Source organism: Hermetia illucens, chromosome 1 (assembly GCF_905115235.1).
Source record: "Hermetia illucens chromosome 1, iHerIll2.2.curated.20191125, whole genome shotgun sequence".
In the NCBI taxonomy this organism is placed as follows: domain Eukaryota; kingdom Metazoa; phylum Arthropoda; class Insecta; order Diptera; family Stratiomyidae; genus Hermetia; species Hermetia illucens.
The window spans coordinates 164,080,340-164,150,795 of NC_051849.1; the positions used below are offsets into that span (position 1 = coordinate 164,080,340).

Genomic DNA, 70,456 nt, shown 5'->3' on the forward strand with positions numbered 1-70,456 from the left:
CGTCTTGGAAAGTCGTGGAGGGGAATAGCACATTGCTAGGAACTGACCATGATGGCGCAAAAGTGTGATTGGCGTACTATGCTCCACACAGTGGTTTATGATAATGTGACGAAAATCAGTTTGTGAAAATTGACAGTAGTTCGAATATTTAGTTAGAATAAGTAAGTAAGCAAGGAGATTTTGTCACAGGCGCAAAGTAGTTTTTTGGAATGTTCCGCGGGCACAAGGTTCTAGAGTTAGAACAGGTCGCCTCGGTTATAAATACGCCGAGAATTGTGCCAGTTGAGGGAGTTGTTCTATAATTTATTATGCAGTATGGTTGTATAATTTAGTGTAAATAAACGCTTAGATGAAAGTTATAGAACGGCTTTTTGTCTAGTGCTACGCAATCTAGTGATACAAGTCTACGTAGAGCAAGTACGTAACAATAACAATGTACGAGGTACGATTCAAAAGTTCTAAAACTTTTGAATAGTACGCCATTGAAGCATCAACATGTTCAGAGTGGTTCTTCCCGGGCGCAACTACTCGTTTGACTAGTCGCTAAGACATTTTGAAGTTAAAGGCCTGTTTTCCTAGCGACAGGTTTTTTTGCGCTGTTGTGGTACGCAGGGCGTTCAACGTCGACCATCCTTGAAGTTAGTTAGGGTGTTTTCCTAGAGAGCGTATCACGTCAGCGCAGAACGTGTTGCCTTGACGCGACTGGCCCGACTGGTCGAGGAGGAGTCAGTACAGCGCCGTACGCCACCGCAATTGCCTTGGATTCTGCTTGTGTTGCTCCAATTTTTGATTTCATAGGTTTTTAAGATATCCCAAAGCGGGAAAGTGCCATCAGTGAGGTTTTCGGCCGACGAGAACAAATTGTTAGTTGAGTTCGTCCAAAAGGAAGGTATATTATACGACAGTAAACGTCCTGAATTCAAAAACACGGCAAAGAAAGACCTGCTGTGGAATGAAATAGGAAGAGCATTGAAGAAAGAAGGTATGTTTTCATTCACAATTATTTCATTAATTTTATTAAACGTAATTATAATTAATAATATTTTTTGCGACTCTTTTTAATTTTAATTAATATAATAATACCAATAGAGTCATTTGAATTTTGAATTTAATTTAGTATTAATAAGTACGAACGTTTTCGACTTTAAAATAATCTTCATCAGGTTGTCCAAAAATATAACTTGAAATAATAATTAAAATTACAAAGCTTTTCTTCTAATGTATCGGAATGAAAAAAATTCTGAAAATTTGGCTCATGATGCCAAACGCATTTTCGGATGTCCTCCGGGCTTTGCTGTGACAGTAATTGCACGTTCTTTTGTTTGCATCCTGGAGCATTTGTTCTCTCGAATATGGCTTCATCATATGTTTACTTAAAGTGAAGGCATCGCCGTCAACTACATGAGGCAGCAAGATATCAGAATGCGAAAGGTTCTTCGGTGGCGGGAATATTGTTCCATTTGTAACCAACGTCCCCATTTTTGACTTCTTAAAAATTCCCTCATTTCCATAGGAACCCACATCAACAAGAACAAACTTATAGTTTGCATCGACCATAGCAAGAAGCACTACAAAAAAATATCCCTTATAGTTGAAGTATAGACTTCCTGAGTGACCAGGTGTTACAATTCTCACGTGCTTGCCATCTATGGCAGCTACACAGTTGGGGAAACCTCAGTGTTTCCAAAATTCGTTGGCACCAGCTTCTTCTGTAATGCTGCCAATACTGCCAAATGCTAGTAATCTGTAGGATTCTCCTGCAGCCAGAAACCTGAAACAGATTTATTATACTTTGTAGTATTGTTGTAAAGCATTTTATCGGAGTTGCAATAATTGTATTTTATCTTTTGTAGGGAGTGAATGCAAGAAACGGTGGAGAAGTATGAGGAATCACTACAAAAGGGAGAAAAAAGAAGAAAAAGGTACAACCGGGAAAGCGGCTAAAAAGAAAAGAGGTACTGGCAGCGGTTGCAGTTTTTAGATACTGTGGAGGATGAAAGAACCAGTTTTACGAACGTTTTGGCTCCATCCAACGCTGGAGCATCATCTGAAACTCCACAACAAGGCATTGGAAATTAATATGAGGAGGGTGCTCCAATCGAGTAGACGTCTCACCTTACTCAACCTGCAAATTCCACCCCATCTCCACATGAAGAAAGGTCCGAACTTGAATTTCAGCGTCCAAATCTCAAATAAAGGAAAGAGAGGTCTCCAAAAATATTTGCTGGAAAGAAAGGAAGACAGGAAGCATTTAAAGATATGTCTTGAAGATCTTGTGGCATACTCAGGACCTCCGCAAAATGAAAATGAAATTGATATGTTCTTCAAAGCAATGGCCTCAACTGTTAAACAATTCCGACCAGATCTTGCCACGTGGACTAAAGCGAGCGTTTTTAAAGTAGTCACTGATATGGAACTACTGAATCAGCAATCGTTGATCTCGAGTGACATTGGATTCACAAATATTCAGTATGATGAAAACCAATCAATGCCATCATTCTCCTCAACATCATCACCCTCGTCCACTCCACATTCATCTCACACATACGTTTCGTACGCCTACTCCGATATTGCTTCTGAAGCCTTACAACAAGTCATAGGCACAGAGAATGATGAATAAATAATTAATAATTTTGATGATAATTTTTAGATGATTTTTGATTAAACTGCTGAACATTCCTTCATTTCTGCGATTTAAGAATACATCACTCGCACGTTTCCTTTCTTTGGCATATTTTGTTAATGTGAACTCTTCTTCCTTGTCACCATCTATCATTTCTTTAATTATCAATGCAGCCATTACATTTCTCTTTCTCATCAAGTTCTTCATTTTAGTAGGTGAACGTTTTCACACACGCAAACACGTGCTACCTTTAATACAATTCGACGGCAATTGAACAGATAAAAACGCTCCTGCCGACGTTTTTCAGGCAAATTCGGTTCCTACTGGGCAAAAAACCTGTCGCTAGGAAAACAGGCCTTAAGTATCAGCTGTTTTTCGTATTTGGCAACTTCGTTGGGTTTTCTTTTCTGATGGAAGGAGAAGAAGAACAACGTGTTTGCATTAAATTTTGTGTTGAAAAGAACGCTTACCGAAAGTTCATAGATTTGACTTGTCAAAAGTATCACGAAGGGTTCAAACTAGACCGGAGAGGATGATCCTAATTCGGGACGCAAAACAGTTTGGACTGATGGAGATTACTTTAAATAATTGAATGACATTATGCGTGTGAATCGTCGTCTAACTATTCGGGAAATGGAAGTTAAATGCAAAATTTCACTTTCAAGAAATATTAACAAAAAAAAAGTTAACATCGTTTTTTGTTTTTTGCGTTTTGGGTAAGGAGAGGCTAGTGATGTGGTCAAGTCGGGAGTGTGCATTCTTCGCTCCTCACCCACGAATGTTGCACCAAAATATAATCAGAGTCGATTCATCATTCTTTCTGCTCCCAAAAATGAAAAATTTCATGAAACGAGATAGGTATGACAATGTGGAAGTCATTGAATGGCATTCGGGAAGAACGTATCCAGAGGACCTTTATGCAGTCAAAGCTGTGTTAGGAAAAATGTATTGTCACCTAAGAAAAATATTTCGAAGGGGATACAGTTTGGTAATTTCGAATTATTAAAAAGTCCCGGAAACTTTTGATGAATCTTTGCTAATAAATTTCAAACAAACTATATTTTAGTGTCTACTTGAAAGTTGCCTTTGGTCAAGTTGACATGCGAACAGAGCGTAGTTTCGACGATGTCGAACTTGTTTTCTTCTGGTTCAGAGTGCTCATCTTATCGCGAAATTTCAAACGGAAGTGATTATTTTTTTTCAAGTCAAAATTGGGAGATAATACCGCCAATTAGATTAATTCTGTCACTAATAATAGACAAATACGAAATTGCAACTTCTATTGCCTTAATGACAAGAATTGTATTTTGTTTACCGATCAAAGGACTGCTGGGCATAGATTGCGGGAATTTTTCGAGCAGATTTCAATGGAAGAACTTGTTCATTCTCCACTTCCACACGTATTGCCGACATTTGGCGCAATTTCACCTCTCAGCGCCATTAAAGTTGAGAAAGCACCTGCGATCTTGGAAGTGAAGAGGTGGGACCCAATACTGCGGCTCAGAGAGTTCTTGGATATTGAGGAAGGTAGAACACCATCTGACTGGTAAGAAAGCACTATAGTTCCAATATATTAGAAAGGTAGCCCAGCAGTGTGTTCAAATTATCGTCCGATTCGGTTGCTGTCCCACACGATGAAGAGTTTTGAATGCATTCTTGACAAACGTATTCGCGACTTCATTCCAGTCAATTTCTAAAAGTTGTCAATATACTCTTGTAAGTTTATTTGAGCCGATATCGGCATGGGACATATATTGAGGCCTAGATTTCATAAAGTCACACTATCCTTTTCAGGTTTTTGGGTTGAGTAGTTTCCATAAATGAGCCCTGTTTCATTTTGCGTGTGCACATTTTGACCCCTTACTCATACACTTGACACTCCATGTTAATGCTAACATCATTTTCGGAAAATACTAATTGAGACCTGCTATCTGATACCCCACATCACTATATTCAATGAAAAATATTTGATATCCCTCTTTGCATAAATGGGGAACCCCCCCTTTAAACTCCATCTAAATGTATGTCAGTTTCGGTTAGTTTCCATATGTCCACCAAATTTGTTCAACTTGTTCAAAAATGGAATGATCGCCTCATGCAACACGATCTCACATTGAATCTGAATAAAATAGAATTTTTCACGACTGATCCTAATGAAACAGGGATTATCACTGTCAGTGGCACTGACTGGCCCAGAACTGAGCAATGCTATCAGCTAACGGTGAACTGCGTAATGCAATTGCTTCGCGCATTAGTGCAACTTGGATGAATTGACTTTCCACAACTAGCGTTCTGTGTAATCGATTTATCAGCCAAGATCCAAAATTTACCTCAATATCGTTCACCCAGTTGCCCACTATTTTTCTGAGTGTTAGCCACCAATAGAAGATAATGAACGGCGCCTCACGGTAATGGAGACAAAGATGTTTCAACAGGCCATGATCGCGCTTCTATGAGCGATACCATGACCGTCCGGTTGTGGATAAAATCCGGCTCAATAGGTTACGGTGGGCGGGTCACTTAATCTGTATGGATGAGGATGATCCCACCCGGAAAGTCTATAAGGTCAATATCTATGGTAGAAAAAGAAGACAAGGCAGACCCTGCCTAAGATGGAGCGATGGCGTAGGTCAGGACGCCAGACAGCTTTTAGGGATATCGAATTGGTGGACCTCGGCGCGAAACTGGGATGTCTGGAGTTCCTTATTAAGGCAGACCTAGACCGGATACCGGTTGTTGCGCCGTTGATGATGATGATGATGATCGCGCTTGAATTGAAAATATCCGCCGTCGATATGGGGGAGCATCGATTATGGAAAAAATGCGCCAGGGATGGTATGGCCACGTAATTCGCGCTAGCAAGTTTCGGCCAAACATGAACATTTTACATGAAAAAGAGGGGTCTAAACTTCGTTTTCACCAAATATAGTTATGTGGGATAGAGTTGGAAATCTTAAAAGGATGCTGTTGGGCCCGGTGGACTCTGCCCCCTAAAATTATCGCTTATATCCCCGTGCGACCATGGTAGAGTATTACTTTGAAGGGAGGACCCTGGTCTACATCAGCAGGATTATGAGTCCGTCGCGCTTTCAATGTTCGATCCTGGGGCTTATCGGGCTGAGTGTACCGCACTTTGCAATTTGTTTCTGAGTTCTGTATGTCCTGTATGAGATTATGGGCTCCGATAAATACGTTCGGGCCGTCTTCCGATGAAAGAATTTTGAGCATCCAACGTGCTCCGTAAGGAACTGTGTTAGGTGGTAATTCAATTCTCTTGGCATCGATCATTAATTCCAGGTATTCAGTGACCATTTTTAAAAAACAGCGTGGTTACCAACCCGGATTTTGACATTATTGCTTCTCCTTGGTAATAAGGAGCGCCTACGTCTTCTCGTCCGCCCGGTCTAGTTTAACCATTCATAACCATGATTTGATGTCTTGAATGGTTTTACTTCCATTAAGTTCCACGTCTTCGGGTGTTTTGCAGCTACGGCTATCGCCAAATTGTCACGGAAACTAATCAACTTTGTTTTTTTTGGCACGTGAAGGCCAAGTACTTCGTCATATACTATGTGCTATAGTAGGGACCTTGCCACAGCATATTCTTTTGAGGGTAAACCTGGATTACCTAAGCAACCAGGGACACTCACTTTAGCTAGGATGCCCAATCAATATAATCTCAGTTGACCGAATTAATATTCTTAACATGAGCGTCAAGGTCGCACAGTACTTACCAACGAACGATGCTTCCCAAGTCAGATCCACAGCCGAAGCTATTATATCGATCGTAGAACGGGCTCCCCGAAAACCATACTGCAGCTCCGAAAGGCTAACTTGACGAACGGAAGCAGTCTGCTATATATTGCCTTCTTTAACATCTTCGCTGTCGCGGTATTATAGAGCCGCATGCTTCTTTTACGTACTTTTCCAGCACCGTTCGATTTGTGTGGTGATCTGCTTTTAAAGCTGCAACGGATGCCTCCTCCTCCTTTTCCCCACTTTTGTGCGTCGACGACTGTTTCTAATGTCGAGAAATGTGATAATGATGGTCACTGTGGGTATAGTATTCATTCACCTGTCATACCATCCCTTTCGCAAATGAGATGCTGAGGTAGTTACGTATGCAACGGTGGTTAGTACAGTGTCCGGCCCCCCGAAAATTTGAAGTGGGATTCGGCCTTTAACGTCCGTCGCTCGTCTTAACCCAGTCCAAGGTTTTCACGCTGAAATCACCGACAAATAATTTCAAGGTTGTGATCTCCTATATCCAACACCAAGCTCTCTAACTTCCCTCCATACTGCGCTCTTTCTCCTCTAGCTTACATTAACCGTCAAATCAGCCGTTCCGACTTTTTTTGGGACTGGGGTCAAGTATGTTTATGATCGCAATAATAATGATCTTCAGGTGATTGTGTAGTTCATTTGTTAATGGTTCATATTCCGGACATCTTTTAGCTGTGATTATTGCGGCATCCATTTTCCCTTACAGGTGTTACGGAGGACTCTCTTATGGATGGCTTCAGTATTCATTCTCGCATGATTGTCAGATGGGATTCGAGGTAGTATTGTTTCTCGAAATCGAGTCTATATTGACCATCGTATATGTTTTTACATTCATTAATTTGATTGAAAGCAGTCCTGTCTGGAGAGGCCCATATACATTTTGTGTGTTTTCCGTGTAAACCAGGTACTTCCCAGTTGGGTAATCCGCAGTCCTTTGTCATTTACAGTTTCGTGTAAACTATGGGGTCGAATATGGGTTCCTTTCTACTTAGCTATCAAATTCTCCATGTGTGATTTTGATATCATACCTGGGGCAGGCATCATGGTTTCGTTCTACTGCCTCCTAGAAGTTATCCTTCTCCAATTCCCGATTCTTCTCTAGGGGCGTGAACGCAAATGAAGCTGATATTTCAAACGGTGCCTCGCAAACGCAGAGTGCATGGCCTTTCCCTTATATTCTCAAATCCGATAAGAATAATAATAATAATCGTTGGCGCAACAATCCATATTGGATCAGGGCCTTGAAGTGTGTTAGAGCACTTCATTCAAGACCGAAACGGTACACTACAGTATTCTGTAGGAGGCAATGTGGTCAGCATTGCGCTCGCACGAGATTATTACCCTGATTTGACTCAGATACTCATTCACAGCTGAGTCGACTGGTATCCGACGTCAAATCACGATACAAATCCACCAGTGCCACCAATGAGATTTGAACCGCGACCTTCCGTACGACAGCCTTGTGCTCTAACCACTCAGCTATCCGGATAACAGCAGCTGCAATTAATGGTTGACTAGGAAACCCACTCCGAGCATATGGTTTACCGGATGGCCTTATAATACATGCTGTAGTGGCTCTTCTCTAGGAAACCGTTCCCTGTCCATTCCATCCCTTCTGCATATAGAGGGCATGTTCCATTGGAAAATGTACAAATCGTTGGTCCGTATTCGTTACCGAGTTCGTTGTTATGTGATCAATCTAGTTCGAAGTTCTTTTCGTGGATTGGTAAATTTGGTTTTCTGTGTAGATTCGATAGCTCCACTTAATTCGCAATTTGGGGGACCAGTTGGTACAATTTGTCCCGTTTTTAGTCACGCTTGACTCGGCTTCATTTTTCTTCGTCTGCTGTTTTTCATTAAGAAAGAAATCCCACCGGTCATCACGTGGAGGTGGAAACGGGTTTGGTCGTAGAACCGTTGGTGTTGGCGCAACAAACTTTTCCCAGGTTTTATGCTTCATCATGTATACTAATCGATATTTCGGCCCGAAACCTATACTGCCCTTTTACAACCAGTGAGACTATCGATCAGGTTTAACAGGAAGATAGTTTAATAGGAGGATAGCTTAATGGCAGAAACATTATACTACCAATGCAAGGGAAATACTGAAATACTGAATTGATACTGTTTTGATACAGGAACATAAATGGTATGAGTGTGATTTCGAGGTCACTATAGGTTTTGGAAAAGCCGGATTGCGAGTTTGTAAGTAATTTCTTTGTTGGGGAGAGTTCAAAACCTTCGTAATTAAACATTTTGATCTAGGAAATTTAGTGTGTATATATTTTTAATTACGAGTATTTAGTTGCAATGTAGGCATTGGTTGAAAGCGTTTGTTTTAATAGCATTAGCCACATTCTTAAGCAGTTGCAGTTTCAGGATTTTGAACCGAGTGCGCCGGAAATATATATTGACTATTGGAAGTGAGAATAGCAATGGGGCCTAGGAATGCGTGCTTCGGAAGAAAAGGTGCATAATCCCAAAACTATTGAAATGAATTTAACTGCATGTGCCACTCAGCTGGGAATAAGTTTGGGATTCTTATGTGTCTCTATCCGATACACCAAAAGGAAGTTGGGAGCCGGAAAAGTCTCCCTTCCAAAGGTTGATTTAGTTCAAACCTTCTTTTGGCCCCTTTTCTGATGACTATGGGAAGTGGAGATGTGTAGATAAATTCCAAACATCCAAAAGAACGAGGCGAATTTGTCTGTGCAGGCTCTACGGGGGTCCCTAAATGCCTCTGTGCAGCTAACGCTCGGGGATATGTTGGGGGAATCCTTTGAGACATAGTATCTCAGCAATCATTTTAAAGACACGTCAGACGTTGATAATGACGTGAGAGGGACCCTAGTGCGTGAGATAGCTCTGTCTCCTTGGTTGACCATAGTAAATCCCCCATCTCATAGTTATTAGAAATGTAATTCCATAAGCGGCTGTTCAATTTGTTAATTGACGAAAGATTAACAATTTACTGTGGGACTTGCGTCTGTGTCTGGCTATGTCCTAAAAACGACTAAGAAAATTCGACCCAAATTCATCCTAGAGGTAGGGAGAAAGGATTCAACCTATAACGATATGTATGCACATGTTATGTAGAAAGCAGTTTATATGGCACTTTAAAACTTTGGTATCCTTTTCAACAACTGCACGAAAATCAATTCATCTATCATCTAGTCTCAATCTTTTGATTATGCCAATTTATATGAAAAATATGTTGTTGAAATGAACTTATCTTCAAAATTCAATATCACACCTAAGCATCAATTCCCCTGCTTTTCTCAACGAAATATCCGACAGTTTTCTCACGGGATTCTTTTATAACCCTACGTAATAACTATTTGGACAAACAGTTAACTTTCAGTCCGCCATTATTATACGGCAAACTATCGACATCTCTGAATGATGACATAAACTTGAAGAGCCTCTTTTGACACAGTTATGACTTATTGTGAAAGTTTGATGACAATGAAATGGCGCAGGCCGTGTGTGTGAAAGTAGGACATGAACTTACCCATAACTTTGGGCAATTTATAAAAAGAAGCCTTCCAGTCCTTGGAACTTAAAGATTCGGACAAGAAGGGCAAATTGGTCGGAATAAAACGTAGATTTACTTGAGTAATAAAACTCAAATGCTCGTCGATCCTTGACGCTTAAAGTCAACGATGAGGGTATACATGCTTACCGGAGTTTTACATCGGAAAATTTGTAACAATGTAGATATGGAATCGTTCCTTTTTTGGGATAGGAACCTGAGGAAACGGTGACAGTTTCGATTTTATGGAGGACGATAAACTGCGTCAAGTTCTGCAGATTACAGATAATTTCATGATAAATTCAGAGGTCTTTTTCCAACGCCCGGGTGAAAAGTATTTTTTTCTCCCTTTCCGATTACTGTAGAGGCTATGGATAGTTTAATACAGAAATTTACATGGTGTAAACAACTATGCACTAAACAATGATCCTTGCGTATTTAATATAGCATTAAACGTAAATATGAAATAACGTGATTACCGATTTCATACCATCGACACACTCAGATGGTATTATATACAATCCTCTCGAGGACACAATGGACAGACAATTCAAGTAATTTATTCGGACAAAAGCCAGGCTTCCTTCCTTCAGGGTTACACATTGCAGGGACTCGAGGGGATAGAAAACTTTAGTGTCATAGCAGCACACTACATTATATGTGTCATCAACCTTGGGAATGAAAAGAAAAAGTTCAGAGCGGTCGTGATTTATGAGTAAACGATTTTTTTCTTGGGGTGCTTTTCTTTGGCGAAGGCATGACACTACGAACGATAGCTGATGGCATCTTAGGGCAACTTGACCAAGTGAGAGTCATGGCTGAAAACGACAGACGGAATATAAACGTGTCCTTGAAGAAGACGAAGACGCCTCTCGCACGACTCGTTGCAAGCATCCAGTCACGTATCAATTCTGGGCTACCATCATTATCTCCATTTTCACAATGCAGCAGATGTTCTAAAGATTTTCTTCAAGAGATTTCAAGGACTTGCTCATAAGTTTAGAATATATCAACAGGAATTCATTTCGTCCTGGAACGATGAGGGTGGATTTATTTCGGCGAGGAGCAAGAAAGTATGTTGTATGTTGAGGTTGGTTGTATGTCGATGCGCCATGTGGCTGCAAGGCAAAGGAGCCAGGGATATTAAATTAAAATTAGGATCCTGATGAGCAGCAAACTTTGAATGACTGGCACGCGTTGCGCTGATTTTAATTGCATGTATATTTTCTTTGTTGAATTATCAGCAGTTAAGAATGAATTAATTCATATAAAGGAAGAAGCTTACAACTTCTTCATTTTATTCACATGAACGCTTCAGTACTAAGCACTCTTACTTCATTTAATTTTTCTGTTGAGTCGCACAACACAGAGTACACTTACCCATTAACTTAATTTTTGCTCATCATTTTTTGCATGAATGCCTTTGGTGTATCTTACCTCAGATACTGGGCCAGAATGTAATAAAGAAGAACTATCCTGAGCATATGTATTGGTTAGTTAGAGTGTACATGTTGAATATCTTCCATATCCATTTTTGACAAGACTAACTTTACAGTATGTTCGTTTGTAATTCGGATAGAGTGCATCTAGCGGTTCTCACTCTGAAAAACAGGATGGCGCCAGGGCCTGATGGCATCCCGGCGGAAGTTTACAAACTGGTGTTCCGCCAACGGCCAGAATTGCTGCTCGAAGCGTTCAACGCGTGCTTGAAGGAGGGCATTTTTCCTTGTCGCTGGAAAGTGGCCAGACTCGCGTTGATCAGTAAGGGTAAAGGAGACCCGGAGCTCCCGCCTGCATACCGACCGCTGTGTATGCTTGACACGGCCGGAAAAGTGCTCGAGAAGCTCATCAGCGGTAGACTCGCTGAAGCGATCCGTGCTGCCGGGGACTTATCCGCAAGGCAGTTCGGGTTTAGAACAGGGAAATCTACAGTGGATGCTGTTATGGAGGTCGTAGATGCATTTAATCGAGCCGGGGCACACAGCCGCCGATCTCGACGGATAGTGCTCCTCATAACGCTTGATGTCAGAAATGCCTTCAATTCCGTAAGATGGACAGATATGCTAGGCACACTAGAGAACTCCTTTCACGTGCCAAGCTATTGTGATGTGTCACCTTATCTGGTTGTTGCCAGTCCACTTGGCAATCCCTGTGATGTGCCACCTTATGTGATTGTTGCCAGTCCACTTGGCAATACCTTATTCTTCTTTCTTTCTAGATTAGATTATGGTTAGTCGGAGCAGCTAAATGCCAAAACTCCAGACTAACCAGCTATGGGAGCAGCAATTGCCTGAACTCCACAATGACCTAATCAAGCAGTGTAAATTATGGGAGCAGCGAATTGCTTGGACTCCACAGAATGAAACACGTTAAGCTTGAGTTTGATAGTTCCAACGAACTACGTATTTTTAATTTATATTTCCTTTTTTATACAATTTTTACCTATACTTAGTAGGCCGGTACATATCAATTTACAGTATTTTAGGAAAAATATTACATAGTAGGCAATGATAAGTTTACAGTATTTTTAGAGAAAATAATACATAGTAGGCGATGATAAAGTGAATAAGTTTACAGTATTTTACACCTTACCCCTTTTGAAAAAAATGAATTGTCTTTAGGAACGGTAGACAATTCGTTTTTTCTTTATTGTTTATATTATGTATAGTCAGAAGTTTTTTTTTTTTTCTTTTTTTTTTAACAATAATGAGTAATATTTTTAAAGTCTACTTATTGTAATATATTGTATTGGTATTGATTAATTAGGTGGTATATTTATATTTATAACAGTATAGGCAATTTCAAAGCAATTTTGTTTATTTTATTTATTTATTTATTCGTCTTAACCTATTTTTGTGAATTTTGGATATTTTATTGTCCTGGTCTTTTATCAGGCAATTTACATTGTCAATTGATATTATGCTATAAGGACCTTCATACAATGGGTCTAGTTTTCGTCTGTTTTCGACGGATAACAAAACTTGATCTCCTATTTTCAATGATAATGGGTTACATTTTGGGTCATTTTGGTTCTTTGTCTTTTTCTTTGCTTTTTCTAGAAGTTGTTTGGCTTTGCTAATGGAATTTTGTAATCTGTATTTTAGTTCATTATTGTACAAGTCGTAATTATATATTGGTTCTGGTTTTGTTTTAGAGAGTTCTGAGGGTATATTTACTTTTTTTCCAAATACTAACTCGAATGGTGTGTAACCATGTATGGAATTGGGTGACGTGTTGTAACAGAAAGAGTAGTATTGTACCCAATCATCCCAATCGTCTTTGTTTTCGTTAACGAAACTTCGTAGGTATTCGTTTAGACACTTATGGTTACGTTCTAGAGCTCCTATGGTTTCAGGATGAGCTGGTGTTGCAAATATTTGTTCAATTTTTAGCAATTTACATATCTCTGAGAATACTTGATTTTTGTATTCAGTACCGAGATCTGTTTTTATTTTGTTCATGGGTCCGTAGTTTAATATGAATCCATGGACAATTGCTCTTGCAACAGTGTTCGTTTCTTTGTTTGGAATAGGTATTATTATCACATATTTGCTCAGATCACACTGCATAGTTACAGCGTATTTATTACCTTGGTTGGTTTTGGTAAACGGTCCAACTGTGTCTATGGACATGGTATCGAATACTTTGGTTGGTGTTGTTGTTATCTCTAGTAATTCCCTATTTTGTTTTTGATGTTTATTTTTTGTACATGAACTACAGTTTTTAATATAATTAGCGATTGTTTTTTTCATGTTTTTCCATTTGTATATTTCACGAAGTTTTTTATACATTCTACTCTGTCCAATGTGTCCTGCTGTTGGAGTAGAGTGATTATTATGCAATATTTCTATTATTTTCGATTTGTCCGTTATCGTAATTAGTGGTTTGTATATTTGGATATCCATATTTTTCAAAGTATGATTCGCTAGCGTTTTAAATGCGGTTGTATTTAATATAGTGAATAATTCACTTTCGGCCGATAGTTTCAGAGTCTTGATCTGAAACCTATTATTTAGATATTTTTCCAACTCTGTGAGTTCCTGCACTAATGCGGGTTCAATTGATTGGTTATTATTTAGATTTATGTACCGCTTTATTTGGACTTTATTTTTATGTATTATGTTTATCTCTATATCAGTATTTTTATTTTTATATTGCGCAATATTAAATTTCAATTCCGGTAATTGGATTACTTCATTAGGTGATAGAACCTCGAAAACGTGCAGTTGATCAGGCTGCATGTTTTTGTTAGTAATGTGGTTTTCTGAAGTATTGTGAATGAGTTTTGATTGATTTGTGTTTTTGGTCATTGCTCTTGTTTGTATTTGCAAGATATTTTTCAGGTTTGTCAGGTCTGTTATATCTAGTTCTATTCTAGATAATGTATCTGGGCCAATGTTCTCTTTACCTTTAATGTACTGTATGTCAAATTGATATTCTTCTAGATCAAGCCTCATCCGTGTTAGTTTCGATGATGGGTTTTTCATCCCAAATAAGTAAATAAGTGGCCTATGATCTGTTCTTACTATAAAATGTCTTCCATAAACATATGGTTTGAAATACATTATTGCCCAATGAATTGCTGTTAGTTCTTTTTCTATGGTAGATTTATTTTTTTCACCTTTAGTGAATGTTTTGCTAGCGAAAGCTATTGGCAATTCAGTTCCATCTATTGTCTGTGATAGTATTGCTCCACATGCATTTTCGGATGCATCTGTGGATATTGTAAACTGTTGTTTAAAATCAGGGTACTGAAGTATGGGTGGGGACATTAATATTGTTTTAAGGATGTCGAATGCAGTGCTACACAGTGGTGTCCATTCGAATTTCACATTTTTACGCAACAATTGATTTAAAGGTAGGGCAATTTCAGCGAAATTTGGGACAAAACGTCTGTAATAATTACAGAATGCGACGAATCGTCTTACTTCGTCTGGGTTTTTTGGTACTGGAAATTGTTTAATGACTTCGAATTTTGAAGGATCAGGTTGTATTCCTTCGGCAGAGATCTGATGTCCAAGATATGTTACTTCTGATTGAAAGAATTTACACTTATCAGGGTTTAACTTTAAATTTTTGGCTCGTAAGCACTGAAATACTGACGTTAGATTTTTTAAGTGATGGTTTTTCGAACATCCAGTGACTATTATGTCGTCAATGTATAAGAAAGCTGTGTCGGGTGATAAACCTGATAATGCTATGGTCATCATTCTCTGAAAGCTATTGGGACTAATATTTAGTCCGAAGGGTAGGCGGGTAAATTGGTAATGTCCCTGGTTTGTAGAAAAAGCTGTGTATTTTCGCGATGATTGTTTTAGAGGTATTTGATGAAATCCAGATAGTAAATCTAAAGTGGAAAAATATTTGGCTCGACCCATTTGGTCAAGAATTTCATCTATTCTGGGAAGTGGGAATTTATCTGCTACCACTTTTTTGTTAAGATTACGAAAATCAACTACCAAACGCCATTTCTTATCTCCTGTTGATGACTTTTTAGGGACTAGTAGTATAGGTGAGTTGAAATGCGATGTTGAGTGCTCAATGATATCGTCGTCCAACATTTGTTTGACTTGACGATTTATTTCTGTTTTGTGGGCTTCAGGTATACGGTAATTTTTTGTGTATACCGCTGAGTTATCACTCAACTGGATATGTTGGCTATAAAAGTTGTTGGTGGTTAATGGCTCATTTTCCATATTAAAAATATCCGCGAATTCTCGGCATAGTGTTTTAAGGTCTTTTATTGCATATTCTGGTACGTGTTCTACGTTCAATGTATTTAACAATTTTTGCATTCTTTGTGTGTTATGCAATTTATCGGTATTGTTGTATACAGAATAATCCGAAAGGTGTTCCCATTGAGGGTTGAGGTTTTTGATTTTTACTGTACTTGAAGTGGTGTTTAGGATTTTAACTAGTGGGTTTTGAGGAGAAATAATTGATCCTGCTAAGAATATTCCGGGTTGTATTTCTTGTCCGGGTATAACTATGTCGTTTAAGAATTGATTGTTTAGTTTGCGTATTACTTCGCATCTGGGCGGGATTAAGATTGTGTTCCGTGTAGGACCATCTAGAATTGGAATTTCATGAAGAATATTATTGATATTAATTGTCAATATCCAGGTGTCATAGTCGATTATTGCCCTATGTTTAGTAAGAAAGTCTAAACCTAGAATCGCATCTGCGTCTAGTGGAAAGTCATTAGCAACTATTTGGAATGTGTGCTCAATTGAAAGAGTACTATCGAATTTTATATGGGTTTTTGTTGCACCAATTGATTCTTTTTGTACCCCAGTAATGCCCTGTATTGTGCATATGTTATTTGGATAGTATATTTGATTATTGTCAATTTTTCCCCGTTTAAATATAGAAATGTCAGCTCCTGTGTCTATTATAAAGGTACATGTTGTGTTGCACATGTCAACGAAAGCTCGTACAAAGCTTGTGAGCGATGGATTTATAGTATGGAATGTGACCTTTCTTATTGATTTCCCCCCAACCGATTTTGGTTGGTTTCTAGCACCGACTGAGGGGGTTGGGATTCCCCCGAACTCAAATGGTTTATATTTTGTCGGTTGTTACTGTTGTTCCAGAAGGGTCTTCGGTAATTGTTGTTATTATTTCTGAACCTGTTATTTTGGTTGCGGTTATAATTTTGGTTTCTATTTGGAGTATTGTTTCTGTTAAAATTTTCATATGAATTTCTATTTGCGGTATTATTAAAACTTTGATTATTACGTCGGTTTTGGTTATTGAAGTTATTATTGTGATTGTTACCTCTTCTGTTTGTTTTGTAATGATAGACATTTTTGGGAATTGGTTTATCGACTGCAATTGCCTTTGCAATTGTGTCGGATAGATTTGTAAGATTACCGGCACGCAAAATTAATGAGGTTTCGCTGTTCGAAACATTTTCCGCTATTGTTTGCATTGCAAATTTTTCGGCTAATTTCTCTGCAGTTTCGCCCTCTGCGACTTTTTCTGATATAAAGGCTCTTGTCAATTGCCTTGACAAGTCCTCTATTTTATTTGTAAAATCAGTTAATTTGGTATTTCCCTGTTTACAACTTTTAAGTTGTGCCAGAACGGCATCAGACGATATTTTTATAGAGAATTTTACTCTCAGTTTATCGATTAGTTTAGTTATTGTGTTTAATTCCTCGGATACCGTGCATTTGGCTTTGCCGGTTATCCGGGTTTTCACAAATTTAAGTAGAATACCTTTGTGTTCTACTGGTGTGAGTTCGTTCAATAGTGAAACTGACTCAATGAAGGATTCTGTTTCTTCTGGGTTTCCGTCAAAGTATTTGACTAAAGCTGTGGCTGTTTTAATGTCGAAAGCCATGTTCCCTAATTGTTGTTTGTTTAATATTGAAAGTATTTCAGCAGATAGTTGCTGTATTTCCTTGCAAACTCCCTTTATTAGAGTTGCTGTTTTAACGTCTGTTCGTATATTTTGTTCAGTCGACTTTGCGTCTACTAGTGTTTGTTCAATTAATTCGCGTTTTTCGCGTATAGTTTTTTCACTGTAAGGACGATTTACACTTTTCCGTAGATTTATTAGTGTAATTTGAAGTTTCTCTTTTAGAGATTCTAATTTGTCCATTTAGAAAAAGCAAAGAATAACATTTTCAGACATCTACTTTTATATTGTTATATTGTCGTGCTTTCAATCATGTGATATAAATACTAACATTATTTAGAACAAACAAAAAAATCATTTATTATTTATTACTATTACATTTATTAAACTATCATAATTCTAATTTGGAACAAACATTTTTTTTTTATATTATTTTACTGATTAACTTTATTATTTTTTTTTTGCATTTTTTTTAAATAATTTATTTCTTTTTTAACTTTGGTTATTAAATATTTATACTTGTTGGTCTCTTCTGGTGTAGCTGCGATTTCCTCTAACCGTTTATATTTTATGAACTGCCGCTGGAGTTCTCTTCTTCGTCCTCCTTTAGCGCTGACAGATTCGTTATTGGATAGTCGTTTCGTACGTTTCTTATATTCTTCTATCGTAAGGCGTCGAGGTCCCGCAAGTTTATCATCAACCGTAGTTGTCGGTGTTGATTCTGACGGCTTCCAGCGTGGTGGTTGCTCTCCAATTTTATATAGTGTTATGCCTCCATTGTTTTGCTCTGGTTTTTTGAGCAATTGCCAGATTTTCTGGTAAAGCTGGTCGAACTTTTCCCCAATGTCGTTCATTTACACGACCTTGATTTCCAAATTTTCACGATAGTAAGTAGAAACGCTAGTAAGCAGAAGTCTTTAGACTGTTACTTATGTATGAAGTCTTTAGACTGTCACGGTCGCCATGTGATGTGTCACCTTATGTGGTTGTTGCCAGTCCACTTGGCAATCCCTGTGATGTGCCACCTTATGTGATTGTTGCCAGTCCACTTGGCAATACCTTATTCTTCTTTCTTTCTAGATTAGATTATGGTTAGTCGGAGCAGCTAAATGCCAAAACTCCAGACTAACCAGCTATGGGAGCAGCAATTGCCTGAACTCCACAATGACCTAATCAAGCAGTGTAAATTATGGGAGCAGCGAATTGCTTGGACTCCACAGAATGAAACACGTTAAGCTTGAGTTTGATAGTTCCAACGAACTACGTATTTTTAATTTATATTTCCTTTTTTATACAATTTTTACCTATACTTAGTAGGCCGGTACATATCAATTTACAGTATTTTAGGAAAAATATTACATAGTAGGCAATGATAAGTTTACAGTATTTTTAGAGAAAATAATACATAGTAGGCGATGATAAAGTGAATAAGTTTACAGTATTTTACAGTATCTGTTGCGGATATTGAGGGATTATATGAAAGACCGCTCCCTGTTCTATGAGACGCTAGAGGGCCAGAGGAGGATGGAAATCACGTCGGGAGTAGCGCAGGGATCCATCCTAGGGCCGGACCTCTGGAACGCTTCCTACGATAGTCTGCTGAGACTCGATATGCCCGAAGAGTCGCGCCTGGTCGGTTATGCAGACGATGTTGCGGCACTTGTTGCCGGACGCACTGTTTAACAGACGCAAAGCACACTTGGCATATTGATGCGACTGGTAAGCGGATGGATGACTGCTCACGGTTTCAACCTTGCGCTGGAAAAAACCGAAGTAGTCATCCTGACCAGAAGGAGAATCCCGACCTTGCGTCCCATATCAATCGAAGATGAGGTTCTTCGAGCAAATCAAAGCATCCGCGGACAGGGCTGCAGCAGGAGTCGCGGCCTTGAGTCGGCTAATGGCGAATGTCGGCGGCCCTATATCAACTAGGAGACGTCTCCTCATGGGAGCAACGCAGTCCGTCCTTCTTTATGGTGCGGAGGTATGGGCTGATGCCCTTGACAAGGAGGTGCATCGTAAACGCCTCGCTCAAGTGCAGAGGCGGGGAGCTTTGCGAGTGGCGTCTGCTTATCGCAACGTTTCCGAACCGGCTGTGATGGTGATTGCGGGAGTGATCCCCGTTGCCCTCCTTGCCAAGGAGCGCAAAGCTATCTATCGCCGTAAGGGCGAAAACTTAAGAGAAGTGGTTGCCCGTGAAGAACGTCAACGCACCCTTAACGAGTGGCAACTTTCTTGGCAAAATGAGCCAAGGGGCAAGTGGATTGCGCGGCTCATCGACAAATTACACCCATGGTTGAACAGAAAGCATGGTGAGATTGATTACTTCCTTACCCAACTTCTAAGTGGGCATGCAGGTTTTCAGTCTTACCTGCACAGGGTTGGGAAGGCGCGATCTCCTGATTGCGTGTTCTGCAATAGAGTGGTGGATGACGCTGAACACACCTTTTTCTCTTGCGAGAGGTGGGACGGCCTCCGCTTTATGCAGACACAGGGGAGCTCTCTCCAGACAACATTGTCAGAGAGATGCTGAAGAGCGCTGGCAGCTGGAATCGTATTGCGCATTATGTTCGGGCTCTTCTTACTACGAAGAAGATTGAACTCGACCGGCAGAGGGATCGGACGGTAAGGGGTTCCCTGAACTAACAACTCCCTTCCTCCCCTCCCCTACCGTTGGTGAAAGGAATTCCCTGACTTGAAGGCTCCCAAAGCCGGGAGAGCGGGAGGGCTAGCCCGAAGTAATGTGTCAAACGGTTCCAGGCTAATTCTCTGATGATAGGGAGGTGTTTAGTTGGTAGTCCGCCAGCGTGCTGTTGCGGGAGTCCAACACTCTGTGCGTAAACGCATTCACCTACCCTACTCCCAAAAAAAAAGAGTGCATCTAGTGGTGTTTAGACTTCACACTTGTCCTTATTAATAGCCGTTCTCAGTTTTTGGTAGCAACATTGGCATTGTTATCGAAAGTATTGAATCTAGATATAGAGTTCAAACGAGTTCTGCGTTTCCGACTGAGGCTGCTCAACGCCTTCAAAGCTGCTCGGCTTTTGCAGTAGATCACTTTCCTTGAGGATATTGCTCTTAGGATTGCATACAGTTCAGCCGGAAAGACCAGTATAGGTTATCCCCTGGAAACTAGAGATGAGTAGATAATGCATGTAATATTACAAAAGTGATATTACCTTAAAATGTAATATCATATTACCATCAAAGTGCGTAATCAAAACATCACTAAACATTACACCACCTAGCATCACCGCATTACCTAGTATTACCTTACATTACCAATCATCATCGCATTAGGTTGCATTACCGCATCACCTATTATCATCGCATTACCTTGTATTAGCTCATCACCTATCGTCATTGCATTACCTTGCATAACCTAATGATAACCTGTCATTATCGCATTTCAATATTACTTTTCAGAGAAGTAATGTTTTATGTAGGCTACGGAATTGTCCATCCTCATGTAGGGGGCCAAAAAATCTTCGGAGGATTCTTCTCTCGCCGACAGTTCGCAATTTCTCTTGCAGTCTCCGACGAATACATAAGGACTGGCAAGATCATAGTCTTGTACAGTAAGAGCTTCGACCCTATGGTAAGACGTTTCGAGCGGAACAGTTTTTGTTATCTGAAATAGACTCTGTTGGCTGCCATCAACTGTGCGCGAATTTTATCATCATAGCTGTTATCGGTTGTCATTTTCTACCTTAGATAGGAGAAATTATCAACGGTCTCAGAGTTGTATTCTCCTATCTTTGTTCTTTCCGTTTCACCAGTGTGGTTTGATGTTGTTGATTGGTTGGTTTTCGGTGCTGACGTTGCCACCATATACTTTGTCTTGCCTTCGTTGATGTGCAACCCAATATCTCGCGCCGCCTGCTCGATCTGGATGAAGGCAGTTTGTACGTCTCGGGTGGTTCTTTCCATGATGTCGATATCATCAGCATAGGCCAGTAGTTGCGTGGATTTAAAGATCGTACCTCTTGCATTTACCTCAGGATCACGGATCACTTTCTCGAGGGCCAGGTTAAAGAGGACGCATAGGGCATCCCCTTGTCGTAGACCGTTGTTGATGCCGAATGATCTTGAAAGTGGTCCTGATGCTTTTATCTGGTGCGAGGCCAGATTGGTCTTTCAGGGTCGTGTACAGTTTTACCCCGGCTATGCCAGCCTATGAAGCCTCTTTGGTATGGGCCAATGATGTTCTGAGCGTATGAGGTTATCCTGTCTAGCAAGATATTGGCGAATATCTTATAGATGGTAATCAGCAACGCCATGCCTCTATAATTGCTACACTGTGTGATATCTCCCTTTTTATATATGGGACAGATAATGACTCGTTCCCAGTCGTCAGGCATTGATTCGCTGTCCCACACCTTGAGCATCAGTTGATGAACCACTTGGTGTAGTAGGTTGCCTCCATATTTAATCAATTCAGCTGTAATTTCATCGGTCCCTGGTGACTTATGGACCCTGTGGATTGCACGGACTGTTCCTTCTATACTTGGCGGTGGCAGGATTTGTCCGTCGTCTTTAATTGGCAGGACCGCCAACTCACCGACATTTTGTTTGTTGAGTAGTTCATCAAAATATTCAACCTATCATTCCAACATGTCCATTCTGTCGAAAATCAGATTTCCCTCTTTGTCTCGGCAGGATGAACATCGAGGTGTGTAAGGCTTCATTCTGCTGACTTGTTGGTAAAACTTCTGCGTCCGGTGCGGTGGCTCCTTATACTTTTTGAGTTCACAGATCTGTTGGTTCGCCAAGACTTTCTTTTTCCATCTGTGAAGTCCCTTCTCCGTTCGACGGAGTTCTTGGTAAGCCTCTGTTGTTCGTTGAGAATGCGACATTACTTGATATGCAGCATTCGTCCGTTCCATTCTTAGCTTACATACGTCAAACTAGCCGTTCCGATCTTTCTTACGGCTAGGGCCAACGCTCTTTAGGTGGTTGTGAAGATGATTTGTTGATGCTTCATCTTCAGGACATCTGTTAGCTGCCATTATTGCGGCATCCATTTCCTCCTTATAGGTGTTACTGAGGGCTGTGTTGTGGATGGTTTCAGTATTCACCCTCACCTGACTGTCAGAGGTGGTGTTATAATTCGATCCGGCAGCACTATGACAATGAGATAGTGATCCGAGTCTATATTGCCCCTCTCCCGCCTATATGTTTTGACATTCATCAAGGCTGAGAGGTGGCGGCATTTAATCAGCGTCAGAGGCGCACGTATGTTTGTGGATCGCTTTCCGGGCAAACAAAGTACTTTCAACAAGCATTTCGTGTGACACTGCTAACTGAATAATCCGCAGTCCCTTATTATTGGTATCCCTATATAAGCTATGGGAGCCGATGTATCGCGTGAATACGGGATCCTTCCCTACTTGATTGCTGAAATCTACAAGTATGATTTGGGCAGGCTTCGAGGGTATGCTCAACTGCCTCGTAGAAGGTATCCTTCGCCGACTCTGTAGTTTTCTCTGTAGGGGCTTGAACGTTCATGCGACTTATATTTCTAAATTTGCCTCCTAAACGCAGAGTGTATAGCCTTCATTTTTTGGCTGACTAAGAAACCTACTCCGACCACATGGTTTACTGGATGATCGCTATAATATATGGTATAGCGACTCTTCTCCAGGAAACCAGTCCCTATCCAGAGCATCTCTTGCAACGCTGTTACATCAGCCCTATATTGGGACAGGTTATCGACTAGCAGCTTGGCAGCTCCATCGCTGGCCAACCCAACCAAGGATGAGTTGGTACAATTTGTCCCGTTTTTAGGCGGCAGAGACTCGCTTTCATCCTTCTCTCTCTGCAGTTTTCCATTAAGAAAGAACTCACCACGTGGACATATAGATAAGGTTTGGTAGTAAAGCTGTTAGCGTTGATTCTTCACGCGCTTCCCAGGTTTTATGCTTCATCGTGTGTACCAATTTTTAAAAAGAAATACACAAAACCGTTCATACCTGAAGCGAACAAAACCTAACAAACATTAGCAAACGTAAACGTGTGGATAGGACTTTTGCTTGATTTGTGAAGGTTTGCAAACGCTTGTAGACGATGTGGCGCATCCACACCCTTGCCAAAGTTCAACAAACCGTCGTAAATACGAACGTGTGGATATGGTCCTCGGTTTGTGTTGGTTCGTTAGTGCTTGGCATTGATCCGATCAAGGAAAAGTTAGGTGTGTTTAGCAACATAAAGGCTCAGCCACCTGTCATTATGGGGGGCTTGTTCCCAGTTTTTGATAGCAGCATTAGCCAAAGCTACTGATATCCCAATTGCTGGTTCCGATCCGGGCATGGGGGAAATTGAACCCCCTTTTGGTAAAGCATCCGAGATTTCAATTCCCTATACACCGCAATGACCCAAAGTAGTTTCACCGTATTGAGTCAGGTAATTATCAATTAGTTATAATCGTATTGTAGTATTTAGTAACTAAAGACTAGGTTAATTTGCGCCACTTTTCTATTTTTCCGATAGCTTCGTTGTCAACATGTCCGGTTGGTTTAGTGGCTGCCGCAGCGATAGGTCGCGGTTCGAATTTGATGGAGGATAAAACAATTTTTCACGTCACTGGATGTTGGATACCAGTCGACTCAGATGTGAATGAGAATTTGAGTCAAATTAGGGTAGTAATCACGGGTGATCGTAATGCCAACCACATTGCCTCCTGGAGGATACTGTAGTCCTGCAATGTACCGTTACGTGCTCTAATATGCTTCAAAGCCCAGATCTATTTAGATTGTAGCACCACTGATTATTATTTATTACAAAGGACATTTAACGTGAGACCATCTTCAATCATATTCTTACTAAAACTAACCGAAAGTTTTTTTTTATAAACCGCACCGTTTGAAAGACCATACAGAAGACATTTATTCAATATATCTTCGCCAAGCTTCCATGATCTCCTTCAATCTCATTCTTAAGCGTGTGGAGGCTCGGTTTAACATGACATGATCTAAATTGGTCGATACCGCTTTTATAGGGTTTGTTGTTGACTATTTCAACTGCCCTCCACACATAAAAGTTAAAGGGATTTGAATCTGGGCTGTTCAGGTAGTAGAATTCTACCAACCAAAACATGATGACCCTTTCCTATAACCAGTTTGGAACGAAATGACTTGCGTTGGTAGGCCCACCATACTGTTGGAAAACATGGATTTCCAGACGAACACAATAGTAACACTGTAGGAGGCAATGTGGTTACCATTGCGCTCGGCCGAGAATATTACCCTGATTTGACTCAGGTACTTATTCACAGCTTTTTTCGCTCCCACCAACAGCTGATGACAATTTCGGGATCAATTACCCTGGATCTTTAAAAATCAGTTCTTAAGCGCTTTGACAATGCGCTCTTGCGAGTATATGTATCTTCCGTGCCGGTATTGCAAAACTTTTGTTGGAGCTCCCCGACTCATTTTACTTTAAAACGATATCAGATGTGGTCGACCTTGGGTATCCAAAGAATCTGCCTCTGAGTGCCCAGTGCAAACACTTTCGATTATCCCGGTTTTTCGATTATGGTCTGCATCTGGGTTTACTATTGTGGCTGTTTCGACGTTAGGATGGCTTAATGCATACGCTGAACTTTCTGACGCCAATCGCGGTATTTACACACCTAGCTATAGTGCAGTCACACCCTCTCCAAACATCTCGTTTGATCTATGGAAAAGATAATTCTTAGAGACCGGACTATCTTTCAATTACAGTATGAGATTAATGCAGCCATCGGAAATTGGTTATGTTAAATAAGTTTACCTAGGCCAAATGAGGGTTAATTTAATTAGTGAAAAATATTAGCTTCAAGCTATTATGCCATTAACAATTCAATTTGCACGATTTTGCAATAATTTCAGTTTTATTGATAAACCAGTGAAAGTGGATTGCATTCTAATGTCTTTTTGTGTTTCAGATATGTGTCACTTCACCGAACCGATTGGAGTTGAATTCTTAAAATGGAAGCTCATATATTGCACATATTATTCATTTTACTTGGTAAGGCACCATTTGTTCGCTTAAACCTATAATAAATAATTCAATTTTTTATAGGTATCAAATATACCAGTGGAAATATAAACGAGGCGACTGAGTTCGCCCGAAATCCAGAACAGTATACTTCCTTCTACTTATACTCTTCAATACGATTTGAAGATGCGGAAACACTTCTAATTTATGATCCCGATGTATTGATGTCATCGAAGTTCAACCCAGAGCTTCCAACGAGGTAGATACAGGGCTTTAAAGGTGGTAATATTAGAGCCGTTGCCTGAATTTTTGAAGTGCGCTGTTCGAATTCAAAATCTGTATTAACATTTTTAGTGGTGAGTGAAATTGTGTCGTGACCATGAACGAAACGTGGAGCTAATTCTCTCCGGATCAGAACTGAAAAGTAGGATCATTGCCGTTGACAAGTTATTAGATGAAATTTTCCAACTTCCGCTACGTTAAATGGCACTTCGATTTGATTCCAACTGATCTTTTGATGTACATCAGGCTCTTTCGGTTTGCTATTGGATGAGTTTCGTTTTGTGACCCGCGAGTACGGCAGTTTCAAGTCAGCATTTGAGCTGCCGCATGTGGTGATAACATCTTCGGCAAAACCAACGACTATTACTCCTTCGTACTTGATACTCTACGATCGATGACCCAGTGTGGACCTTTAGAAAGCTGTGCCTTCGCCATACTTGCATTTTACCTCCTTGTCAATGAAGTAGCTAGTCACTGTGCTGTTCAGATATCGTGGACTATTCAACCAATTTACCAAGTTGAAGACAATCGTCACTTCCCTGGGGCGGCCTATCTCCAATTCAAGCTATTGTTTCACTTCCATCGTATATTGGGCGAGGATTAGGGATCTTCAAGTCAAACGTACCTTCATGCAAGCTATTCTTCTATAATGGAATTGTTAAATTGAAATTTGATGTCTCCTAATTGTAGGGGTGAAGGGGGGGGGGTCTAGGATAGCTAGGATGTAGGATATGTTCGAGTGGTTCTGTCGGCATGCGCAACTGAACTTTGGATCTGTGTTAGTAGCCTGCTTCGAGACGATGCATCATCATCATCAACGGCGCAACAATCGGTATCCGGTCTAGGCCTGCCTTAATAAGGAACTCCAGACATCTGGGTTTTGCGCCGAGGTCCACAAATTCGATATCTCTAAAAGCTGTTTGGTGTCCTGGCCTACGCCATCGCTCCATCTTAGGCAGGGTCTGCCTCGTCTTCTTTTTATACCATAGATACTGCCCTTATAGACTTTCTGGGTGGGATCATCCTTATCCATACGTATTAAGTGACCCGCCCACCGTAACCTATTGAGCCGGATTTTATCCACAACCGGACGGTCATGATATCCCTCATAGATTTCGTCATTGTGTAGGCTACGGAATCGTCCATCCTCATGTAGGGGGCCAAAAATTCTTCTCTCGAAAGCGGCCAAGAGTTCGCAAATTTTCTTGCTGAGAACCCAAGTTTCCGAGGAATACATAAGGACTGGCAAGATCATAGTCTTGTACAGTAAGAGCTTTGACCCTATGGTGAGACGTTTCGAGCGGAACAGTCTTTGTAAGCTGAAATAGGCTCTGTTGGCTGACAACAACCGTGCGCGGATTTCATCATCGTAGCTATTATCGTATTGTGATTTTCGACCCTAGATAGGAGAAATTGTCAACGGTCTCAAAGTTGTATTCTCCTATTCTTATTCTTCCTGTTTGGCCGGTGCGGTTTGATGTTGTTGGTTGGTTCCTCTTCGGTGCTGACGTTGCTACCATATATTTTGTCCTGTCTTCATTGATGTGCAGCCCAGGATCTCGCACCAATCGCCGCCTGCTCGATCTGGATGAAGGCAGTTTGTACGTCTCGGGTGGTTCTTCCCATGATGTCGATATCGTCAGCATATAGGCAAGTAGTTGGGTGGACTTAACGAGGATCGTACCTCTTGCATTGACCTCAGTATCACGGATCACTTTCTCAAGGGCCGGGTTAGAGAGGACGCATGATAGGGCATCCCCTTGTCGTAGATATCGAATGGTCTTGAAAGTGATCCTGCTGCTTTTATCTGGTCTCGCACAGTGGTCAGGGTCAGCCTAATCAGTCTTATCAGTTCCGTCGGGATACCGAATTCTCTCATGGCTGTGTACAGTTTTACCCTGGCTATGCTATCATAGGCGGCTTTAAAGTCGATGAATAGATGGTGCAACTGTTGTCCATATTCCAACAGTTTTTCCATCGCTTGCCGCAGAGAGAAAATCTGATCTGCTACTGATTTGCCTGGAGTGAAGCCTTTTTGGTATGGACCAATGATGTTCTGGGTGTATGGGGCTATCCGGCCTAGCAAGATAGCGGAGAATATCTTATAGATGGTATTCAGCAACGTGATACCTCTATAATTGCTGCACTGTGTGATATCTCCCTTTTTATGTGTGAGACAGATAATGCCTCGTTGCCAATCGTCAGGCATTGATTCTCTGTCTCATACCTTGAGCACAAGTTGATGAACCACTTGGTGTAACTGGTCGCCTCCATATTTCACCACTTCGGCTATAATTCCATCGGCCCCTGGCGACTTATGATTTTTTAGCCGATGAATTAATTGCACGGACTGTTTCTCCTAAACTTGGTGGTGGCAGTATTTGTCCGTCGTCTTTAGTTGGCAGAACCTTCAACTCGCCGGCGTTCTGGTTGTTCAGTAGCTCATCAAAGTACTCAACCCATCACACTAATATGCCCATTCTGCCGGAAATCAGATTTCCCTCTTTGTCTCGGCAGGATGAGCATCGAGGTGTATAAGGCTTCATCCTTCTGACTTGTCGGTAAAACTTCCGCGCCTGGTGCGGTTGCTTCCTGTACTTTTCTAGTTCACAGTCTTGTTGGTTCTCCCAGGCTTCTTTTTTCCCTCTGTGAAGTCGCTTCTCCGCTTGACGGAGTTTGTGATAAGTCTCTGCGCGTGCCCGCGTTCTTTGAGAATGCAACATTACTCGGTATGCGGCATTCTTCCGTTCCGTTGTTAGGTTACATTCATCGTCAAACCAGCCGTTCCGACTCCTGTTGCGGCTGGGGCCAAGTATGTTTGCGGCCGTATCAATGATAACGTTCTTCAGGTGATTGTGAAGATCATTTGTGGATGCTTCATCTCCAGGTCCTCTGTTGGCTGCGGTTGGTGCGGCATCCATTTCCCCCTTATAGGTGTCGCGGAGGGCTGTCCTGTGGATGGGTTCAGCGTTAACTCTCACCTGATTGTCAGAGGGGATTCTAGGTGGTATTGTTATTCGAGCTCGGAACACCATGCCAACGAGATAGTGATCCGAGTCTATATTGGCCCCCTTATATGTTCTGACATTCATCAAGGCTGAGAGGTGACGGCGTTCGATCAACACATGGTCAATTTGGTCGAAAGTGGAACCGTCTGGAGAGGCCCACGTATGTTTGTGAACCGCTTTACGCGCAAACCAGGTACTTCCAACAACCATTTCGTGTGACCCTGCTAATTGAATAATCCGCAGTCCGTTTTCATTTGTGTTTTGGTGTAAGCTATAGGAGCCAACGTATCGCCTGAATACGGGCTCTTTCTCTACTTGGCTGTTAAAATCCCCAAGTATGATATCTGGGATAGGTTTCGAGGGTTCGTTCTACTGCCTCGTAGAAGGTATCCTTCTCCGACTCTACAGTCTGCTCTGTAGGGGCTTGAACGTTAATGAGGCTTATATTTCTAAACTTGCCTCGCAAGTGCAGAGTGCATAGCCGTTCGCTTATGTTTTCAAAGCCGATAACAGCAGGTTTCATTTTTTGACTGACTAAGAAACCTACTCCCAGGACATGGTTTGCTGGATGGCCACTATAATATATGGTATAGTGGCTCTTCTCCAGGAAACCGGTCCCTGTCCAACGCATCTTCTGTAACGCTGTTACATCAGCCCTATATTGAGACAGGGTATCGGCTATCTGCTTATCAGCTTCATCTTTGTACTTGTCGTTGCCGGGTTCATCGTTGTATAATCCGTCCAGTCCAAGGCGCGGGAGACTCGCCTTCATCCTTCTCTGTCTGCAGCTTTTCGTTAAGAAAGAGCTCCCAGCGGTCACCACGTGGAGGTCGAGATTGGGTTTGGCAGTAGAGCTGTTGGTGTTGGTTCAGCAGGCATTTCCCAGGTTTTATGCTCCATCGTGGGTACCAATCCACGTTTCGCCCTACTACCCAAAGGGTAGTACCCTTTGACCACGACGATGCATGCATACGCCAAAATGGACTTCATTACGCACGCGGTCCTTCACCATGGCAGTATATAGTATTTCTGATATTGTTCCGGCATATGCTGTTTCCAAGTTCAGTTCAGACGATATCAATTTCAAAATGCTTGACTGTTTCTAGCAGGTTCATTTCCACCCTTGATAAGATTTTTTAGCGGGTGGCTGCCCTGCCTAACGTTAGTACTGAACATAACTAGCCTATTGCTAACGTTCACTATGAGTCCGTTACCGAGGTACCTACTGTAGATTATCTGCAAAGTTCTATTCTAGCGGTTACATACTACCTCCTCAAATTTTCCGATAATTATTATGGCTAGATTGTCCGCAAACAGTTGCGCAAAGGCTTGTGCCCCCCAGGAGCAATGGCAAGGTGTTTGCTTCCAGGAGCCAAAGGAGAGAGAACCCCTCCTCGAAGTTATTCTATCGCAGTAGATTTCCGTTCGAACATTGGGTGGATTTTTTCCCATTATAGCATGAGAAGAATTCAAACGCTGTTTTATCACGTTATAAATCATTGCGAACGAGGTATAGTAAAAAGCCCATTTCATATCCATGGATGTGCCACTGCTTATTCTATCTGGGATTTTTTCAAGTTTTTTCGTAAGCTCGTGGAGTGCTGTCTTTGTGGATTTGCCTTTCTGGTCTACCTTGTTTGCAGTGTAGCTTCACTTAGAATGTATTGTTAAGTGTATGCTTACTTGAATGTCCAAATTATCGTATTCGGACTGGTTATCGTTTTGTAAAACCTGAGATTTTTAAAACTCCTTTTATACGAAACCGCGAGAAAATTGCGTCCTTGGTAGTTTTACCTGAGTACCTGTTGAGTTGACTTAACCTCATGGTCTTCTTAAGACATGGATTGATTTAGTGACCACAATCAGAGGCCGGCTATGATTAACAACAATCGTGCCAGTCTGTACTGAGTAAAGGACCGGTGGATGCAAGTCATACATGAATCTCTTCCGAGCTAAGAAGTACGGCACACGAGCTGAAATGCGCGAAGATCTCTATGTTCGGTTGAATGTAACCACAACCTCCATGAATCTTCCACTAGAGGGTCAACCGCTACAACCGAACTGAAAGTACATGAACCTGGAATTCTCCTGAGGCATGCAAATTAAGAAGGTTATCTTGGTTCCCATGGTATCAATATATCCTTCTTAAGGTTTCGTGACCAGAGCTACTTCAGATGGGTCTTCGTGTAGACTCGGCTCTGATGGCCGGAATTAAGCTTTCGAACATTGCCGTACGGTATCACGACCAGCAAGCCAAAGTGAGTACAGCGTTTCCCGGTGCTACCACGTGGAGGTTCTCCTCAGCTATTTGGTTTTAGTCTGGCTGACAGGGTCGCTCCACGGTCCTCGCCGTCACCTCAGAGCTGTTTGCTATTACTGTGAATTTTAATTAATGTCACACACCGTCCGTGTAGGTGGATATCCCTGTTTGGCAATCACCCCTTAATGGCAGGTAATTAGAACATAATATGTATCTTACTGATTTAAGTGATATTATTTTGCATGCGAAGTCCCGCCTCTGTGTTTAGGGCTTGGTATGGTTGTCGGTCTCGAGCTGTAATTTTGAATGCTGGGGAACCTGGGAAGCCCATTTCAAGCCGGTGATTTGTCGTTTCTTCACGGCCGTCCACATATTTTCCTTTCTATAAACATTGGCTACACAGAAGCTGAATACTTTCCTTTTCCCTTATTTCGAAGATCCGCTTCAATTTCAAGCGTTTCAAAGGTGACCGTAGTCAACCTTACACTCTTATTCAAATCTTTCTGAGCCTCTTTGTATTAATCCTAGTCAACAGTTGAATCAGACTTCAGAGCTGGTCGAGTTCCACCAGGAGTGCATCACTCCTCTTTGGTGTACATCTACTCAGAAGCTCTCTTCGAAAGTCTCTCATACTTGTTGTGATCATTTGCATCGTTTGATACGCGCCACTTTTTGCCATGATGTCAGGAGATGCTAAATCCAACACCAATTTGTTGCAGAGCCTCAGTGTCATTATGTTTTATGTGAGAAGACTTTCCTGTGGGTAAAACTTCGGTCTCAGTAGTTAGTGCTGATTGGAGTCCAGGGTTGGGAGTGCTGACAAAAGCGGCCTACTTCGGCTTGTCCCTTAGGGGCTGAGTCCTAATTAGATTTGACTCAGGATTGAACCGCCAAGATCCAGATTTAACTTGAATTTTTGCGTTTATTTTTTGTTGTTGGTTGTTCTATGATCGGCTGCCATGGCTGCTGTTTCACTAGGGAAATTATTTTTTATATTTTGACATAACCCCTTTTGCCAAGACATGGCTAGTGGTGCTAATCAGAGTTTTCTTGCTGTTGTTTGGAGAACTCCCTTTTCAGTAACGTTGATGGCTGGGTCTAGAACTGTATGATTCAGTTAAGTTTCAGGGATTTCGCGGAAAGTTTTGCGAAGGATTGAGCATATGGAGGAAATGTACAGAAAGGGCGTTAGGAATAGTTAATGGTAAATGAAAATCAGGGTCCATCAGAAAATGTTATTGGTAAGCATTTTTGTGCAGGAAAGCACAACATCTGCTAAAATGTCCTCAATATAAAACCTCATTACTGATGGGGACTTTAAAGGAGTTTTGGACTTTAAATTTATATAATAAACAGAGGGTCGACTTTTTATAAACTGGGATTAAAATTGAATTAAATTATATTAATTGTGTTGGATTTGTGATAACGAATTATATTTCTTTCAGGATGCTAATTCATGATTTCAATGGCAATAAAAACGATGACTTCAACCGCTATGTGGTAGCTGCGTATTTGCTACATCAAGATTTGAATATTATCGTGGTCGACTGGAGCTCTGCGGTGAATATTGAAATGAAAAACTACCAAGTAGCTGTCCACAACACTGTCCTCGTTGGGAATGTAATCGGAAGTTTTCTGGAGTTTCTGAATTCAGCCCTAGAATATCCTCTGAATCAAGTGTATCTCATTGGATTTGGTTTAGGAGCGCATGCTGCTGGATTTGCCGGGAAAAAAGTTAAAAGCGGAGTAATCGGCACTATTTTCGCATTGGATCCTACCGGATATCCTTTCAATGTAAATAATACGGCAACACGATTAAGCTCAGATGATGCAGAATATGTCGAAGTCATTCATACGAATTTCCTCAACTTTGGAACATATTCGGCCATTGGCACTGCGGATTTCTATGCGAATGGAGGTGGCGTTCAATTAGGGTGTCCAGGAAGAGCAACAATGTGCTCACATCAACGATCCTTTAAAATTTTCGCTGAGTCAGTTAATAATCCGAATGGATTCAAAGGAAAAATCTGTGAAGGTGTTCTAGAAGCTACAAGTGGGGCACAATGCAGAGGCAATGCTGAACAATATTATGTTGGTGGCGAGCCGGCACGTATAAATCAACTGGGAATTTTTTCATTCAGAACAGGTTTAACAGATCCTTACTCTAGGGTGCTTGCATGATTCTGAGATTCCGTTAAATGCAGAAAATTATTCTGAAATAAAAATCAACAGCCGCACAATTTTTTTTTTTATAATTTTTGAATTTTTTTTCTTATTTAAAGCTTAAGGCTGGTGACTGCAATCATAAATTGTATAAGGGTGAAGTAGGCCTGTGGGGATTAAGGGTTAGTCTATGTCAGAGGGGTTTGTCAAATCGACACAGCAATCATTACCATATACCTGGGTAATGTACGCTAATTTAACACGTAAACTTCTATTACTAAATCCTACCTGTCACCTTCATGCTAGTAACACTTAGACAAAGTAGCAGACGAAGAAAAGGGAACAACGAGTTCTTTGTTCCGTAAAGCAGAGATGAATCAATTGATCCTGCAAGTTGGGGGCAGTGCAACGGGCTGACAATATGCCTACAAATGATTATTATTTTTGAGCCCGAGACTGCGCCTCGGATTGGATTGGAAATACAATGAAAAAAGGACTTCGGGTTTGCAACCTGGCGCCTACCTTCTGCGTAGAACTTGCGTTTTGAGAGCGCTTATCGAAAAGGCCCAAAAGTACAAGGTAGATGCCTTGACGCTCCAATGAAAGACAAGGACGATTCAATAAAAGATTCTATAGTCGCTTTTTGTCAGTATTAGATTTTTTGTCCTCGAACTAGTTGAAGATAGCACTGAGCGACCGCCGAAATACTGGTGATCAATACTTCAACAATATGACTGACGAGAACGGAAGCAGGTTGATAGAATTTGGTGGCAGCAGAAACATGGCAATCTCATCGACTTGAGAGGGCGCGGTCCTTAGCAGGTGAGACAACGTTCACTTAGATTGAATACGTCCTTGTTGAGAAGTAAGCTGCATCTGGCATTTCACTGCGTTCATCTAGTCAGAGCATAATATCAATAAATAAAGACTCATCTCAGCCATTAGGTTTAATAAAGTTGAAAAGTTAAAGAACGGAGTAACGGTATCAAAATATGTTGAAGCGCTGGAAGAACAAATCCTGTAGACGTTGGACCGATACCGCGAATCCGATAGAAATGTTGTAAAGTGGAGTCAGCTGAAAGATGCAAAGGTATAGTTCAAGACCCGCCCTCAACTTGATAAAGAGAATGGTGGCAGAATTCAACCCCAGAACTTTGCAGGGACTCAGTAATGAATCTTATTCGAGACCTTCAGCATATTAAGAGTCGGCACAATATTTCGAGAAGCTACTTTATGCCATAACACAATCTTCATACATTAAAGAAGCAGAGGTCATAGGACAGGCAAGGCAAGTAGGACTTGTACCACCATCTAAAACACTTGGAAAGAAAAAAAGCTTCGGGTGTGAATGGATTGCCTAAAAGCAAGAAGTGTGCCGACCAAGCTTCATGACTTTCTAAACATTGCTTCATCTGACGAAATTGTTCCAGAACATTTATGGCACAGTGACCTACTTAGGAAAAATCTGACATATTCCGCTCTGAGAACTATAAGTCCACAATTTATGTATGTACATGATTTAAATTTGGTTGGCCCTGTGATGTGGTAGCGACGGGTAGACGATGAACCAGGTCGGAGAGTAGACAATCATTACTTTAGAATTATTATTATTATTATTATTAGTGGAGATGGTCGGCGGATGATGAATGAGATACAATAACAGACGCAGAGCGTATGGATGACAGAAGGATTTCTAGGTATCTATTCAAGGGTAAGGTGGTAAATAACCCGGGAAATCCTGAAATATATGGGTAGATTCAGTAGATGAAGCGAGTTACACGCTACTCAGTTTTCAAAATTGGAGTACGTGGTCGCTTGTCCGAGAAGAGTTAAGGCCAAGACTTCGGATGGAGAAGGAAGAAAGCGGGTCCACATACTTTGGCAGGAAAATACAAGAAAAAAAGTTTTATAATGTATTGTTTCACAAAAAATGTAATTCTTTTAATCCTGATGGTCATTTAAGGATTCTATACCATAACCATTGCTTACTCTTCGAAGTTGTTGGTAATGTTTTATTGTATAACTTCCATGGAAATGAAGCATTTGATGGCTAAATTAGGTTGCAGATATCAGAACAAGTAAAAATTTAAAGGTGCTTGTTCGGATGAGTTGCAAGTATTAGCGTCGCGCATGAAATTCTTTCTGGCTACTTTCGTCGGCTCGCCTTTGTAGCGGATCACTTGTGATTTGGGCTGCCCCTTTAGTTCCAGATTGTCAAGGCTTTGCCACCTTTCTGGTAATTATTTAATAGGACATAATGACCAGGACTTACACACATAAAAACGGTGACTTCACTTAAAGGGAAGTACAGCGGAAAAGGAAATTATCACATTGCTATATTGTTAAAATAAATAATAATAACAATAATAAATAACTCCGCCGAAGCCGGTCCCAAGCCCGGTTGTGAAAGGAGCAGGGATGGATAGCTTCAGTCTGAAGGGCTGTACGCCACCGCAGCCTCTCAGGGGGTAGGTGAGGAAAGTGCAGGAACTTTGCAGTCTTGCAGATTACTCACTAAGGAAGCTATCTCAACACCTGGCAGCTAGGGATAAAATGCACCACCAAAAATGAGAAGAAGGAGAAATTTAAGGTCCGGTACGGATAACCGGCGGGAGTCGTCTGACTTGGTGACTGGGTCGGGCTCTCGTAATGGACAGCACGGCGTCGAAACCGCTAGTCGTGGGGCGGTTCGACGTCTAGGCGCCACGACGGCCAGGAGCACAGCTCCGCCTACTGCAGCTGTTTCGCCACAATCTGTGGCGACCACTTCAGCAGGTTCGCGTAGGAAGCGGATGAAATGGACTGAAGAAATGAACCTCTTCATCATCCGCTCCTACCACGAAATAACGGCGGGGGCGGGTACAACATCTTACCGCCCCTTGTTGCCCCAGAGATTCGTCGAGCGTTTCCCGCAATTCGCGCACGTGACTGTGCAGCGAGTCGCAGACCAGTACCGCTTTATTACTCGCAGCGACACAATCCCGGCCACCATCAGGGAGAGTGTCCGACTTGAAGTCATCGGGGAAACTGGTGACCGAGAGTCGATGGGGGCAGAGGCGGCGGCATCAACAACACCACGCCGCACTGCAGGTAACAGTTTCAGTACTCGCCGAAGCACTCTTCTCCACTGTCCAGCTGAGGTTTCCGCTGAGGTTCAGGACGAATTCCAAAGAGCGTCTATAGAATTCCCGGATATGGATCCTTTGCATAGACCAGGTATTCCCAGGCTCTATGCATCTCCAGTAACTCCGGGAATTCTATCTCAAATCAATGATGAGATTGCATCTCGACTGTGTGCTGATATGTCGCTGCTGCAACTACAATCACTTGTGTATTTTGGTGCAGTTGCGGCTATTGGTTTGAGTGACAAAAGAGATCCAGCATGGAAAATTCGTCTGGAACGTCGGCGGGACTCACTAAGGCAGGACATTGCTAGACTGATTCAGATCAGCACTGGCAATGCCAGCGGACGGGTGAGAAATAAAGTGCAGAGGGTTTACCGGAACAATGCCACCCCCTGTGAGACACCCGTTGTTGAAATTCTGGACACACTAAAACAGAAACTTTCTGTCATATGCAGTCGGTTACGACGGTATGGCGAAAGTTATTCCAGACGTGTCCAGAAAGCAACACACGCGAGAAACCAGCGGAGCTTTTTCAGATCTCTCAACGAATCCCAACAGAGCGCCCAGACAATACAGTTCTCGGTGACGGAAGCGAAAGAGTATTGGGGTGGACTTTGGGGGTTACCTGCCCAGCATGCTGAGCATGCTGAGTGGATCACCGCCGAAGACACCCGCCATGCCAATACACCTGGCATGAATTTTGCGGATGTTACCGAAGAGGAAGTTGGACGAGCTATAAACAGCTCGAAGAACCGGAGGGGCCCAGGTCTGGATCGGGTGCAGAATTTCTGGTATAAGAAATTTACCAGTGCACACAGTCGGTTGGCACGCAGTATAAATGAGGTCATGAGTCGGCCGGAGGAATTTCCACCTTTCCTCATTGCGGGGATTACCTACCTTATCCTTAAGAAGGACACGGTGCAGGACCCCTCAGACACAAGACCGATCACTTGCTTACCAACCCTCTACAAATTCATCACGTCCATTATTAGTGGAAGGATCAATGCGTACCTCGAGACCAGCAACATTCTGTCCGAGGAGCAAAAGGGCTGCCGAGTTGGGTCAAGGGCTTGCAAAGAGCAACTCATTATCGACTCGGTAGTTGCAGGACAAGCAACTAGAGGCCAAAGAAACCTCTTCAGTTGCTATATCGATAATGCCAAGGCTTACGACAGCGTTCCGCATACCTGGCTAATCGACATCCTACATCTGTATCGCATTGATCCGAAACTAATAAAGTTCTTGGCGACAGTCATGGAAGGGTGGCATACCACCTTATCAGTGCGTACATCTGAGGGTGCTGATACCTCAGAGCCCATCCGTATACGGAGGGGCATCTTCTAGGTGGATTCATTGAGTCCCCTTTGGTTTTGTATGCACTGAACCCCCTTTCATGGCTACTGAATGATGCTAGAGGGCATGGTTTTGCAATAAAGTATGGCCTACGTGCTAAGTGCGAACTGACACACTTGATGTACTTAGATGACATCAAGCTGTATGCTGGTACTGACAACCATCTGAGAAGTCTTTTGTGAATAATAGACATGTTTAGCCGTGATATTCGGATGGAGTTTGGATTAGACAAGCCAAGAATCCAAGCTATCCGCAAAGGTCATGACGAGCCGCATGCCGGACATAGCATTGACTTTCGAGACCTCCACATCGAAGCTATGACCAAGACAGACTTCTACAAGTACCTAGGAATTCTGCAAGGAACCCATGCTCGAGTTGGTGATCTGAAGGATGCTCTGCTGTCCGAATTCCTGCGACGTGTAAAGCTGGTGCTGAAATCGCATCTCTCGGGGAAGAATAAAATAAGCGCGTTGAATGTATTCGGTATCCCTTCACAGGCTTATGCATTCTGAATATTGCCGTGGACGAAGACCGATCTGGAAAACATCCAGTGGCGGATACGGACAACTATGTCCAAATTCCGAATGCATCACCCAAAGTCTGTCAGGTAGGGGCGTGGTTGACGTGGCGGCACAACATCATCGCCAAGTCGACTCGCTGCGCGATTTTTTTACAGCAAAGAGCAGGCGAGTCTCTTGCATGCGGCTGTCTGTAAGGCAGATTGTGGGCTGACTCCACTTAACTTGAAGGATCGATCTTTCAATCCTCTGAGTGGGGTGAAGACGGACCAAGAGCGGATCGATGAATGGAAGTCGAAGGCAATGCACGGTAAACACGTGAGTTGTCTTTGGCAGCCAGTTGTCGATTTGCATTTGTCGAACAGATGGCTGTGTGCTGGGGAGCTCTTTGCTGAGACGGAGGGGTTCATGTATGCCATTCAGGATGGCGTGGTCGCCATCCGAGCTTATAAAAAGCTCATCATGAAAGAACGGGTGGAGAACGACCAGTGCAGAATGTGTGGTTCGGCGTTAAAGACGTTCGACCATCTCATTTCTGGCTGTACTGTTATGGCACCGGTGCAATACATCACCAGGCATAATGCTGTATGTAAGGTTATCCATCAAAACCTTGCATATAAGCATGGGCTGATCACGGGAACATGTCCGGTTTACCGATATGAGCCGCAAGCAGTACTTGATAGTTCTGCTTACAGCATGTATTGGAACCGGCAAGTTCTGACTGATCGCCATACCGCACACAACAAGCCTGACGTACTGTTAGTTGACAAGACGGGTCGCTTCGCGTATATTATTGATGTTGCTATCCCCCATAATAGCAACATTGAACGGAAATACGTAGAGAAGGTGAACTATGAGCCATTTGCTCGAGAAATCAAAGATATTTGGCATCTCGAGCGGGTATTGTACCTAAATCCCTCACGGCTTCCCTTGATGTCCTGGGACTTTCGCACAGCCTGGTTTAAACCATGCAGAAGTACACCATTCTGCATACGTGCTCGATGTTGTGGGGTGTACTCGACGGATTCTCCCACTGACCTACCACCGGCCACCACCACCAGTGCCCCTTTAGTTTTGAAGTAGGTATGATCGTCCGAGCCTAAATGCTTGGCACTTAGTGCTAGTATTAGGTAAAATCCGGCATATGCCGAGATTGTGATAACTCGGAAATAATACCGCCGTAGCCGTGATCAAGTCCGGTTGAGAAAGCGGGGGGATGGATAGTTTCAGTCTGAATGGCCGAACGACACTGCAGCGTCTCAGAAGGTAGGTGGTGAAAGTGCAGGAACTTTGTAGTATTCAAGATTACCCACTGAAGAAGCTATCACAACACCTGGCAGTTAGGTATAAAATGATGAGAACAAGGGACCTAAAGTTCAGTACGGATAACCGGCGGGAGTTGTCTGACTTGGTGACTAGGTCGGGTTCCCCAGGCACGTCGTCAAAACCGCTAATCGTGGGGCGGTTAGACGTTTAGGCGCACGATGGCGGGAAGCATGGCTTCGCCTGCTGTAGCTGTTTCCCAGTCGTTTGTGCAGTGACTAGTACCGCTTTACTACTTACAGCGACTGAATCCGGGATCCCGAGCAGCAGAAGTGTTGTCGAGTCGGATCAACGGCAACTCATTATCAACTCGGTATTAATAGGAGAGGTAACTGGGTACCAAAGAAATCCTTTAGTTGTTATATCGATTATGCCTAACCTTTTGAAAGCGTCTTGCGGACACACTTGATATACTTAGATGACTTCAAGCAGCATGACGGTACTGATGACCACTTTAGGAGTCTGTTGCGAATAGTAGACATATTTATTCGTGATTTGCGGATGGAGTTTTTCTAGACAAGCGACGAATCCAACCCATTCGCAAAGACCATTGCGATTGCCACGTCGCACATAGTATTGTTGGCCCCCACATCCAAACGATGTGCGAGGCAGACTTCTTCAAATACCTACGAACTCTGCAAGGAACCCATGGTCGAGTTGGTAATCTGAAAGGTGCTCTGTTGTACGAATTTCTTCGACGTGTGAAGCTGGTGCTGAAATCGCATCTCTCGGGGAAGAATAATATTAGCGCACTAAATGTATCGCCCCTCTCGTCATTGGCATATGCATTCGGAATATTGCCGTGGATAAAGAGGATCTGGAAAATGTCCTGCAGCGGATACCGACTAGTATGTCCAAATTGCTAATCATCCACTAAAATTCTGCCGTGGAGTGGATGAACTTGTGAAGCAACATTGGAGGAAGGGGTGTGGTTGACGCTCCGGTATAAGATCATCGTCAAGTCAATTGCAGTGCGCTTATTTTTACAGGAAAGAACAGACGAGGCTCTTGAATGTCATTGCTTCTAATGCAGGTAAAGCAGATTGCAGGTTGACTCCTCTTAACTTGACGGATGGAGCTTTCAATCCTTTGGCTTAGGCGAATTCAGAACAGAAGCAGATCGATGAATGCAAGTCATTGCACGGTAAACATATGGAATGCCTCTGGGAGTAATTTGTCGATCTAACTTTGGGGAATAGAATGCTGTGTACTGGGGAGTTCTTCGCTGAGATGGAGGGATTTATGTGGGCCATTTAGAACGATGTGGTCGCCATTCGAGCGTATAAAAAGCCCATAATGAAAGAGTGGGTGGAGAACAATCGATGCAGAATGTTTGAAAAGAAATACAAACAACTTTGATTAGTATTTTACAAAAGAAAGGATAGGAAACGCTAATCATCTAGGCATGTGAAACCCATAAGTTAACACCTGGTATGATTGTGCTTCAAGATGGACAAGACTTGCCTGTGGTGGGCGCTGGGAACTGTCACCGATATTACTCAGGGCTGGATCTACTAATCTACTTCCAGGTTGAATTGTAAAGAAGTTAAAAGACTGATGTCCTGCCCTTCTTACCTGGCAATCCTATATTAGAAGCTGAAGCATACTCTTTTAAGGGCCTCATGTTGGACTCAGTAAATATTTCCAGTTTTAAATGCTTCTGGAATGCTCAAGGATTATAAAATTTCCCGCTTTCAGCTTTCCTGAGATATCAACACCTATTTCCAAAAAAAAGGGCAAAAAATTTATAAATTAAAGACTCTGGAAAGTTACCTGCCGTGATATGAAGCGATTGCGTATTCTGCTGGAATTAATACACAAAAGTGAAGATCCCCTGTTTAACAATATAGGTGGGTTCAGGCAATTAATATGTTAATCTGAACCGACTTATCAGTTTGTAATTTGAAGATAAATTATGCACTCCCAACCTGGGTCTATTTTTAACATTAATTTTCGGCGTAACCCCCCATTGTTCAACACTTTTGAAAGTTTATTCCTCATCGCTCCGAAGGTTTAATCTTAGAAAACATTCCATCCAATTTTATTGCATATTTTTCAGTTATATTCAATTACTTCTAATTAGGGTTATCAAAAGTAAACAATGATGGATAGAAGATTAAGATTAGCTCAAATCAAAAGTATAAATTGAATGCAGCCAATTTTTACCATGAAATTTCCTCGGAAATTCTGAATATGAAAATAGTACTAGCTGCATTGCTCCTTGGGCTAACGGCCGGTAATTATTTTGGTATTTTGTGAAACATTTTGTCAAACGTTCTTAGTGGATAATAGTTTATTTGTACTGTACTTTTTAGTTTGGCTCTTCTTTAGCTAAACTATTTATTCTGTTACAGTTTTAGCATATTCTGCCGATGATGACCTCGACGATTATATTGACGAGTGGGTCTTGGTACCTGATGTTAACTACAACATGCATCTGATCAGTGTTCAAGATTCAGCATTCCAAGAGGCTTTGGCTAATCGTGCAGACTTTAAAGTTGACTTCGTTTTATTCACCAAAGATAATCCCAAAGTTGGTCAAGAGATCTCTAGTGGTGATGCTAATGCTTTGAGGAATTCGAATTTTAACCCAAAAAATCCTACTCGTTTCCTCACTCACGGCTGGAATGGAGATAGGAATGCGCAAGAGAATGCTTGAATCCGTGGCAAATATTTAGCTCGTGGGGAATACAACATTTTTGTTGTCGATTGGGAAGGAGGAGCGAAAACAATTAACTACATTGCGGCCAGTAAAAACACCAAAGAAGCAGGTAAGCAACTTGCTAGCTTCATCGACTTTTTGAATGTGGAAACTGGTATGAGTTTCAACACTCTCTACCTGATTGGTCACAGTTTGGGTTCTCACGTTGTCGGTTATGCCGGCAAGTATGTTACTCGGGGAAAGGTTAACACCATCTTTGGATTGGATCCTGCTCTCCCATTGTTCTTCTTTGATAAACCCGAGAAACGTTTGGCAGTTGGTGATGCTCTGTATGTTGAATCTATTCAAACCAATGGAGGAATGTTAGGTTTTGATAAACCTATTGGTAATGCCGCATTCTATCCCAACTGGGGTGACTGGTGGATGTTCACATACTAGATCATGCCAATATTTCGCTGAGTCTCTGGATAAGGTGGATGAGTTTGTTGCTGAACAATGCCGAAACTATGACGACATTGTAGGCCACAATTGTCAACCAACCGGAGAAATCGCAAAGATGGGAGGCGAACCTTCAAATCAAGAAAAGGGTGTAGCTGGTGTATTTTACTTACCAACTAACTCTGCTGAGCCTTTCGCAAAGGGAGCTAGTTGGATTCATTTGTAGAAAAATGGGAAATAAAGGGTTTTGCTTGAAATCTGAGTTTTATTTTCAATGTTTTCTTCGAAAATTTAATACCTACATTTATAGAAGTTGTTTCATCTTGGAATTAACGCCGAAGTTTTGCGGTGAGTTCTATCTATCTTTTGCTTAAGGTGTATTATATTTAAAATTGAAAGTTTGGATGTTGAAATGTTGGCATAAGTTAGTAAGTAGGGATTTTAATTTTAGATGATACCAATTCCTTATGATGGTAATAGGCTTAACTTTCAAAAACATAGTTATTAGTACATTATAAATGCCTCTTGCTAGTTGCTGGCAGTGTGATATCAATTCTCCTGCAAGACATGTGCACTCTGTATGCAGTGATATTCAAGCATGTATTGTTACCATAATCTCCTACTCATCTCCCGCGCTATCAATGTTACTTCCTGTTAATGTGCTTCACCTCTTCTTGGAGCTTGTCAAAAAGCTCCCCATTGTCTTGCATCTCCAGGCCGACCCTTTATTCGGTCACCCTGGAATAGTTAGTTTCACTACATAGCAGCTTCAGTCCGAGGCTAAATCCGCTATCGATAAATTTACTTGAGTAGAGAAGGGAGTCCTCCGCTTGAACCCACCATTTGTTTGTGTTCAGAATATCCAGCCGATCGCAGGAATTTGTACTCGATTTGGAAGAAGCGAGGATTCCCGACCCTTTCGATACCGTTATTGACCAGAGATAAGTTTTTACCCGAGAGAACTTTTTTTCAATAGCAAAGTAATTTCAATTTTTACCCTTTTTAATGAAGTCTTATGAAAAGTAGGGAGTACTTGAGTGTATTCTACGCCACGTAGTTCTAAGACGGCTCACTCATGGGGCATCTAGGGATAGTGGGTAACATTGCATGGTCCGCTGACGTCTCTCACAGGATCATCGAAAAACTTACGAGCGCCTTTTAGGATTGGTGCTAAATCTGACTTGAATTTGTCCAAGTTTGTATGAGCGAAGAATCTAATTATAAAATAGTCAAGGATGGACCGACTAGCGGGTCTTGTGCGCATGGGGATGGACCATCTCAAGCTGTTTTAATGGATGCCAGTTATGGATCCAACTGAACAGGGTTACCCCATTTTGATTATCTGCCGTATCGCCTAGGAGATGTGCCTGGAGATTGGCTATGATCGTGAAGCTCCAGTGACGATTTATCTAGATAGAGATTATCGATATCTGTCCATTAACGGTAGCTTTCACTAGTCCCGTTGCAGCGATAGACGTTAATAGAAGAAGAAGAAGAGAAGGTTTTTTCTGACGGATAATATTATATTCGGTATGTCCCCGAAATGCACTAGAAGTCTGCATTTATAGAGTTGATCAACATTTGGGCTGTATGTGCGACCAGTGATGAAAAATTGAACGTTACAACATTTAATTCCATAAATTCATGATAAATTTAATGGTGGCGAATTGCCGCTGCTCATTTATTTGGGCGAAGGCTTCAACTACATGTTTGAAAGCTGTGGTTTGAATAGGGATAGGATAGGTTGTGGTTGTAGGAATTGCTTTCTTAGCGGCTTAAGCTTGGACAAGGTTAGTGGTAGCTGTGCCATCGTTTGCTTGACTTATGAAAGTTCTTTCGTTTCGCTGGTTTTGGCCGTTTCCATTCAAGCTATCGTTTCTTTATAGGCCGAGCATTGGTAATAACTAGCTGGATGTCCAGTTTGACCATAGTTGCGGCATTGCGGTATCTCTGAACACTGCACTTCTACAAAATTCCTGAGCTTATTGAAGGTTACTTTTTGGTAAAGAATGTATTTCACCTTTCAGAATTTCAGTAATTTTTTGGGAGGGCTCGAAAGTGTCCCTGGACATTTGTCCCAGTAGAACCTAGCACATAATTTATGTATATATAATGTAAGAATATCCACTTTTGCGTGATATTAACATTCAAAGTCTCGAGTTTGTACAGAAGCGATAAACATAATAACTTTATTAGTAATGGTGCAATTTCCACCAAACTTGATAAAATTTGCATTATAATGCAAAATTTCGTGATGGAATGGATGAACTTAAGGGGGTTTGCAGCCAATTACTAAAAATTCTAGTAATATACTATTATTATATTATTATAGAGGCACTTCCTAGCCTAGTCACCATATACCGGCAGCTTTTTGATTTTTTTCAGATTTTTCGGCTTGGTAGTTTCTGAGAATGGGCCCCTAACAGGAATGATCATTTTTGACCTCGGCACTCTCCACACAAATGCCGAAGCTAAGATCGGCTTAAAAAGCACTAACCGAGGCTTTTCATTTGACACCCTCACATGATTATATCTGATGAAAAAAATGTACACCCCCTTTTGTATACATAATGACCTCTGTTCCTTAAATTCGACGTAGAATGATGTAACTCACTCTATGGGTGAGTGTTCACAGTTCCAGCTTTTCCATCAAATTTGGTGTCAGTCGCTGTAACCGTCTCCGAGAAAAATGCGTGTTATAGATAGACAGACAGCCCTGTGAGGAGTTGCCAGATCTCCCATCAGGCGCGACCCCAGGTGGCGGATGAAGCATACCTATTGATATATGTGTTCATGAACTTTTCTTTTCTGATTGTGCGTGGGCTAATGTTTGCTCATATCTGGTGCGCGGAACAAAATGGCTATGGGAAGGATACCCAGAAAAAAAACCACCATGGATAAATTGAGAAGGAGTTAAGTAACGGTGCAGGGGTTCGGAACCCCAGTAATGGCGACTTCTGGAAGTGAGCAAGCTGGCTCCCGATCGTCAATACTCCTCGACCGGTGGTGGAAAACTTGGCCCCCGTGGCATCTAATGCTAGAAGTGTTTTAGATTTGGAGAAGGAGGTGTTCAAATGAAGCACAAGTCTGCCAAGGACACCAATTGCAAAGGCAAAGAATGATGGACTGAAAGGCGCTAGAGCGACTTCGACACTCATCAGATCTTATCAAGAGGTACTCCAGCAGCAGCAAATAGGTCCACCCAGGAGAAGCTCATCGATTTTACCATTTTCTCCAATACAAAAGCCGGCAAAAGGGAAAGCTCATGGGAGCTTAGTAATTGGAAAAGGTGAAGGAGTATGCAAAAGGAGTAATCTGGCCAAGGCTGGCTGAGAACAGAGCCCTGACCTGAATAAATACTTTTTATGCAGCTTGGGAGTTCATGGGAATTCATCAAGGACCAGCACAACGTGCACGAATCCATTAAGAACAGGGTGAGAGTCATTATAGGTCGCAGGAAGAAAAAAGAAAACCTAAGGAAAATTCGAACATCCCTGTACAACAGTGTCACAGGCGACACAAGTGAATCTAAAGCACAAGGTTATCGACCTTCCATCAAATAAGAGAGTACGAGACAAAGAGAAGGAAGCTTTGGGGAATCAACAGGCACCAAAAGGGAAAAAGGTTTCTTGACCAGTTCAACAAACGGAACTAACAGTTCAGAAGGGACAAAACATGTGCCCAATGTGAATGCCGACTAGTGAAGCGAATCCGAAGTTAAATAAAAACGGTGGTTGGACTAAGGTCGTAAACAAAAAAAGGAACAAGAGATCAAAGATGCGAATTTGTCCAGAGGGAATTGTAATCTACAGAAAAGGAAATCTATCGTATGCGGAGATATTTGAAAAGGTGAAATCTGCCCCCGACTTAAGAGATCGTAAGAATCTATTGTGACACTAAGAAAAGCTTATGGCGGTACTCAAACGGCTAATGCGACTACCAACAGAGGCAGGGCAAAAGTTGTTGGCCTTGGGGAAGGTTCGGATTGGATGGGTTGTTTGCCGACTAAGGGCATAGATCTTCCTAAAAAGGTGCTTCAAAAGCCTAATGTTTGGACACTTCGCGAAGGCATGCACACGTTGATGGTATGGGGCAAAAAGACATATTACAAAGAAGTGCAATCATTATCATCATCAACGGCGCAACAACCGGTATCCGGTCTAGGCCTGTCTTAATAAGAAACTCCAGACATCCCGGTTTTGCTCCGAGGTCCACCAATTCGATATCACTAAAAGCTCTCTGGCGTTCTGACCTACGCCATCGCTCCATCTCAGGCAGGGTATGTCTCGTTTTCTTCTTCTATCACAGATATTGTCCTTATAGACTTTCCGGGTGGGATCATCCTCATCTATACGGATTAAGTGAACCGCCCACCGTAACCTATTGAGCCGGATTTTATCCACAACCGGACGGTCATGATATCGCTCATACATTTCGTCGTTATGTAGGCTACGGAATCGTCCATCCTCATCAAGGAGGTCAAAAACTCTTCCGAGGATTCTTCTCTCGAACGCGGCCAAGAGTTCGCAATTCTTCTTGCTAAGAACCCAAGTTTCCGAGGAATACATGAAGACTGGCAAGATGATTGTCTTGTACAGTAAGAGCTTTGACCCTATGGTGAGACGTTTCGAGAGGAACAGTTTCTGTAAGCTGAAATAGGCTGTGTTGGCTGACAACAGCCGTGCGCGGATTCCATCATCGTAACTGTTATTGGTTGTGATTTTCGACACTAGGTAGGAGAAATTATCAAAGGTCTCAAAGTTGCAGTCTCCTATCTTTATTAATCCGTGTGACCAGTGCGGTTTCCTGTTGGTAGTTGGTTCGTTTTTGGTGCTGACGTTGCCACCATATATTTTGTCTTGCATTCATTGATGTGCAGCCCAAGATTTTGCGCCGCCTGCTCGATCTAGATGAACGCAGTTTGTACGTCTCGGGTTGTTCTTCCCATAATGTCGATATCGTCAGCTTAGGTCAGTAGTTGGGTGGACTTAGAGAGGATCGTACCTTTTGCATTTACGTCAGCATCACGGATCACTTTCTCCAGGACCAGGTTAAAGAGGTTAAAGAGGACGCATGATAGGGCATCCCCTGGTCTTAGACCGTTGTTGATGTCGAATGGTCTTGAGAGTGATCCTCCTGTTTTCAGTCAGTCTTCTCAATTTCGTCGGGATACCGAATTCTCTCATGGCTGTGTACAGTTTTACTCTGGCTATGCTATCATAGGCGGCTTTCAAGTCGATGAAAACATGGTGGAACGGATGTCCATATTCCAACAGTTTTTCCATCGCTTGCCGCAGAGAGAAAATCTGATTTGTTGCTGATTTGCCTGGAGTGAAGCTTCTTTCGTATAGGCCAACGATGTTCTGGGCCTAGCAAGATAGCGGAGAATATTTTATAGATGGTACTCAGCAGCCTGATACGTGTATAATTGCTGTACTGCGTGATGTCCCCCTTTTTACGTATGAGACAGTAAATGCCTCTTTGCCAATCGTCAGGCATTGATTCGATGCCTCACACCTTGAGCTCAAGTTGATGAACCACTTGGTGTAATTATTCGCTTCCATATTTAAATAATTCGGCTGAAATTCGATCAGCTCCGGGCGACTTATGATTTTTTAGTCGATGAATTGTACGGACTGTTTCTTCTATACTTGGTGGTGGCAATATTTGTCCGTCGTCTTCAGTTGGCGGGACCTCCAACTCGCCGACGTTCTGGTTGTTCAGTAGTTCATCAAAGTATTCAACCCATCGCTACAATGTGCCCATTCTGTCGGAAATTAGATTTCCCTTTTTGTCTCGGTAGGATGAGTATCGAGGTGTGTTGTCCTTCATCCTGCTGACTGGTTGGTAAAATTTCCGTGCCTGGTGCGATTGTTCCCTGTGTTTCGAATTCATAGACCTGTTGGTTCTCCCAGGCTTCCTTTTTCCGTCTGTGAAGTCGCTTCTCCGCTCAACGGAGTTCGTGATAAGTCTCTGTGCGTGTCCGTGTCCTTTGAGAATGCAACATTACTCGGTATGCAGGATTCTCCCGTTCCGTTGCTAGCCTACATTCATCGTCCAACCAACCGTTCAGAATCTTTTTGCGGCTGGGGCCAAGTATATTTGGCCGTATTTATGATAACGTTCTCCAGGTGATTGTGAAGATCATTTGTTGATCACATCTGAAATGAGGATATCTGCGATCTTTATGGGGTTGCAGCGATCGTGGAAAAGTTGCGAGAGAGGCGTCTTCGATGGTATGGTCGCGTAATTCGTGCTAACGAGAATTCACTTGCCAAAATTGGTCTGAACATCGAAACCGATGGTAAACGACCAAAAGGCAGGCCTAAACAAAGGTGGCTTGATACGCTGGATGGGGATTTAAAAGCCTCGAGATTGCACCCAGATCAGGCATTCGATAGAGCCAAATGGCGAAACCGAGCACGACGAGCCGACCCCGCTTGTGAACGGGACAAAAGCTGAAGAAAAAGAAGAAGATTTGTTGATGCTTCATCTCCAGGATCTCTGTTGACTGCGGTTATTGCGGCATCCATTTCCCTGTTATAGGTGTTGCGGAGTGCTGTATTGTGGATGGCTTCAGTGTCAACTCTCACTTAATAGTCAGAGGGGATTCCGGGTGGTGTTGTTATTCGAGCTCGGAGCACCATGCCAACGAGATAGTGATCCGAGTCTATTGGCCCCCCTATATGTTCTGACATTCATCAAGTCTGAGAAATGGCGGCGTTCGATCAGTACGTGATCAATTTGGTTGAAAGTGGTCCCGTCTTGAGAGGCCCACGTATGTTTGTGAACCGCTTTCGGCGCAAACCAGGTACATCCAATAGCCATTTCGTGTGACACTGCTAATTGAATGATTCGCAGTCTGTTATCATTTGTATTTTAATTAGGCTATGACGTATCACCTGAATACGAGCTCCGTCTCTATTTGGCTGTTAAAATCTCGAAGTATGATTTTGATATCATATCTGGGATAGGCTTCGAGGCTTCGTTTTACTGCCTCGTAGAAGGTATCCTTCTCCGACTCTGCAGTCTCCTCTTTAGGGGCGTGAACGTTAATGAGGCTTATATTTCTAAATTTGCTTCGCAAGCGCTGAGTGCATAGCTGTTCGCTTATGTTTTCAAAACCAATAACAGTAGGTTTCATTTTTTGGCTGACTAAGAAACCTACTCCGAGTACATGGTTTATTGGATGGCCACTATAATATATGGTGTAGTGACTCTTCTCCAGGAAGCTGGTCCCTGTCCTACGCATCTCCTGTAACGCTGTTATATCGCCTTATATTGGAATAGGGTATCGGCTAGCTGCGTATTCTAGAAAGTTACCTAGCGTTGTTTGACGCGGTTGCGCGCTCTGTTGAAATCACTCTACAAAAGGGGAAAATCGTATTTAACTATATAGATGGATTAAGGTAAAATCTTTATAATATGCTAATCTAAATTTGCTTATCAGTTTGTAATATGAAGATAGAGTATGGACTTTTGAACTAGATCTATTTTTAGCATTAATTTTTCGTCGTCGCTCTCCTTTGTTTTAAAAATTTGAAAGTGTATACCTACCTCATCGCTCCGAAGATTTAATTTTAGATAGAAAACACATACAATTCAATTTAATTGCACAGTTATTCGCGTATATTCAATTACTTCTAATCAGAGCTATCAAAAGCAAACAATGATGTACTGAAGATAAAGATCACCTCAAATCAGGAGTATAAATTGAATGTAGCGATTTTTTTCCATGAAATTTCCTTGGAAATTCTGAAGATGAGAGCGGTATTAGTTGCATTGCTACTTGGGCTTACGGCCGGTAAGTATTTTGATGGAAAAACGTTTTGTCAAACGTGTGTCTTATATTACGAGAATTTGTTTAAATCTTACGTTTGTGTTTTGCTCTTTTTTAGTTTTGGCATACCCTGCCAATAATGACCTCGGCGATTATATTGACGAGTGGGTCTTGGTACCTGATGTCAACTACAACATGCATCTCATCAGTGTTCGAGACGCAGCATTCCAAGAGGCTTTGACCAATCGAGCAGACTTTAAGGTTGACTTCATCTTATTCACCAAGGATAATCCCAAAGTCGGTCAGTATGTCACCAGTGGTGATGCTGACTCTTTGAAAAATTCGAACTTCAACCCAAAAAATCCAACTCGTTTCCTCACTCACGGCTGGAATGGAAATAAGAATGCACAAGAGAATGCTTGGATCCGTGACAAATATCTAGCTCGTGGAGAATACAACATTTTCGTTGTCGATTGGGAAGGTGGAGCGAAAGCTGGCTACCTTGCCGCCAGTAAAAATACGAAAGATGCCGGTGAACAGCTTGCTAACTTCGTTGACTTTTTGAATGAGGAAACTGGTATGAGTTTCAACACTCTCTACCTGATTGGTCACAGTTTGGGTTCTCACGTTGTCGGTTATGCCGGAAAGTATGTTACTCGGGGAAAGGTTAACACCATCTTTGGATTGGATCCTGCTCTCCCATTGTTCGCCTATGATAAACCTGAGCAACGTTTGGCAGTTGGTGATGCTCTGTATGTTGAATCTATTCAAACCAATGGAGGAATGTTAGGTTATGACAAACCCATTGGTGATGCCGCATTCTTTCCCAATTGGGGAAGGAAACAACCTGGTTGTACTGATGTGACTGGTGGATGTTCACATACTAGATCATGCCAATATTTCGCTGAGTCTCTGGATAAGGTGGATGAGTTTGTTGCTGAACAATGTCGAAATTATGATGACATTCTTGATGAAAATTGTCAACCAACCGGAGAAATCGCAAAGTTGGGAGGTGAACCTTCCAATCAAGGAAAGGGTGTAGCTGGTGTATTTTACTTACCAACTAACTCTGCTGCGCCTTACGCAAAGGGAGCTAGTTGGATTCATTTGTAGAAAATTGAGAAATAAAGACTTTTGCTTGGAGATTGAGTTTTATTTTGAATGTTTTAGGCGCACATTTGATTTTTATATTATATTTAGTTTTTTCATTTTAGTACCATTGTCGAACTTTTGTGGTGGATATCTTTTCAAACTGAACTGATAACGACAGTACCAGCACGGAGATTCCATTTGTATAATCGAACCTTATATAAATCAGACTTTTTATCGATACCGTCGGTATGGTGTGGATCCATTTCCTTTGTAGTGGATTTAATTTTATATTCGGATATATTTAACTCTGAAGTAGTATTTACAATAATAAAAGATGGAATTTATATTTATATTTTCTTTTAATAAATTACTATTTTTCATATCATTTTTCTCTTTGATCCTTTAATCCACTCTGCATCAAGAGCATATGGATTTTTCAAATTAGTTGGCAAATAATATTCCCCTGCAACATCCCGGCCGTAGTTTGAATTTATCGAATTTATCAACTATATTTAATGATTCCGCGAAGAAATGAACTGCCTGCCTGCCAATAGGTTTATCAAACCCGCGAACACCTGAATCTGTATGTATAGTTTCAGCATACAAAGCGTCACCTTTATCTAGTCGTTTGTTTGGTTTATCGATGAAGAACAAAGGTAAGGCAGGATCCAGTCCGAAAATAGTGTTAATACGTCCTGCAGTGATACTTTTTCCAACTAAGCCAGCAACATGGGCACCAAGGCTGTAACCTATTAAATAGGTTGTGTTGAGGTTTAAACCTAGATTTTGATGCAGGGAATCAATAAAAGATGCAATCTGCCTCCCAGCTTCTCGTGTGTTTTTGCTCCCCCCAATGTAATTCCATGTTTCGGCTCCACTATTCCAGTCGACGACGAAAATGTTGTAATTGCCACGTGCGAGGTAGTTTTGTCGAATTTTATTGTTTACCGATGTATTGTGAATCTGTGAAGAGTGAGCATTAAGGTAACAATTTGAAAAAGTGTTTATAGTTTATCAGTACCAAAAGTTAGTATTATTGATTTCTTGGTTTATTTTGCGATCAGTGGTTTATAGTTATATGACCTTTTCGGATTTTCAGGGTTGAAAAGCTTTTGGAGGCCCCCTAAATCCGTTACTGAAATATTCAGACCTGACTTGGAATTTTCGTTCGTAAAAAGAATAAATTCAACCGTGAAATCTGTACTTTTCGTCGTATCATATTCTTGTGATAGTTTTTTCACATTTTGCAGGCTCAGGTTTCCGTCAAATTGAGGAACTAATGCCCAATGGGGGGTATCATCGTAATCGTCGCATGTTACTGTGAACATAATTATAGTTAGATAAATGATGGATATAACTAATTTTTGTGTTCTCACCAATGATTAAGGTTGTAAAAAGAATTAGACTCCCCACCATTGTTTCGAAATATTGAAATCAAAGTGGTATGTGCATGTAATAGAGGGCTTATGTTATATTTATAGCTTATCATTCTTTAGATAGCGACTGAAAGTGCTTCATTGCTGAAAATTTTTTTGAATAGTGCAATTAACTGTTTTAGTTATTTTCGTATATAACTTATATGCAGATAACCAGTTTGAAGCGTTGGGTTTGTGGCGATTTGTGGCGAAAATTACCAATAGAGCGAAGGCCGATCTTTATTGTTGAAATTCCAAAGGTCACATCCAAAAAAGCTAGTTTCTATTCGAGGCGAGTTCTTGTTAAAATAAATATTAAATAATTATTGGGCATCAGAATTTCTATCCCTTTTAGCCGTCTTTTACAGGAAGTAGAGAATACTATGAATGTGACTCTATGGGTGTGAATTCTCATTTCGGAGTACACGGAGGACTCATTTGGCAAGCACCCACTTTTTCAAATTCAATAATAGTTGATGGTTTCGTTGCAGGGCAGAGGCAACTTTTCAGATGTTGCCTCAGCTAAGTGTGAGTGGACCATGCATACAATAGGAAACAAGTCGGAATACCGGAAGCTCGCGCTTCGGGTATAAAGGTTTTGTATTCATCTTATGTAGGAAACTTCAACGCACATTTTTCTATCCGTATATAGCTACAAATTCAACATAACCCTTGATATTTTTACAAAATACAAGACATACGTACATATTACAGCCACAGATATTACCCATATTTCCGATTTACTTCGTGCGCAAAAGCATACATATGTACATATATAGTACTTATATTAAAAACGGCTGGTTTAATGTACAAATATATCTATCTGAATTAGACACTACCCGCAAATTTCATTAGCACACATATACTATATACCTACATACACACATGTGTGTTTAGAGTAATTGATATTCATATACAAATGACTACTAAAAGAAAATAATTCTTTGAGACCCCACCCATAAGAACTCATCCGTTGTGTTATTGACGAATTGATATGTGAAGATGACGTCATACAAGTTGTAGAGTGCATAAAATTCACAGAGAATGGAAAAGTTTCACCCCCTATAACTTTGTTAATAATAATTCGATTTTCTTCAAACTTGACCAAATTGTGCACTATGTTATCCCTTACACCAATTTGTACTTTTGGGATGGACATAAGAGGGGTTGTCGGGTAAATTTCTAAAATGTGGAAATATACTATTATTAACTTGATTTGTGTAACTATCGGAACCGGATTTTGAGGCCTAGATTTCGTAGAGATGCACCAGTGTGATTTTTCAGACTTTTCGGTTGGATAGGTTCTGAGAACGAGACCACGAGACCACCATCACCCGATATCAAAATTTCGAAAAGTACTAATTGAGCCCTTTCGTTTGATACCCCACATCGCCACATTCTGTCAACAAAATGTTGCATCCTCCATTCACATGTATGGGGAGCCCACACAAAATTTGCTGCATGTTAAGGGAGGAGCAGATCATATACTCTCACTAATTTTCGTGATAATCGGTCAAGCCGTTTCCGAATAAATCGGGCGTGATAGACAGACAAACAGACACTGACTCGATTCTAACAAGGTTTTGTTTCACACAAAGCCTTAAAAATAACAACTGCTGCCGCGTTCGGTCCGCCGGTTGCAAAGAAATTGTCAATCAGAATCTGGAGAGTTGTCTTTGTCATAAGACGAAAACGTCAGTTATTTATCTGGTACTAGTTGTTGTTGGGTTGATAATTTTTTTGAATTTCATGACTCCCATGGCTTCGGATGATGCACCCCTTATTGATTTATTAGGTTGTTGTACATGAAATGGCCGATTTGGCAACCAAGTGAAGTTAAGTGCGATTTTGCTGTATCAAACCACCACGAGTTGGCGCTGTTAGTGTCGGATAATGAAGTATAAATATTTCTCTATTCAATCAAGGAGTCGTTTCAGTTTTGACCATAGTTGTGATAACATTGAATAAACAGGAAAAAAGGATGGAAAATAGCCGAGAACGTATACTTTTTCTGTATGAGCTCAAACTCGGGCAAGCAGCGGAGGCGACCAGGAAAATAACAGCGTATTTGGAGCTGATACGGTAAGCGAACGAACCACACAGCGGCGGTTCGAAAAATTCCAGTCAGGCGACGTAAACCTTCAAAGTGAGCCACGTGGACGACGTGATAACGACGAGCTGCGTTTCCTAGTCGAATCCGACACACGTCAGTCTGTGAAAGACATTGAAGAGAAACTGGGCGTACACTATTCGACAGTTTTCTGACACTTGCAACAACTTGGAAAGGTGAAAAAGCTCGGCAAATGGGTTCTGTATACTCTTCGAATGGAAATTTGTAGTTCTTTACTCTCCCGCAACAGAAGCGTTCCGTTTTTGCACAGGATAGTGACATGTGATGAAAAGTGGATATTATACGACAATCTTCGCCGATTAGCTCAATGGCTGATGTGCCACCGAAGTATATGCCGAAACCAAGCCTCCATCCGAAGAAGGCAATGGTGGTGACTATTTGGTAGTTTACAGCGCGAGTTATCCACTATTCTTTCTTGGTACCTGGAGAAACGATAAATGGACAGAAATACTCTGCTCAACTCGAGGAAATGCACCAAAAATTGAGTATTCAACAGCCGAGACTAGACAATAGAAATGGTGTGATACTCCTTCGCGGCAATGCACGACCTCATGTTTCCAGAACAACGGTTCAAAAATTAAACGAATTGCAGTATGAAATTCAGCCTCGTCCACCATATTCACCAGACCTTTCGCCAACCAACTATCACTTTTCGAAGTATTTGGATCATTTTTTGGTGGAAAAACAATTTAGGAATGAAGAGACCATCATAATTGCCTCTAACGAGTTTATCAAAACCCGAAAATTGGACTTCTACGAAACTGGCATACATGCTCTTGTATCTCGCTGGGAGAAGTATAATATTTTGAATCGACTGGCACCTATTTTGATTAATTAAATAAATTTTGGTAAGCTTTACAATTGTTTGAAATTTTAATACCAAATCGCCTTTTCATGTGCAACAACCTAATATATTAGAATGCATCCCTTTCACCCTGCCGTAGGATAAAGAACAAAATGAATGGTGTCTAGGTTAGTTCTGGTTTCTATTCGTTATAATCAAATGAAGCTTCCATTTTGGCTTGTTGCCTGTTACTTTGGTTGGTAAGTGTTTGCATTGTACATTGAATTGGCCAACACCCTGGCTCAGTGAGTTCTTCAATCGCGTTGTTGAGAAATGTATATCATTATTTGACTGGCAAGAAAGTATGGCCATGGAATGGTCAAATTACTTTTCGATCCGGTTGTTGTCCGATACTATAAACGTTTCTGAATGCATTCTTGGTATTCGCTACAGCCTAGGGTTGGTCAAAAATCGTGTAGCTCCTGACTCCTATACGATGGGGGGTTACTTATGGAGAAATACAGTGAAAAGCATTGGCCTGTCTACATTTCATTTAAGGATCAACTATAGAGGAGGTATTGGACCGTGTAGCACATGAATTCATCTGATATGGTTTGCGGCAACACTTAGTGTCAAAGAAACTCTCACGTTATGATAAATTTTTCCCTCACGATCCAAAGAGTTAAGTTCCAAGTGTAGAAGGTTATCAAAATCGAGTCGTATCTCTTCTCTCTTCATCAAGAAAACCCCCTCTGTTCTTGCTATGGACACTGTCACACGGGGTATGTAACGTTCAGCGCACTACGTATTGCTATATGCAGATAATGTTTTCCCAGCGTCTCATAATAAAGATATTCTCGAGGAACTTGTCCAAAAGTGGAATATTCGCTTCATGCAGAGTTTTTAACCACCGACCCCAATGAAACAGATACTATCACCTCCAGTGGAAGCGACTAAAAATGGAGCGATTTAAAAATCTCCGATCAATGCTATCGGCCAATGGTGAATTGCGTTATAAAATTGCTTCACATTCGGCCACAAAAAACATAAGCTGTGAAACGTCACTTCATCCAAGTTGTGCTGATAACTTTAACGAAGTGGCGTTCCACAACTGGTGTTTCTTGTGATTCTCAGTGTTATTCGCTCTGTCACTCTCCGTAGCTCTGAGCGCTAGCCAACTGTAAAAAGCAGTGAACGGCGCCTTGCGGTAAGCGAACCAAAGATATTACATCGAACTAGTGGCGCAACACGCCATGATCAGATCTTAAATGAGGATATGCGAAATCGATATTGGGTTACACCAATCGTAAAAATACGAAAGGATAGCCTGCGATGGTATTGACAACAAATACGGGCTGCAGAGAAGTGCTAAGGTTTGTCTAAATACGTTTGTCACGATAGGCCAGATGGAGATTTGAGAGCCTCTTGAATCCATGCAGATTAGTCAAAGGTGAAAGTAGTCTTTTGAAAGGATATCTCTTGCAAAAATCTGGGGGTTTCTATAGTCTTTAGAACCGTAACTCTTAGCCTCACGTTCAAATGTGCTTTGTTTTAGTTTGATTGTCTATGAACGATGTCTAAGTTAAAACGGGTGCGCGGGACTTTTTCCATTAAAGCTAGTCTTTCAACTCTGCTCTGAAACGACCATCATCACCTTTTGGTAGTTCATGGTGACGACGGTTTGTATTTTCTTATTCGACACGATCGATTCGACTCTTTCCAACTAGAACTGACACTAACTTTACTGCAATCTCGGGGTAAACTGACCCTGACCCTTTGAGTTGGGATTGAAGAGTAAATTCAAGTATTCGTTGCTTGTTGTAAAAGGCGACTAAAAGAGTTAGACATTTCTAGGTTAGCGGGCTTCAAATTTGGAAATTTTTCAGCTACTGAAACGGAAACCAAGCCTTGATGACAAGAATTCCAAACATATGAGCTGGACATTCTAGGTCCAAGTCAAATAAGATGGCTTTGTAGAGTATTCCTCTTAATTTTACGGCAATGTGCATTTGTACTCAGGGAATCTATCACACGATACTTTCTTTTGACCTGGTAACCGGTTTTTGACAGGATTCTGACTGCAAGACATTAGTGCAGGTAAAGGAGTATCGCATTTGTGCAGTGCTATGTACTAAGGAGACTTCCGTTAAAGTGAAGAAGGATACTTTCTAAGAGCAATCACACGCAATCAGGACAGTCTTTCTAAAGGTGACATTGTGATTATGATGGGTGGGAGGTTTATGTAGTTTCCACCGCGTCGTCATTGGTGGAATATTTTTCCAGCACAGAGCTTGCATAATGTCAGTTGGGTTTCAACTGACTCACACCATACGATCAATCAGATTGACCACTTTACGATCAGCAGTAAATTTAGGAGTTGCCTTTTGGATATGCTATTGAGTCCTATCTTTCTAATCGGATGGCAAATGTTCCGAGTAACGCCTTAGAATATGGATGACTAATGGTCCGTCACCAAAAATGTGTAGGCGTAGACTGAATATAACCTCCAAAAACCAAGGCTCTCTGTCTGACGGGTCATCGCACTCTCTCTGTTTGCGTTAATGGGAAGAATGTCGAAAACGTCGATCAATTTGTATGTCTAGCATTCACACTACAAGATTCGTTTCCGCTGTCTTGTCTAGAATCTTCCGTGTTACGATCTACCAAGGGGCGAATGTCATCTATGGTTGCCACGCACACATATGAGGGGTAAATTTCCACGTGTTACAGTTTTGCAGTTGCAATCTCTGCCAATTATCCGTCGTCTTCTATGCAACTTTCTCATTACCATCAAGGGCTTCTTATCAGCTTCTTTGTTCTGCTGTTTAAAATATTTGTTCTCGTAAGGCCTTTAGTACAATAGTTTTACCATTTCATTATCGGTTGCCTTTTTTACTGGGAGCACTTGCTTTCTTGTTTATGAGTACGACTTTCTCCATTGCAAACGTATATTGTGAGGGTATTGGAAATTCCTTTTTTCTAGAATAACTAGTAGCACGAAAACGCGAGCATCTCATATGTAAGGCCTACTATTCTTCCTATCATTTACGCTAACGAATCTGATAATAGCGTGTTAAACGATCCCTCGAAAGATTGTTTTTCAGCTGTCCGGAGATAGTAGTAGATCCATTGTCTCATGATGACCGAAGATTGGGTCATCATAGGAAAAGAGGGAGGAGTGTCTGCAAGAGGTTGAAACAAACTGTCAGAAAGCAGCAACGATGGTAACTAATCGTGCCTGATGCACTGCGATTAGCAACTATATTCCATCATGCTTCTCAACTTATAAGCGCCTGACAAGTGTAGGGGTGGGTATCAGTGGCTACTCTGAGGAGCCCAATTAACGCCGTTTTGATGCCACGAGTTCGTCCGATTATGACTGCTGTTATAAGAGCAAGGAAATAGAGTCCAACCGGCTGAGATGTTCAGATTCATGAAGGAAAGCAGCTAGTGGTCTCTCTGAGGTTCTCAGAGAATGGTGTACCTAGTGCCCGTAGCTTGTCCCAGAGGTAATGACAAAGGGGTTGTCACCTTTTCTCGGCAGCCTCATCAATACGAATTGCAGGGTATGCTAAGTCTGACAACATGGTCTCCTCTGGGCTAGTGACCCGTGCAGGCCGGCGTAATTTTGCAAGCATTTGCACGCGTCTGGTGTAAAAGCCCTTGCGACCGGGTTTTGTTATAAGCGGGCTGAATCCTCTTTGACTAGCAGGACTGCAGAGCCCCGGTAGCCCCTACACACGCGATTTTTTTAACACTATTAAGCTTCGTTCTATTGTACTTTTTGCTCAATGTCTGTGCTAATCAATAGAGCCGTACGTTAGTATGGGACGCACCATATCTGTGCACATCCAGGCTATGTAGGACTTCTTAACTCGCAGTTCAATGCTCAATCTCTAATTTACCTTTCGATTCAGGATTACACCCAAATACTTTACTCTGCAAGAAATGACCAATCGGCTGGATTATCCTGGTTCTTAGTATGGATATTATCAAGGGCGTAAGACACTCCTCCAATTTTAAACTGGTCAAGGCTTCTTTGATATCCGGGAAGTGGATTTGAACCAGCAGCTCCAATTTTTTTACCAGAAGATCTTGTCCAGCAACCTTCCGATTTTTTAAGAAGGGATGGGCTCCTATGACTCTTGAACAGAATTTTATTGATTGGAGATTCGCTGATGTCCAACTAGGATTGCTTCTTGGCAGTCTTGATGGCTAACTTGTACCTCTTTAGGCAGTCCTTGTATGGCTGCCAATATTTGTGTTTAAAGCAGATGTTGAAGATCTCCCTGGTTAGCTTCTTCTTCATTCCATCTTGGTGGCAATCTTTTCTTGCTGTATCTAGCAGGGCGTGAGACTTTAAAGGCGGTGTCGAATGCCTTTTCCAGAGCCCCGACCTTTGAGTCCACTTCTTCTGTTGTGTCAATGTTACCAATTTGCGTTTTTGACAACTTGACCAAACTTTGTCCAGTCGATCTTCCTAGGGTCCCTGAAATCCTTGGAGACCTCTGAGGCGAGATCTAGAGTGAAACTATCCAACTATGATCTGAGAAAGTTCTCTGCTTCCAGTTCTCCACCCTAAAGATCCAATTGTCGGTTAGCAGGGTTATATTAAAGATCTTCTTACAAACGTTACAGTTCTCCGAGCTAGGAAAATGGAAGGTTGGTGTACTGTCCCTGGTACACACTGATAGATCTGTATTAATAATAAAACCAAAGACTGACTCACCTGTGGACAAATTATAATATATATATATCAAAGGGCTCCATTTGATGGTTGGAGGAAGACAAACAGATTAGTCGAGGCGCAGTTCGAGTGCTGCAGATCTATCTGTCATACCCTTAGCATGATCTGCTTGGCCTAGGGGACCGTTGTCAGTCCCCGTCGGAACGTTGAGTCTCATCTCCTCTAATAGCTCTTTAGCGGCGTCGACTGGATGCAGGTCGTCCTCTGTCTTTTTCAGCGTCTCTAGGCACTTTCCTTTTATACGGGGCAGGAAAGGTTAGCTGTTCGCCTAATGTACCTCCTCCTTCGTAATTATCCAGTCGTTCATGGGAATCCTGGGATTTTGAAGGCGCAGGGATTGGACGAGCTTGTCCTTATTAATGCGGATTTTCGACAACCAGATTTGAGCGATCGGTTACCTGGGGATCTTCACGCAGTATTTTAGCGACGAGTGAAACGAGAAAGTTCCTGGGAAATTAGTTCTCGCATGCTATAACGTGGAATCTATGGACCATCTGAGAGGAATCGAAGCAGGAGAGGAATTCCACGTGTTCGCCATTTTCATCCAGGAGATGCTCGATGACTACCTCTTATAGCCTGGCCTCAACAATGGTCCACATTTCCGGCACTAGTTTGCCGCTAGTGGAATTGTAATCTGCCAGCGCCACACGTGAGTGTGTTGCGTGTCTCGTTGGCAATACCATTCTCCGTAATCCTGTTAATAATATGTATGGCCTTCTGGTACTGATACTTGAGCTCTTCTTGTCAGTAATTCCTTTTTGGGGGGTGGGGGGGCTGACTTTGATGGTTTCGGGATGGGAGTACTAAGGCTGGTATTTACCACAGCTAACTCGACTGCAGTGGATTCCAAGCCAGAAACCACTAGCCGTCAGCCGTCTTGTTCGGGAGACCCTATGGTTGGTTTCAGCATACACCTGCATGGTCATTCTGGCTATTTCCAACTTCAACAAATCTTAACATTGTGTCTGTAAGTAGGAATAAACAGAAGTTGGCTTCCCTAACAAACTGCTCAGATAATCCTCTTCTTCAAGTTTGGAAATTCGGATTGCTTTCAAAACATTTTGTAATCGTTGAATTTATCGACCAACTAATTGATTATATGGCATGAGTGATTTTATCTTTAAAATATTAAGTACATTTGTATCTTTTATTAATAGAGCTGTCATTCATTGTCTTCAGGTGATTTGTTCAAATGTTTGTGATAATTATCTAATTGCCTCAATTTGTCGCATAAGTGTCAAACAATCGACCCAGTAGTGATAAGATAGAGATGTTGTTCAGTTGACGTAATATTCAGTTGTCGGTTTTTACATGGGGTATATATTATAGGATATCCACATGTGGGTGGGCGCTACTTTCTATTGTGTGCTTATTGATAATATTCTGAACGCAAATCAAGTATAGTTTTTTGGTGCTATGTCATATTGTTTCAATAGTCTATAAATATTCGCACGTGCTACATATCTCTCTATCATGAACAGGTGATAAAATATATTTTACAATTGAAGAACAATTTGTCAGGAACATGGGGTGTGTGTCGAATAATCTTTCCGGGTTGACCTTTAAGCATTGCGATAAAAAAATTAAACTTCACATACGAAACCATGTAGATTTTCTTTAGAGGAGTTGCGCGTAAGTGTCCATCGTCACGTATTTCTTTGCAGGAATTAGGACGGAGACCTCCGAGTCGAACCTTCTATATCTTCCCCTTGGCTGTCAAACTTGTGATATAATTGTCGTTGAAATACAAAATTATAGAAACTAGGAGCAGATCCTTGGTAGCATCGCTCATTCATCATCATCAACGGCGCAACAACCGGTATCCGGTCTAGGCCTGCCTTAATAAGGAACTCCAGACATCCCGGTTTTGCGCCGAGGTCCACCAATTCGATATCCCTAAAAGCTGTCTGGCGTCCTGACCCACGCCATCGCTCCATCTTAGGCAGGGTCTGCCTCGTCTTCTTTTTCTACAATAGATATTGCCCTTATAGACTTTCCGGGCGGGATCATCCTCATCCATACGGATTAAGTGACCCGCCCACCGTAACCTATTGAGCAGGATTTTATCCACAACCGGACGGTCATGGTATCGCTCATGGATTTCGTCATTGTGTAGGTTACGGAATCGTCCATCCTCATGTAGGGCGCTCATTGCTCACGTTTAGTCGAACTTTTCGTAGCCCAGATGACACGATCGCCGAGGGAGGAAATCCCATGGCAAGAGGTATCCTTGTTTGATACCTGACTCAACGTAGAGGCTAACAATCTTTGATAGCTCACTTTTTTCTCTCCCATACTATACTATAGTATACTATAGTAAACCATATCTATAGGAATTAATTAGGAATCTGATGTTAAATTAGTATTAACACTTAGTGGCTGTTTCTTCACGGTATATAGACCGATTAGAGAATACTTACCTCCGATAAAGATGGGAGAAAGTTATGCAGTTGTAATATTGTGCACCACTGAAAATTTCAGGGGAAAAGTGTTTTCCATTTAACTATACATTAGTAGCTTCTTTTCAACCAAGGTAAAACTCCATACAGATAACATTATGGTGCAGTATTCACTATTCCGGATAGCTGAGTGGTTACAGCACAAGACTGTCGTACGGAAGGTCGCGGTTCAAATCTCGCTGGCGGCAATGGGATTTGTATCGTGATTTGACGTCGGATACCAGTCGTCTCAGCTGGGAAGGGGACCTGAGTCAAATCAGGGTAATAATCTCGGGCGAGCGTAATGCTGACCACATTGCCTCCTACAGTGTTCTGTAGTGTACCGTTACGGTCTTGAATGAAGTGCTCTAACACACTTCAAGGCCTAGATCCAATATGGATTGTTGTGCCAACGATTATTATCACAATCTCGGCAGATGCCGGATTTTACCTAATACTAGCACTAAGTGCCAAGCATTTAGGTTCGGACGATCCTACCTACTTAAAAACTAAAGGGGTGCTGATGGTGGTGGCCGGTGGCAGGTCAGTGGGAGAATCCGTCGAGTACTTCCCGCAACATCGAGCACGTATGCAGAATGGTGTACTTCTTTATGGTTTGAACCAGACTGTGCGAAAGTCCCAGGACATCAAGGGAAGCCGTGAGGGATCTAGGTACAATACCTGTAGCTGACAATATTATGGGAACTACAACCACCCGCTCTAGACGCCAAATTTCTTTGATTTTTCGAGCCAATGGCATTTGGTATTTCCGTTCAATGTTGCTATTATGGGGGATAGCAACATCAATAACATACGCGGAGCGACCCGTCTTGTCAACTAACAGTACGTTAGGCTTGTTGTGTGCGGTATGGCGATCAGTCAGAACTTGCCGGTCCTAATACATGCTGTAAGCAGAACTATCAAGTACCGGTGCCATAACAGTACAGCCAGAAATGAGATGGTCCAACGTCTCTAACGCCGAACCACACATTCTGCACTGGTCGTTCTCCACCCGTTCTTTCATGATGAGCTTTTTATAAGCTTGGGTGGCGACCACGCCATCCTGAATGGCGCACATGAACCTCTCCATCTCAGCAAAGAGCTTCCCAGCTCACACCCCCATCTCTTCGACAGATGCAAATCGACAAATGGCTGCCAAAAACAATTCACATGTTTACCGTGCATTGCCTTCGACTTCCATTCATCAATCCGCTCTTGGTCCGACTTCAACCCACTCAGAGGATTGAAAGATCGATCCTTCAAGTTAAGTGGAGTCAGTCCACAGTCTGCCTTACAGACAGCCGCATGCAAGGGGCTCGCCTGCTCTTTACTGTAAAAATAAGCGCGCAGCGAGTCAACTTGGCGATGATGTGCCGCCACGTCACCCCCCCCCCGTCAACGCCCCTACCTCCGATGTCATGAGGCAGGTTCATCCGCTCGACGGCAGACTTTGGATGATGCATTCGGAATTTGGACATAGTTGTCCGTATCCGCCGCTGGACGTTTTCCAGGTCGGTCTTCGTCCACGGCAATATTCCGAATGCATAAGTCAGTGAAGGGATAGCGAATACATTCAACGCGCTTATTTTATTCTTCCCCGAGAGATGCGATTTCAGCACCAGCTTTACACGTCGCAGGAATTCGGACAGCAGAGCTTCCTTCAGATCACCAACTCGAGCATAGGTTCCTTGCAGAATTCCTAGGTACTTGTAGAAGTTTGTCTCGGTCATAGCTTCGATGTGGAGGTCACGAAGGTCAATGCTATGTCCGGCATGCGGCTCGTCATGACCTTTGCAGATGGCTTGGATTCGACACTTGTCTAATCCAAACTCCATCCGCATTGCATTCTGAACACGTCTGGAATAACTTTCGCCATACCGTCGTAACCGACTGCATATGACAGAAAGTTTCTGTTTTAGTGTGTCCCGAATTTCAACAACGGGTGTCTCACAGGGGATGGCATTGTTCCGGTAAACCCTCTGCACTTTATTTCTCACCCGTCGGCTGGCATTGCCAGTGCTGATCTGAATCAGTCTAGCAATGTCCTGCCTTAGTGAGTCCCGCCGACGTTCCAGGCGAATTTTCCATGGTGGATCTCTTTTGTCACTCAAACAAATAACACGAAAGCGAATCTTCTGACCGTGCAATCTGATAGCCGCTTCAAGTCGAACACGCTCCCTGATGGTGGCCGGAATTGTGTCGCTGCGAGTAATAAAGTGGTACTGGTCTGCGACTGGCTGCACAGTCAGGTGCGCGAATTGCGGGAAACGCTCGACGAATCTCTGGTGAAACAAGGGGCGGTAAGATGTTGTACCCGCCCCACCGTTATTTCGTAGTAGGAGCGGATGATGAAGAGGTTCATTTCTTCAGCCCATTTCATCCGCTTCCTACGCGAACCTGCTGAAGTGGTCGCCACAGATTGTGGCGAAACAGCTGCAGCAGGCGGAGTTGTGCTCCTGGTCGTCGTGGCGCCCAGACGTCGAACCGCCCCACGACTAGCGGTTTCGACGCCGTACTGTCCATTACGAGAGCCCGACCCAGTCACCAAGTCAGACGACTCCCGCTGGTTATCCGTACCGGACCTTAAATTTCTCCTTATTCTCATTTTTGGTGGTGTATTTTATCCCTAGCTGCCAGGTGTTAAGATAGCTTCCTTAGTGAGTAATCTGCAAGACTGCAAAGTTCCTGCACTTTCCTCACCTAACCCCTGAGACGCTGCGGTGGCGTACAGCCATTCAGATTGAAGCTATCCATCCCTCCTGCTTTCACAACTGGGCTTGGGACCGGCTTCGGCGGTTATTATTATTATTATCCACTATTCTGTTGATGTTTTCAATTGGGTGCATTACTCGTTTCTTCTTCTCCCTAGGCCCTAGCATATTGGAACGCGATAGTAAATTGGGTAGTCAGGGGGTGTTTTCCCGTTGTTGACAATCAATCCCCGAATTTGATAAATAGTTGCGAGGTAGTCACCGCTCAATGAATTCAGTGCCGTATTATGGCTTATTGTGAATTAGATCAGTTTTACTGAACAAGAAAGGGTTTAATTGTTCTTTTTATTTTCAACCTTATTTGCAGTGTTTTTTTTCGTTATGTGTCCTCCGCATCAATCGTCTATCCAGGTGCGCCTCGTGATACTTTACCTCATTTTTTTGAGGGATTATTATAGTATTGATTGAGACTTTTGTTTCGTTTAGTCGTTTAAAGATGAGGGTGACATGACACACTTTGTAAGCCACTTCCCAATTAGTCCTAAGTGGATATCTCTGGCACCATCGGTGGACGGGTGCCGAGTCCTGGAAGCCTTCTCAGTAAGTGATCACCAGTGCATCGCGTTCGAAGTGGTTGACGCTACTTGCAGGCGTGCACCAACTCGAAGCTCCCCTACGCGCGAGGGTGAACATCGGGAAGTTCGTCGAAGCTCGTGGAGAGCCCTCCGGGGGGTGGTAGCTGGCACTGTCGTAAATTCAGTGATGAACCTGATGACGAAAGCGTGGGAGGCTTCCATGTCACGGAGGGGACCCAGCCGTGACAAGCCTGACAAGTACTGGGGGACGGCAGAAATTGCCTACCTACGGAGGGAGTGTCATAAACTCCGCCGTTTGGCAGACCGTTTACACGCACGCTAGGAGGCATGCATCATAAAGGCAAAGTTTAGATTAGTGAAAAGGAGACACCGTAGTGCGATAAGTAAAGGCAGAATCTAGACAACGAGATATATGAGGACCTGTGGAGACTTGGATATAAGCTTGTTACCCCGAAAATCGGGGCTCTGCGGGAGTTTTGCATATTAAGTACCGACCAGGTGGACCACATTGTAGGGACATTATTCCCCAGACATCTTGTATGGGTTGATGTCAATTGTGCTAAAAACGTGGAGGGCTGCCTCTTTTTACACTGAGAGACCTTGAGGAAGCGGTTCTCATCATGAAAAAGAAAAAGGCGCCAGGACGTGATGGTATCCCGGCGGACGTTTATAAACTGGTGTTCCATCAACTGCCAGACTTGTTGCCTGGGGCGTTCAACGCTTGCTTGAAGGAGGACAGTTTTCCCGGGAGGTGGCCAGACTCATGCTGATCGGCAAAGGAAAAGGAGACTCGAGAGGTTTGCCCTATGCTATCGCCTATGCCAAATTTTGTACTTCTGGGATGAACTTAAGGGGGGTTTTCCGGTAGATTTTTAAATCATGGCAATATACTATTATTAACTTTCTTTGCGGGGATATCGGAACCGGATGAATTTTGGGGCCTAGATTTCATATAGACGCATCACTGTGATTTTTTTTGAGATTTTTCAGTTGGATAGGTTCTGAGAACGAGATCTGTTTCACTATTTGTGGAACACATTTTGAGCCCAATCTCTCCTATGTTTCACCCAATATCAGAAATAAGATCAATTTCGGAAAGCTGATACCTCACATGGCCGTATTCTGTGGAAAAGAATTACACCCTTCTCATATGCATGTGGAGCCCGCCTTCAGACTTAACACAAAATGTCCCCACTCGCTACATGTAAGAAGACGCATAGACTACATGTTCTCACCAAATTTCGTGCCAATCGGTCCAGCTGTTTCCAAGTAATTTGGCTGTGGTTGACAGGTAGACAGACAGACGGACAGACATGTGGAGTTTATGTTGGAGTCAACGAAGGCTTGGAATCAAGTGGTAATGAAAATGATTCATCAGCAGCTAAGGCATGAAGAACTGCGAAGAAAGCAAGAAAGGGAGGGAACAATAATGAGCCGCAGTTAAGAACTGATCCAGCCCCGTGATCCAACGCAGTCCTGTGGAAGAAGAAGAATGCGGTGGTTTTAGTGAGTAGGAGTTTCACATAACTGCCAACAGCCAACAGTAGGTTTTGAACTTTTCCACCTCCCAATGATGAAAAACAAAAAAAAAAAACGGACAGACGGATTTTACTTGAGCAGATCGTTAGACGCTGCCTCACCTCTGCCCTGGGAGCGTCTGACGATTTTACTCTGCCCTGGTAAGGAACCGTAAAGCCTTCATCGCGTGACATTTTTGTAAAGTTTGGGTGCTAAGCCCTAACCGAGGGGTCCGTGGACCAAAAAAAGAGGGAGTAAGTTGCTCCCCATTTGGTCCGGTAGGCATTAAGGGGAGGCTCTGGTTTGCTACACCGGCTCGATCCAACTCCAGGAGTTTTGTCTGCACCACGGCTACTGCCTCATTTACCGCCATCCAGCTTTCCTCCGACTTCAGCATCTCTTCCACCAGGTTGGGGAACTCGATGTCCGCTCCCCCAAGATGCTGTTCAACCTCCACTTCTGCTCTAGAGATCGAGAACAATGGAACATAACGTCCTCCGGGTCCTCGAGTATAGCACCACACTCAGGACAGTTGGGAGACTCATCCAACTCGAAGCGATGCAAGTACTTCCTATAGCCACCGTGTCCCGTAAGGAACTGTGTCTGGTGGTAATTCAATTCTCCGTGCTTTCGGTCGACCCATTTCTCGATACACGGGATTAATGTATGGGTCCACCGGCCCTTGTCGGCGTTATCCCACCGTTGCTACCACTTGCCACACAACTTTCTCCTGATGGCTTTTAGAAAATCCGCATTCACCTTGGCTGGAATTACCTTCCGTTTTCCGTAGAGCCAGTGTGCCTCGCTCGTTAGAAGATCTATAGGGATCATTCCGGCGATGACACACACTGCCTCCGTCGACGCCGTCTAAATGCACTGCACACCCTTAGCGCAATTGGCCGGTATGCCTCAATGTAGAACCTTGAGGCACACCTGCTGTCACAATTTACTCCTTCGGCTCGTCGCCCATCTCATAGCAGAGAAGTCTATCTGAAAGGTAGCTCTTGATTAGCCGAACCATGTAACTAGAAACACCCAGTTTGGTCAAAGCGCCCTTAATGCAACCCCAGTTGGCTGAGTTAAAAACATTTTTAACGTCCAACGTCACCAGAGCACCGCATTTGCCCACGGCCATTGCATTTCGAGCCAATTCCACGACCTTTGCTACTGCATCGACTGTAGAACGGGTTAGCCGAAACCCATATTGCCGCTCTGAAAGACCAAAGCTCGATGAACGGGAGCAGCCTGTTATATATATCACCCTCTCCAACATCTTGTCATGGTGTTTAAGAGACTAATATGGCGATATGAAGAGGGTACGCCGGGCGGTTTTCGGGGCTTCGATAGCAACACCAGCTTCTGTCTCTTCCACTGGGCGGGAAATACTCCTTTCGCCATGCACGATTCGAATGTGCTTGCGAACCACCTTGCTCTGTTTTTGACCGCGACCTTCAGAGCCTTGCTATCCCCAATACGCCCGCAGATTTCCCGAAGTTCCTCTTCGGTAACCCCAGGGATATAGAAAACGTCCTGCTGAGCTGCCAGTTGGGGTTCACTTTCATCCTGCTCCTGCGGCGGGAAAAGAGTTGTAATTATTTGTAACAAGAGCCTGGGCATGTCACTTGAGGTGATTTTTACCCGCGGATCTTGTTCATTACAACTTGGTATGCTTGTATTAGCCTCCGGATTTGTATTAGCCTCCATGCAGAGCTTCTGATAGCATTCCCGCTTGCTTCTCCGTATGGCCTTCTTAAGGTTGTTTCGCAGATCTCTGTACTCCTCCTCACGCTCCTGGTGTTCCCCTTGTCCTGTGGGAAATTCTCCTCGCACGGAGACAAGAGGATCTCAAGGCAGCGATTTCCGTGTTCCACCAGTAGTTTGGCCTCTTGCCGTGGCGCAAATGTCGAGACAGCTGTGTGACCCTTTCCACCGCTGTTCCATCCGGATCATGGGCCCTCTCCAATGCCGCCAGGAATGTCTCCTTCTCGAAAGCTCCAATAGACCAGCCAACCGCCTTAGCCTTTTTATCTCCAGAGCGTCGTTGATTACTTCCTCAGTTTTTGATGTTGAGGAAGATGGCCTGGTGGTCACTGTGTGTATAGTGCTAACTCACTTGCCAAGCCATCTCCCTTACCAGTGAGGTGCTAACAAATGTCAGGTCAACGATCCTCTCTCTCGAAAGGCGGACATGCATCCAACGTTGGCCAGCACGATGTCCAACTTGGCAAAAGATTCCGGCAGAATTTGACCTCTGGTGTTCGTCGATCGGCTTCCCCACTCCAGGGCCCACGCGTTAAAATCACAGGCAATGATTTCAGGGCTGCGGTCTCTAGCCTCCAACACCAAACTGTCTGACATCTCCTCATATTGTGCTAAGGTTGCAGTAGGAGGAGCGAAGCAGCTGTAAATGTGGACACCGTTGACCTTCGCCCTTGTAAACCCGGCTGCCGAGGGGGCCATTACTTCCTGAATGGCCTGTCTTCCGCACACTCAGAGAGTCATCCACCGCCCAAGTCGCACTGCCGTGGTTTCTGCACGGCTCCCAAATTACTGCGACATCCACATTCGACTCTCAAATGGTTTGCCAGAGCAGGTCCTGAGCAGTGATTGAATTGATTTGTATCAATCTCTCTCAGTCGTCCACGCCCTCTTTCCCACTACACGACACAGGCCCTTTTCCCCCCACTTCCTGCAACTTCTCGACCTATCATGCTGGCTGGTGCATGCCGCCGCAAAATGGCCGAAGTCGAGGCATCTGAAGCATCTCTTTAGAGATATTTGCTCCCTGAGCCTGCACACGACCCAACCTATTCTTACCTTGCTCGCGGTAATCA

The 70,456-nt window shown here is 42.5% G+C and overlaps 3 protein-coding genes across 3 annotated transcripts; all 3 read left to right on the top strand.

Annotated features, from left to right (window-relative positions):
* The first annotated feature begins 25,214 nt into the window (after positions 1-25,214).
* Positions 25,215-33,009, top strand: LOC119646470 (inactive pancreatic lipase-related protein 1-like). The gene is made up of 3 exons (XM_038046924.1): positions 25,215-25,308; positions 25,363-25,537; positions 32,274-33,009. Exons 1-3 carry the CDS (start codon positions 25,269-25,271, stop codon positions 33,007-33,009), a joined length of 951 nt encoding a protein of 316 aa, XP_037902852.1. The 5' UTR covers positions 25,215-25,268.
* Positions 33,010-41,503: 8,494 nt separating this feature from the next.
* LOC119646478 (pancreatic triacylglycerol lipase-like) lies at positions 41,504-42,410 on the top strand. The gene is made up of 3 exons (XM_038046935.1): positions 41,504-41,546; positions 41,665-41,916; positions 41,989-42,410. Exons 1-3 carry the CDS (start codon positions 41,504-41,506, stop codon positions 42,408-42,410), a joined length of 717 nt encoding a protein of 238 aa, XP_037902863.1.
* Positions 42,411-50,110: 7,700 nt separating this feature from the next.
* On the top strand, positions 50,111-51,333 carry LOC119646838 (pancreatic triacylglycerol lipase-like). The gene is made up of 2 exons (XM_038047455.1): positions 50,111-50,214; positions 50,309-51,333. Exons 1-2 carry the CDS (start codon positions 50,172-50,174, stop codon positions 51,301-51,303), a joined length of 1,038 nt encoding a protein of 345 aa, XP_037903383.1. The 5' UTR covers positions 50,111-50,171; the 3' UTR covers positions 51,304-51,333.
* Positions 51,334-70,456: the final 19,123 nt, after the last annotated feature.

Bases quoted from the DNA above. Each gene is read 5' to 3' on its own strand.
- LOC119646470 (XM_038046924.1), top strand. From the start codon at position 25,269: ATGGAAGCTCATATATTGCACATATTATTCATTTTACTTG. The intron at 25,309-25,362 runs GTAAGGCACCAT...AATTTTTTATAG, and splicing joins CATATTATTCATTTTACTTG to GTATCAAATATACCAGTGGA. The intron at 25,538-32,273 runs GTAGATACAGGG...TATTTCTTTCAG, and splicing joins AACCCAGAGCTTCCAACGAG to GATGCTAATTCATGATTTCA.
- LOC119646478 (XM_038046935.1), top strand. From the start codon at position 41,504: ATGAAAATAGTACTAGCTGCATTGCTCCTTGGGCTAACGGCCG. The intron at 41,547-41,664 runs GTAATTATTTTG...ATTCTGTTACAG, and splicing joins GCTCCTTGGGCTAACGGCCG to TTTTAGCATATTCTGCCGAT. The intron at 41,917-41,988 runs GTTTCCTCACTC...GCAAATATTTAG, and splicing joins TAACCCAAAAAATCCTACTC to CTCGTGGGGAATACAACATT.
- LOC119646838 (XM_038047455.1), top strand. From the start codon at position 50,172: ATGAGAGCGGTATTAGTTGCATTGCTACTTGGGCTTACGGCCG. The intron at 50,215-50,308 runs GTAAGTATTTTG...GCTCTTTTTTAG, and splicing joins GCTACTTGGGCTTACGGCCG to TTTTGGCATACCCTGCCAAT.